At 46.1% G+C, this 56086-nt stretch overlaps 13 non-coding genes across 13 annotated transcripts; 11 read left to right on the top strand and 2 right to left on the bottom strand.

The window, feature by feature from the left end:
- Positions 1-4078: 4078 nt before the first annotated feature.
- On the bottom strand, positions 4079-4151 carry trnak-cuu (transfer RNA lysine (anticodon CUU)). Its single transcript has one exon. It is a non-coding gene; the product is annotated as a tRNA-Lys (tRNA).
- A 7388-nt stretch (positions 4152-11539) lies between these two features.
- trnas-uga (transfer RNA serine (anticodon UGA)) lies at positions 11540-11607 on the bottom strand. The gene has a single exon. It is a non-coding gene; the product is annotated as a tRNA-Ser (tRNA).
- Positions 11608-25058: 13451 nt separating this feature from the next.
- Positions 25059-25130, top strand: trnam-cau (transfer RNA methionine (anticodon CAU)). Its single transcript has one exon. It is a non-coding gene; the product is annotated as a tRNA-Met (tRNA).
- Positions 25131-30753: 5623 nt separating this feature from the next.
- Positions 30754-30825, top strand: trnam-cau (transfer RNA methionine (anticodon CAU)). The gene has a single exon. It is a non-coding gene; the product is annotated as a tRNA-Met (tRNA).
- A 9031-nt stretch (positions 30826-39856) lies between these two features.
- trnai-aau (transfer RNA isoleucine (anticodon AAU)) lies at positions 39857-39939 on the top strand. Its single transcript has one exon. It is a non-coding gene; the product is annotated as a tRNA-Ile (tRNA).
- A 676-nt stretch (positions 39940-40615) lies between these two features.
- trnag-ucc (transfer RNA glycine (anticodon UCC)) lies at positions 40616-40687 on the top strand. Its single transcript has one exon. It is a non-coding gene; the product is annotated as a tRNA-Gly (tRNA).
- Positions 40688-41847: 1160 nt separating this feature from the next.
- Positions 41848-41930, top strand: trnal-aag (transfer RNA leucine (anticodon AAG)). Its single transcript has one exon. It is a non-coding gene; the product is annotated as a tRNA-Leu (tRNA).
- Positions 41931-43788: 1858 nt separating this feature from the next.
- trnag-ucc (transfer RNA glycine (anticodon UCC)) lies at positions 43789-43860 on the top strand. Its single transcript has one exon. It is a non-coding gene; the product is annotated as a tRNA-Gly (tRNA).
- Positions 43861-45021: 1161 nt separating this feature from the next.
- trnal-aag (transfer RNA leucine (anticodon AAG)) lies at positions 45022-45104 on the top strand. Its single transcript has one exon. It is a non-coding gene; the product is annotated as a tRNA-Leu (tRNA).
- Positions 45105-47716: 2612 nt separating this feature from the next.
- trnal-aag (transfer RNA leucine (anticodon AAG)) lies at positions 47717-47799 on the top strand. The gene has a single exon. It is a non-coding gene; the product is annotated as a tRNA-Leu (tRNA).
- A 675-nt stretch (positions 47800-48474) lies between these two features.
- trnag-ucc (transfer RNA glycine (anticodon UCC)) lies at positions 48475-48546 on the top strand. Its single transcript has one exon. It is a non-coding gene; the product is annotated as a tRNA-Gly (tRNA).
- A 1158-nt stretch (positions 48547-49704) lies between these two features.
- On the top strand, positions 49705-49787 carry trnal-aag (transfer RNA leucine (anticodon AAG)). The gene has a single exon. It is a non-coding gene; the product is annotated as a tRNA-Leu (tRNA).
- A 474-nt stretch (positions 49788-50261) lies between these two features.
- trnag-ucc (transfer RNA glycine (anticodon UCC)) lies at positions 50262-50333 on the top strand. The gene has a single exon. It is a non-coding gene; the product is annotated as a tRNA-Gly (tRNA).
- The last annotated feature ends 5753 nt before the right edge of the window (positions 50334-56086 follow it).

Here is a 56086-nt window from a genome sequence, read left to right as displayed (position 1 = left end):
TTCTGTAATGAGCATGACTTGATTAAAGATCTTAAAGTAAGGGAGCACTTAGGAGGCAGTGATCATAATATGGTAGAATTCAATCTCCAATTTGAAAGAAAGAAGGTAGAATCAGATGTAAAGGTTTTACAGTTAAATAAAGGTAACTACAGGGGCATGAGGGAGGAACTGATAAAATCGACTTGGAGCAGAGCCTAGTGGGAATGACAGTAGAACAGCAATGGCAGGAGTTTCTGGGAGTAATTGAGGACGCAGTACAGAGGTTCATCCCAAAGAAAAGAAAGATTATCAGAGGGGGGATTCGGCAGCCATGACTGACAAAGGAAGTTAGGGAATGCATCAAAGCAAAAGAGAAAGCCTATAAATGTGGCAAAGAGTAGTGGGAAGTCAGAAGATTGGGAAGGCTACAAAAACAAACAGAGGATAACAAAGAGAGAAATAAGGAAAGAGAGGATCAAATATGAAGGTAGGCTAGCCAGTAACATTACGAATGATAGTAAAAGTTTCTTTAAATACATTAAAAACAAACGGGAGGCAAAAGTTGACATTGGGCCGCTCCAAAATGACACTGGTAATCTAGTGATGGGAGACAAGGAAATAGCTGAGGAATTAAATAAGTACTTTGCGTCAGTCTTCACTGTAGAAGACATGAGTAAAAGCCCAACAATTCCGGAGAGTCAGGGGGCAGAGTTGAATATGGTAGCCATCACAAAGGAGAAAGTGCTAGAGAAATTAAGAGGTCTAAAAATTGATAAATCTCCGGGCCCAGATGGGCTACATCCCAGAGTTCTAAAGGAGATAGTGAAGAAAAAGTGGAGGCGTTAGTTATGATCTTTCAAAAGTCACTGGAGTCAGGGAAAGTCCCAGAGGATTGGAAAATCGCTGTTGTAACCCCCTGTTCAAGAAGGGAACAAGGCTAAAGATGGAGAACTATAGGCTAATTAGCCTAACCTCGGTTGTTGGCAAGATTCTAGAATCCATTGATAAGGATGAGATTTCTAAATTCTTGGAAGTGCAGGGTCGGAGTAGGAGAAGTCAGCATGGATTTAGTAAGGGGACGTCGTGCCTGACAAACCTGTTAGAGCTCTTTGAAGAGATAATAAATAGGTTAGACCAAGGAGAGCCAATGGATGTTATCTATCTTGACTTCCAAAAGGCCTTTGATAAGGTGCCTCACGGGAGACTGCTTAGTAAAATAAGGGCCCCTGGTATTCGAGGCAAGGTACTAACATGGATTGACGATTGGCTGTCAGGCAGAAGGCAGAGAGTTGGGATTAAAGGTTCTTTTTCGGAATGGCAACCGGTGACGAGTGGTGTCCCGCAGGGTTCAGTGTTGGGGCCACAGCTGTTCTCTTTATATATTAACGATCTAGATGACGGGACTGGGGGCATTCTGGCTAAGCTTGCCGATGATACAAAGATAGGTGGAGGGGCAGGTAGTATGGAGGAGGTGGGGAGGCTGCAGAAAGATTTAGACAGTTTAGGAGAGTGGTCCAAGAAATGGCTGATGAAATTCAACGTGGGCAAGTGCGAGGTCTTGAACTTTTGAAAAAAGAATAGAGGCATGGACTATTTTCTAAACGGTGACAAAATTCATAATGCTGAAGTGCAAAGGGACTTGGGAGTCCTAGTCCAGGATTCGCTAAAGGTAAACTTGCAGGTTGAGTCCGTAATTAAGAAAGCAAATGCAAAGTTGTCATTCATCTCAAGAGGCTTGGAATATAAAAGCAGGGATGTACTTCCGAAGCTTTATAAAGCATTAGTTAGGCCCCATTTAGAATACTGCGAGCAATTTTGGGCACCACGCCTCAGGAAGGACATACTGGCACTGGAGCGGGTCCAGCGGAGATTCACACGGATGATCCCAGGAATGGTCGGCCTAACATACGATGAACGTCTGAGGATCCTGGGATTATATTCATTGGAGCTTAGGAGGTTGAGGGGAGATCTAATAGAAACTTAGAAGATAATGAATGGCTTAGATAGGGTGGATGTAGGGCAGTTGTTTCCATTAGCAGGGGGAGACTAGGACACGGGGGCACAGCCGTAGAATAAAAGGGAGTCACTTTAGAACAGAGATGAGGAGAAATTTCTTCAGCCAGAGAGTGGTGGGTCTGTGGAATTCATTGCCACAGAGGGCGGTGGAGGCCGGGACGTTGAGTGTCTTTAAGACAGAAGTTGATAAATTCTTGATTTCTCGAGGAATTAAGGGCTGTGGAGAGAGCGAGAGGGTAAATGGAGTTGAAATCAGCCATGATTGAATGGTGGAGTGGACTCGATGGGCCGAATGGCCTTACTTCCGCTCCTATTTCTTATGGTCTTATGGTCTAATATTTAGCGGATTCGTCCATGACGAGACTGAAGAACGATCACTCGTCTATCCAATCGGTGAGGTCTGCGTCAGCGTGAGACAATATTAACAGAGTGAGAACCAGGTTATTTAGATTCAGATCACACGGTTACAATAGAACTGAATCAGGAAAACCCCGCCTTCGCAGCCTTGCCACTCACCTGAGGTATCGCGATCCTGAGGTTAAATCACCATCAGTCAGATCTCACCGTCAACGGGGAAAGCAGCCTTTGGTTATCAGGGACTGAAGCGACTTACTTTACTTTGGAACTGGATCAATTTATGATGTTTCCAGGATGCGACTTCCCTCAGACTGATCAAATGATTGGCAGCCGGAAAATTAGCGCCCATTGAGGAGTTACTGGTACCTGAGGCTTAGTTGGAGTATTGGTTAAAAAGGTTAATCATGAAATCTAGAGATGAAAAGCCGGGAAAGTGGGCATGAGGATCATCATGAAATCATTAAAATGTAAAAGGTGGCCATTCGGCCCATCGACTCTGCACCGACCCTCTGAAAGAGTCCCTATGCCCCAACCACATCCCTGTAACGCACTACCCAACTTTATAAACACAAAGGGGCAATTTAGCATGGACAGTCCACCTAGCCCACACACATTTGGACGTGCGAGGAAATCGCAGCACCCGGAGGAAACCCATAGACACAGAAAAAAAGTGCAAACTCCATTCAGTCAGTGACCAAAGGCTGGAATTGAACCCGGATCGCGGGCGCTGTGAGGTAACCACTGTGATAACGTGCCACCGTATGAGGTCATAACACGTCATATATCAGATCAAGCATGATCTCATTGAAATACAGAGCACATTCGATAGGCTGAATGGTCTACTTCTGCTCCTCCGTCTTATACCCTGATATTGTGTAAATGTGTTCCGGTTCTTGTGTAAAACTCTTGTTAAAACAACACAGACACCGTATGTCGACTGTGTCTGATTATCTGGCGCAGAGAAGGCGATTGTGGAATACATGTCGTACCCATCAAACTCTGCTACTCACCTGACTGAGATTTGTTCTGTATCTGTAAATCACAGGTAGTGTTCGCGAGTGGAGGGAACAGTCTGCACCTCAGTCTCTGGAACAGGTTGTGAGAGCAGGATGCCTTCATTATGAGTCAATGTCTGGTACTTTTTGTGAGAGTGGAATTCAGTCTCTATCAGACATTGGTACTGAATGTGAGTGTGAAAATATTCCTGCATCTGTCAATCACAATTACTGTTTCGGAAAAGTGAGATGAATCCGTAACATCATCACGGCTGTGACAGACAGAGAAAGACACAGAGAAATGCAGGAAGAGACTATCAGGACACACACACAATGACACACAGTAAAGGTGCCGATATGAAGAAACTGTTTTTTTCGGAAAATGTGTTTTCTGCTGTGTAACTGTGCTCTCTGCTGTGTGACCGTGCTCTCTGCTGTGTAACTGTGCTCTCTCTGTCGGAACCGTCACTCTGCTGGTGACAGATCTTCGCTGTGGTTGTGTCAAATCGTTCCCTGTTGTGTAAATGTGTTCCCAGTTGTGGAAATTGATCCGCCTGAAGCAGAACCTTTCTGCGCCATTACTGAGACGAAATTTCAATTCCAGATTTGTTAAATCTTGTCACCAAGTGTTAGTTCAGACCTCTGGATTCCCAGTCCAGCGACATAACCTTGCCTTCTTGTTGTGAAGACAGTTCATTCAGCATCAATCTTTTCCGATAATAGTAAGGAAGCGCCCAACATGGGACTTGAACCCGCGACTCTGGGATTAAGAGTTCCATGCTCTACCGACTGAGCTAGCCGAGCTGGTGCTGCATTGCCCATTAAACATCTTCTTGTGGAGAGTGGCTGCGGTGCTCATTCGGAGGGTAAGTAATGACTTGTTGGGCCGAATGGCTTTCTGCGCTGGAGAATCTACGATTCTATGAAGCAAGGAGGTTGATGCGTTCAAATGCTTCTGCTATAATGTCCACTCCTGACACCATGTAGAAATGGTTGTCTTTGAATCACTGGAAACCAAGGAGTTGTAATAAAAAAATAATTGATTTAATAATTGAGCTGCTCCTCCTGGCTTGTGCTCTGACCGCGATCCGGGGAGAATTGCAGGAATCCAGACACGTGATCATTTTAGTTGCGTCATCACGTGACCATTCGGTCTCCACTGGTCTCCCTCTGTGCTCTATTTTCTCGATTCATCATTTTAATTTTCATCCAGACTGGGAAGTTTAGTGCTGCTGCATTTGAAAAGGAACATGAATTTCTGATATTTTTCCAATGTAACTGATGTTGTTACACAAACTATTTAATCAGTGGAATTGTGCGTTTAGGGAACTCAGATTTTCGAATATCTGAAGGCTTCTTTCCAAATCGAATGGTTATTTTCCACAAGATTCAACCCCTCCTCACATAAACCCCGGACGCTTTGATCGCTTGAATGCAATGACTTCCTGGAGTGATCCAAGGCCGGCTTTCGAATGTATTCTATCGACCAAATTACTGTTGAATGATGCAGCTTTGATGGCCGAGTTGTCAAGTCGTTGGACTTCAAATCCAATAGCGTTCCCCCCCCCCCCCTCCCCCCGCAGATTCGAGTGTGATTCGAAATGTTTGTTCAACTCCCCGGAAAAGCTGCCGGCTCGACAATGAATCGGAATTTCGGTTGGTTGTCTGTTAACGGTATGAACATTTATCGAATTCAGTTTTTTAGAAAAACGTTCTTTTTGGAAACTAAACGAAACATAAAGATAAATAAGGAGTTCACCCTCAAAGCAACAATCAATAAATAATAAAGTTTCCTGCAACGTTCGGAAGGAGAAGCAGCAACGGCAGCGAATGGAAACGTGGTTTGATTTCATTCAGGTGAATGTATTTCTGTGTAAAAAGATCGTGGCAGAAATGGAACATTTTTTAAAAATATTTTCTTGTTCTCTTTCTGTTGTCTCTCTATATGTTTCTTTCTCTCTCCCTCCCTCACTGTTTTTGTGCTTCTCCGGGGACTGATTGGATACACAGTGAAACTCAGCCCCATCTCATCCCAACTCTTTTGGACCAATACGTCCTGGTGATGGACGGCCGTGAATCAGTAGAAGAATCGACAAACTATTCCATTCTTGCTCTGTAAGAAGTTCCATTCCTGGTTGTGAGGCGGCTCTGGGATAAAGGGATCGAGAGCGAACGAGTCTGACTCTTACTCTGCAAATCATTTCGTGCGCACTTGTACAAAGTGGATGTGTCTGAGAACAGGAGAAAAGCAGATCATGGGGGTGTGATTGATTCTTACTGAGCCGGACCTAGAAAAGTGAAGGAAACTTCTAAACAGCCAGCTTCTATCTGAGAGCTGGTAAGGAATTACGGCTGACATTGAGGCAGTTCATAGTGAATTCTTACAGCAGATCGAATCTTGAAGCGGTGTTGGCATATTGTTTTCGTAGAGACTGACATAGTTTCTGAAAAGATCAGTTGTGCTTGTTTTTGTTTTGTCCAGTAGTTTGGGGAATCTATTTGGAGCGGGTGCAGTTGGTCAATATCTGTGCTTCTTGCTTGCCCAGCTCACCGGGCAGCAGCAGCTCCATTCCTCGCCAAATGTGTGGACACAAACGGCAAACGCACATTATTGTATCCCCGCGGAGGTTCGAACCCCGCTCGCAGCCGCTCTGCTCCGGGATATTTACTCAGCTCCATAAACAAACCACTGGCAACACAAATGACCGGGGCTCCCTTTGCATCTTATTGATGGTTTTCACCCAATTTGGCTGTTTCGGGAATGAAAGTAAAAATTTATCGCGTCTGGTAATTAGTATTTTTAAATAAACTACACTAAACATATGAAACAATACTTAATAAATGATAATTAACGAATATTAATCAATATTTAAAAAGTGTTCTGCAACGATTGGAAGGAAAAGCCCATCCCATCAGGGCAGGAAATGTTGGGAATGGACCGGAGTGAAACATTCCCAGACCATGTCCAACATGTTTCTCCTCAGTATGAAAACTCCCCGCGGAAACACTGAAACAGATACTCATTTGATCACATCATGATAAACATCACTCACACCTTAACCATGAGGCCACTGATAAAGTCATGATGACTTCGAATTTCTCCTAAAATGCCAACTGAACCCACTGACTGGCAGAAATACATTACCCACGTGATTGGCGAAGCGCATCCACAGACCGACTTGCCGAGTGGTGCAAACTGACATCACTGCTTCTGATCAGCTCCAGAACAGAGAGATAAATGTCACATTGTCCTTTCATATTTCTGATTTATAATTGTGTGGGGAAACTGATGGGCTTTGGACGCAATTAAAAGTTGCTTCAAGTGTGATCAAATCAGCGGCTGGCTCGTTGGTCTGGGGAGACCTGTGCCACACAAAGCAACAGAGTCTGCAGATAGAGAATGAATCGAATATTCACATGTCACACCAGAGAACAGGTAGGAGAACAATTCAGCAGTCAAGGGCATTGAGCCTCTGATCTCCGGGTAAGCGTTCTGCAAGGCGGCCTTCAGGACGCGCGACAAGGAAAATCGCCGAACAGAAACTTCTAGCCAAGTTCCGCATACATGAGTACGGCCTCAACCGGGACCTTGGATTCATGTCGCATTACATTTATCCCCCACCATCTGGCCTGGGCTTGCGAAATCCTACCAACTGCCCTGGTGTGAGCCAATTCACACCTCTTTAACCTGGGGTTACCCCTATCTGGTTTAGCACAGGGCTAAATCGCTGGCTTTAAAAGCCGACCGAGTCAGGTCAGAAGCGTGGTTCAATTCCCGGATCAGCATCCCCGAACAGGCGACGGAATGTGGCTTTTCACGATAGCTTAATTTGAAACCTACTTGTGACAATAAGCGATTTTCTTTTTCATTTTCATTTAATCTCTGGACCTGTAAAGACTTAATTACCTGCAAATGCTGGCATTCAAAGCATTGTCTTGCATTTTTGACATTGCCTCTATATATGTATCCGAAACATACCTCTTCATTCACCTGAGGAACGAGCAGTGCTCCGAAAGCTAGTGTTTGAAACACACCTGTTGGACTTTAACCTGGTGTTGTCAGACTTGTTACTGTGCACAGCAGGGGCTGACAGATAAAGAGTCATTCACCACCCAAATGTCGAAATGCACCTCCCCCAACACACGCGCATGCCCACTGCCACTGAAAGTTTTGTCCTGATTCTGATATGCAGACGTTTTAACGGAAACTAGCAAACAACATAATGATTTTATTCACTCAATAACAATATCAGAGATTGATCATTACAGATTTAGTTCAACCTTAACACAGATTTTCAGAGTATGAAAGATATTGAATGAATGTCAGACTCTCATACAGTCCCAGAGACTCTCGCAAAGCGATTTAACTGAATACAAAGACAGATTGTTGCAGAAGATATGTAACAATCCGAAGAATGATTGGTATATTACAAATATGGAATGAATCTGACTCTGCCATATAGTGTCAGGGACTGAAATATGCAGCAATTGTATTTCAAAATTGATCGCACTTAGCAGGGTGGTAGTGTCAAATAACCGGATGGTGCGAATCCTCAATGTGCAAATGGGACCTTGTCGCCACAAGGACTGTGTAACGGTCACTCTGAACGTCAAGACTATGGGAGACAGAGCGCCACAGACTGACTCCTACTTTCCACAGACCACCACTGACTGAATCATGGTGAATACCAAGAGCTGAATTATGTTGTCAACACTCACATAGAAATGGCACACAGAATAAAATGGCGAGATCATTGTGACGTGGCTCTTTATCTCAGAGCCACGTCACAACCAGGAATGGGACTTCTCACAGAGCCAAGAATGGAATAGGTTGTCGATTCTTCCACTGATTCAGGACCGCCCATCACCAGGACGTGTTGGTCCAAAAGAGTTGGAATGAGATGGGGCTGAGTTTCGCTGTGTATCCAATCAGTCCTCGGAGAAGCACAAAAACAATGAGCGAGGGAGAGAGAAAGAAACAAAGAAACAGATAGAGACGCAAAGGAAAGAGAACAAGAAAATATTTTAAAAATATGTTCGATTTCTGCCACGATCTTTTTACCCAGAAATACGTTCAGCTGAATGAAACCAAACCACGTTTCCATTCGCTGCCGTTGCTGCTTCTCCTTCCAAACGTTGCAGGAAATATTAAGACCATCAGACCATAAGACATAGGAGCGGAAGTAAGGCCATTCGGCCCATCGAGTCCACTCCGCCATTCAATCATGGCTGATTTCAACTCCATTTACCCACTCTCTCTCCATAGCCCTTAATTCCTCGAGAAATCAAGAATTTATCAACTTCTGTCTTAAAGACATTCAACGTCCCGGCCTCCACCGCCCTCTGTGGCAATGAATTCCACAGACCCACCACTCTCTGGCTGAAGAAATTTCTCCTCATCTCTGTTCTAAAGTGACTCCCTTTTATTCTAAGGCTGTGCCCCCGGGTCCTAGTCTCCTCTGCTAATGGAAACTACTTCCCTGCATCCACCCTATCTAAGCCATTCATTATCTAGCAAGTTTCTATTAGATCTCCCCTCAACCTCCTAAACTCCAATGAATGTAATCCCAGGGTCCTCAGACGTTCATCGTATGTTAGGCCTACCATTCCTGGGATCATCCGTTTGAATATCCGCTGGACCCGCTCCAATGCCAGTATTAGAAAATAGTCCATGCCTCTATTGTTTTTTCCAAAGTGCAAGACCTCGCACTTGCCCACGTTGAATTTCATCAGCCATTTCTTGGACCACTCTCCTAAACTGTCTAAATCTTTCTGCAGCCTCCCCACCTCCTCCATACTACCTGCCCCTCCACCTATCTTTGTATCACCGGCAAACGTAGCCAGAATGCCCCCAGTCCCGTCATCTAGATCGTTAATATATAAAGAGAACAGCTGTGGCCCCAACACTGAACCCTGTGGGACACCACTCGTCACCGGTTGCCATTCCGAAAAATAACCTTTTATCCCAACTCTCTGCCTTCTGCCTGACAGCCAATCGTCAATCCATGTTAGTACCTTGCCTCGAATACCATGGGCCCTTATTTTACTCAGCAGTCTCCCGTGAGGCACCTTATCAAAGGCCTTTTGGAAGTCAAGATAGATAACATCCATTGGCTCTCCTTGGTCTAACCTATTTATTATCTCTTCAAAGAACTCTAACAGGTTTGTCAGGCACGACCTCCCCTTACTAAATCCATGCTGACTTGTCCTAATCTGACCCTGCACTTCCAAGAATTTAGAAATCTCATCCTTAACAATGGATTCTAGAATCTTGCCAACAAGCGAGGTTAGGCTAATTGGCCTAAAGTTTCCATCTTTTTCCTTGTTCCCTTCTTGAACAGGGGGGTTACAACAGCGATTTTCCAATCCTCTGGGACTTTCCCGGACTCCAGTGACTTTTGAAAGATCATAATTAACGCCTCCACTATTTCTTCAGCTGTCTCCTTTAGAACTCTAGGATGTAGTCCATCTGGGCCCGGAGATTTATCAATTTTTAGACCTCTTAGTTTCTCTAGCACTTTCTCCTTTGTGATGGCTACCATATTCAACTCTGCCCCCTGACTCTCCGGAATTGGTGGGATATTACTCATGTCTTCTACTGTGAAGACTGACGCAAAGTACTTATTTAGTTGCTCAGCTATTTCCTTGTCTCCCATCACAAAATTACAAGCGTCATTTTGGAGCGGCCCAATGTCAACTTTTGCCTCTCGTTTGTTTTTAACGTATTTAAAGAAACTTTCACTACCATTCCTAATGTTACTGGCTAGCCTACCTTCATATTTGATCCTCTCTTTCCTTATTTCTCTCTTTGTTATCCTCTGTTTGTTTTTTTAGCCTTCCCAATCTTCTGTCTTCCCACTACTCTTTGCCACATTTATAGGCTTTCTCTTTTGCTTTGATGCATTCCCTAACTTCCTTTATCAGCCATGGCTGCCTAATCCCCTCTCTGATAACCTTTCTTTTCTTTGGAATGAACCTCTGCACTGTGTCCTCAATTGCTCCCAGAAACTCCTGCCATTGCTGTTCTACTGTCTTTCCCACTAGGCTCTGCTCCCAGTCGATTTTCGTCAGTTCCTCCCTCATGCCCCTGTAGTTACCTTTTTTTAACTGTAACACCTTTACATCTGATTCTACCTTCTTTCTTTCAAATTGGAGATTGAATTCTACCATATTATGATCACTGCCTCCTAAGTGCTCCCTTACTTTAAGATCTTTAATCAAGTCTGGCTCATTACATAACACTCAGTCCAGAATGGCCTGTTCCCTCGTGGACTCCATCACAAGCTGTTCCAAAAAGCCCTCCTGTAAACATTCAATGAATTCCCTTTCCTTGGGTCCACTGGCAGCATTATTTACCCAGTCCACCTGCATATTGAAGTCCCCCATGATCACTGTGACCTTGCCTTTCTGACATGCACTTTCTATTTCGTGGTGCATTTTGTGCACCCGGTCCTGACCACTGTTAGGAGGCCTGGACATAATCCCATTATGGTTTTTTAGCCTTTGTGGTTCCTCAACTCTACCCACACAGACTCCACATTATGTCATTTAGTGCTATTGATTTAATTTCATTCCTAATTAAGAAGGCAACCCCGCCCCCTCTGCCCACCTCTCTGTCTTTTCGATAGGTTGTGAATCCCTGGATGTTTAAATGCCAGTCCTGAACCCCCTGCAACCATGTCTCTGTGATGCCTACCACATCATACCTGCCAGTCACAATCTGGGCCACAAGCTCATCTACCTTGTTCCGTACACTGCGCGCATTTAAATATAGCACCTTTAATTCTCTATTGACCGTCCCTTTTTGTTTTCTTAGTGTGGTGGACCTTGGATTACTGAGCCTTTCCATACACTGTGTCATATTTTGTGGGATGGGGACTATCGTAACCTCTCCTGAGTTTTGTCTTTTCATGCTTTTTTGTATTCCGAAGCAGCTACGCTTCCCACTGATTACTTCACCTCTTGGTTCCCTGACTTTCCCTTCCCTTATTATTTCCTGATTGCTGTTTTGGGTGTGAGTTCCTTATTCATCTGAATATTTCGTTCAGTGTCCCCCCCCCCCCCGAAAATGTTAAATATCTGACTGAACTTGATTAACGTTGAAACCGCTTATTTACAAACAATCGGAAAACGTATTAATTTTCGAGTCAGCGGCTTGTGCGGGGAGTAGAACAAACATTTCGAATCACAGTCGCTGCGAGCAGGATTCGAACCCCATTGGATTTCAAGTCCAACGCCTTAACCACTCGGCCATCGCAGCTGCGTTCATTGTGTCATTCATTAGTTATTTGGTCGATGGAATACATTCTAAAACCAGCCTGGAATCACTCCAGGAAGTTATTCCATTCGAGCGACCAATAGTCGGCCGGTGCAGACACGGTGGGCCGAATGGCCTCCTTATGCACTGTAAATTCAATGATAATCTATGATTAATCTAGGAAAAAGGTTCGGCACAACATCGTGGGCCGAAGGGCCTGTTCTGTGCTGTATTTTTCTATGTTCTAATAGTGTTTATGTGAGGTGGGGTTGAAACTTCGTGGAAAATGGCCATTGGATTTGGAGAGAAGCCTTGAGAGACTCGAAAATCTCAACTCCCTAAACGCACAATTCCACTGATTAAATAGTTTGTGTAACAACATCAGTTACATTGGAAATATATTAGAAATTCAAATGGAACAGGACCACACTTCCCAGTCTGGGAGAAAATTAAAATGATGGAATCTAGAAATTACGGCACAGAAGGAGACCTGTGCAGGCCGAATAGTCACGTGATGACCTGATGACGCAACTAACATGATCACGTGTCTGGATTCGAGCAGTTCTCCCCGGATCGCGGCCAGAGCACAATCCAGGAGGGGCTGCTCAATTATTAATTTAATTATTTTTTATTACACGACCTTGGTCGCCAGTCATTGAGAGACCAGCATTTCTACATGGTGTCAGGAGTGGGCAGTATGGCAGAAGGACTCCACCGCATCAACCTCCTTGTATCATCCAATCGTAAAATCTCCAGCGCAGAAGGAGGCCATTCGACCCAACGAGTCAACACTGACCCTCCGAATGAGCACCGCCGCTACTCTGCAAGAAGAGGTTTAATCAATAGGGCAGCACCATCCCGGCTCGCTCAGTCGGTAGAGTATGGTACTTTTAATTTCAGGATCGTGGGTTCGAGCCCCACGTTGGGCGCTTCCATATTAGTATCTTCAAATATTCATGCTGAATTAACTGTGATCATACTATTATGTCGCTTGACTGGGAATCCAGGGGTGTGAACTAACCCTTGGTGACAAGATTGAATAAATCTGGAATTGAAATTTCGTCTCCGTAATGGCGCAGAAAGGTTCTGCTTCAGACGGATCGATTTCCACAACCGGGAACACATTTACACAACAGGGAATGATTTGACACAACCAAAGAACAAAGAAATGTACAGCACAGGAACCGGCCCTCCAAGCCTGTGCCGACCATGCTGCCCGACTAAACTACAATCTTCTACACTTCCTGGGTCCGTATCCCTCTATTCCCATCCTATTCATGTATTTGTCAAGATGCCCCTTAAATGTCACTATCGTCCCTGCTTCCACCACCTCCTCCAATAGCGAGTTCCAGGCACCCACTACTCTCTGCGTAAAAAACTTGCCTCGTGCATCTACTCTAAACGTTGCCCCTCTCACCTTAAACCTAGTAATTGACCCCTCTACCCTGGGGAAAAGCCTCTGACTATCCACTCTGTCTGTGCCCCTCATAATTTCATAGACCTCTATCAGGTCTCCCCTCAACCACCTTCGTTCCAGTGAGAACAAACCGAGTTTATTCAACCGCTCCTCATAGCTAATGCCCTCCATACCAGGCAACATTCTGGTAAATCTCTTCTGCACCCTCTCTAAAGCCTCCACATCCTTCTGGTAGTGTGGCGACCAGAATTGAACACTATACTCCAAGTGTGGCCTAACTAAGGTTCTATACAGCTGCAACATGACTTGCCAATTCTTATACTCAATGCCCCGGCCAATGAAGGCAAGCATGCCGTATGCCTTCTTGACTACCTTCTCCACCTGTGTTGCCCCTTTCAATGACCTGTAGACCTGTACTCCTAGATCTCTTTGACTTTCAATACTCTTGAGGGTTCTACCATTCACTGTATATTCCCTACCTGCATTAGACCTTCCAAAATGCATTACCTCACATTTGTCCGGATTAAACTCCATCTGCAATCTCTCCGCCCAAGTCTCCAAACAATCTAAATCCTGCTGTATCCTCTGACAGTCCTCATCGCTATCCGCAATTCCACCAACCTTTGTGTCGTCTGCAAACTTACTCAACAGACCAGTTACATTTTCCTCCAAATCATTTATATATACTACAAAGAGCAAAGGTCCCAGCACTGATCCCTGTGGAACACCACTGGTCACAGCCCTCCAATTAGTGCAGTGCAGTGCAGTTCTGTCACCGGCAGAGTCATTGTTCCACGACAGAGAGAACAGTCACACAGCAGAGAGCTCAGTTACACGGCTGAGAGCTCAGTTACACATCAGAGAGCACGGTTACACAGCAGGATATACATTTACAAACAGGGCCTCTCTGTGTGCAGCAGAAAACACATTTTCCTAAATACCCAATTTCTCCATCTCAGTATCTTGCTGGTTTGCACTGAACCTTTTCTGTGTGTCACTGTGTGTATCCTGATAGTCTCTTTCTGTGTGACTTTCTCTATCTCTTACAGCCATGCGGATGTTACGTATTCATCTCACGTTTCCCAAACAAGAATTGTGATTGATAAATACAGAAAGATTTCCACACTGACATTCAGTACCAATGTCTGATAGAGACTGAATCCCACCCTCACATACAGTACCAGACTTTGACTGAGAGGGAAACCGAGAATGGGAGGCAGTGTCATACTGGACTCGGAACTGTAACTTTCTCTCTCCACAGATGTTGCCAGACCAGCCGAGTTATCCAACATGTTATATTTCTCTTTCAGGATTTTATGAAGAATCTCCATAGCGGCATTGCCCTTGTGCTCGACGCTTCTATTTATAAAGATTGGTCCCGGATGTCTATTGTTCTGTTCGCAGCGGAGGCCAACAAACCAGAAAGAACCAAATTGACCCAATGACCCCGATAAGAAAAGCAAGGGACAAAAAAGAGTTTCTTTCGATTTTACTTTAACAGCCAAACCAAATTCAACAGGAATTAAGAAGCCCATTGAGTTAATAAAATAAGCTTCGGTTGGGAAGTAATGGTAAGATTGTTTCAGCGGGACGTTGATCAGAAGGTGGCTCGTTTGTCTAAGGGTATGATTCTCGCTTTGGCGATTCTCACGTAGGAAATTCTGCTGCGATAAAATACCAGAGGTCCCGGGTTCCAATCCCGGACGAACTCTGCAAAGCACTTTTTAACATCTGTGCGATCGATATGGTGCCATTGACTGAACGCGGGAGCAGTTCTGAGGAAAAGTAGGGAGGGACGTGTTTGGCGCTTAACCGCTCCTTGACACCTGTTCTTCGGTTGCCCACAGTACAGTCGAGGTGACTCAGTTGACCTCTTCCAGAATCCTCCTCTGCTGCCTCCACTGAATGAAGTTCCTCCTGTTTGTCCACTGGAGGCGTTCTTCACTGAGTTCTGAATTTGGTGCATTTGCGTGCTATAGTGAGAGTTTCGTGACTGAGGGTGTATAAGGGTTAATTTTGATCTAAAGTCTAGTCTTTCTTTTATTTAGTTAATTAACTTAAAAGTTCCTGTTTGGTTGAGAAGGTGAATTTTCATCAAGCTTTAAACAAAGGTTCTATTTGTAGGTACTTGCAGCTGGAGCTTATTAATTAGCTAATTGGATTAGGCCAGTCTCCAGAGGCTAGATTCACAGTATAAAAGTGATCCAGCTACAGTGCACACTTTGTTTGCTCTGAATGATGAATTTGGTGCATTTGACTGCTACAGTGAGTGTTTGGTGACTGAGGGAGTTAGACGAGGAGTTAGTAAGGTGCTCCTTTAATTTCATTTCAGCAAAGAGCGAGAACGGAACCAGGAGTTTATAGAGTGTGCAGCTGACTGGGAGCAGAGTCAGAGGCCGGAAGTCCAGTTGATCCACAGGGCAGCTATATTCTGTAAGATAAGAAGGCTTGGAGGCTAGGGCAGTTACATGCTCATCCTGTAGGATGTGGGTGGTGAGGGATACGGTGTCCACGCTGACTGTACCTGAGGGAAGTGCACCCAACTTCAGCTCCTCAGAGACCGTGTTAGGGAACTGGAGCTGGAGCTGGATGAACTTCGGATCATCCGCGAGGCAGAGCGGGTTATAGAGAATAGTTACAGGGAGGTAAGCACACCCAAGGTACAGGACAAGAGTAGCTGGATTACAGTCAGGGGAAAGAAAACAAACAGGCAGACAGTGCAGGGATCCCTCGTGGACGTTCCTCTTCAAAACAAGTATACCGTTTTGGATGCTGTTGGGGGGGGGGGGGTGACCTACCGGGGGAAGGCCTTAGCGGCCAGCTCTCTGGCACTGAGTCTGGGTCTGGGGCTCAGAAGGGAAGGGGGAGAAGAGAAAAGTAATCGTAATAGGAAATTCAATGGTTAAGGGAATAGATAGGAGATTCTGTGGTCGCGAGCGAGACTCCCAGAAGGTATGTTGCTTTCCGGGTGCCTGTGCCAGGGATGTCTCGTATCGTGTCTTCAGGATCCTTAAGGGGGAGCGTGAGCAGCCAGAAGTCGTGGTGCACATTGCTATCAACGAGGTAGGTAGGAAAAAGGGTGTGGAGGTAATAAACGGAGTTAGGCTGGAAGTTAAAAGCCAGAACAGACAGAGTTGTCATCTCTGGTTTGTTGCCGGTGCCACGTGATAGCGAGTCTCGGAAAAGGGAGAGAGTGCAGTTGAACACGTGGCTGCAGGAATGGTGTAGGAGGGAGGGCTTCAGGTATTTGGATAATTGGAGTGCATTCTGGGGGAGGTGGGACCTGTACAAGCAGGATGGGTTGCATCTGAACCAGAGGGGCACCAATATCCTGGGAGGGAGGTTTTCTAGTAATCTTCGGGAGGGTATAAACTAATTTGGCAGGGGAATGGGAACCGGATTTGTAGTCCAGCAACTAAGGTAGCCGATATTCAGAACGCCAAAGCGTGTAATGATGCAGTGGGGGAGGTAACACTGACAAAGGAGAGTACTTGCAGGCACGGAGATGGGTTGAAGTGTGTATACCTCAACGCAAGAAGCATCAGGAATAAGGTGGGTGAACTTAAGGCATGGATCGGTACGTGGGACTACGATGTGGTGGCCATCACAGAAACTTGGATAGAAGAGGGGCAGAAATGGTTGTTGGAGGTCCCTGGTTATAGATGTTTCAATACGATTAGGGAGGGTGGTAAAAGAGGTGGTGGGGGGGGGGGGGATGGCATTGCTAATTAGAGAGAGTATAACAGCTGCAGACAGACAATTCGAGGAGGATCTGCCTACTGAGGTAGTATGGGTTGAAGTCAGAAATACGAAAGGAGCGGTCACCTTGTTGGGAGTTTTCTGTGGGCCCAAATATTAGCAGAGATGTGGAGGAACAGATTGGGAAACAGATTTTGGAAAGGTGCAGAAATCACAGGGTAGTAGTCATGGGTGACTTCAACTTCCCAAACATTGAGTGGAAACTCTTTACAAAGAACAAAGAGCAAAGAAAATTACAGCACAGGAACAGGCCGTTCGGCCCTCCCAGCCTGCGCCGATCCAGATCCTTCACCAAAACCTGTCGCCTATTTTCCAAGGATCTACTTCCCTCTGTTCCCCGCCCATTAATATATCTGTCTAGATGCATCTTAAATGACACTATCGTGCCCGCCTCTACCAGCTCCGCTGGCAAAGCGTTCCAGGCACCCACCACCCTCTGCGTAAAATACTTTCCACGCACACCTCCCTTAAACTTTCCACCTCTCACCTTGAAATCGTGACCCCTTGTAATTGACACCCCCACTCTTGGAAAAAGCTTGTTGCTATCCACCCTGTATATACCTCTCATAATTTTGTAGACCTCAATCAGGTCCCCCTTCAACCTCCATCTTTCCAATGAAAACAATCCTAATCTACTCAACCTTCCTTCATAGCTAGCACCCTCCATACCAGGCAACATCCTGGTGAACCTCCTCTGCACCATCTCTAAATCATCCACATCCTTCTGGTAATGTGGCGACCAGAACTGCACGCAGTATTCCAACTGTGGCCTGACCAAAGTTCTAGACAACTGTAACATGACCTGCCGACTCTTGTACTCAATACCCCGTCCGATGAAGGCAAGCATGCTGTATGCTTTTTTGACCACTCTATCGACCTGCGTTGCCACCTTCAGGGTACAATGGACCTGAACGCCCAGATCTCTCTGTACATCAATTTTCCCCAGGACTCTTCCATTGACCGTAAAGTCCGCTCTTGAATTAGATCTTCCAAAATGCATCACCTCGCATTTGCCTGGATTGAACTCCACCTGCCATTTCTCTGCCCAACTCTCCAATCTATTTATGTTTCCCGGTATTCTCTGACAGTCCTCCACGGTATCTGCAACTCCACCAATCTTACTATCATTTGCAAACTTGCTAATCAAACCACCTATTCCTTCGTCCAGATCATTTCTGTATATCACAAACAACAGTGCTCCGAGCACGGATCCCTGTGGAACACCACTAGACACCTTTCTCCGTTTTGAGACACTCCCTTCCACCACTACTCTCTGTCTCCTGTTGCCCAGCCAGTTCTTTATCCATCTAGCTAGTACAGCCTGAACCCCATACGACTTCACTTTTTCCAGCAACCTGCCATGGGAAACTTTATCAAACGCCTTACTGAAGTCCATGTATATGACATCTACAGCCCTTCCCTCATTAATTAACGTTGTCACTTCCTCAAAGAATTCTATTAGGTTTCTAAGTTATGACCTTCCCTGCACAAAACCATGCTGCCTATCACTAATAAGTCTATTTTCTTCCAAATGTGAATAGATCCTATCACGCAGTATCTTCTCCACAGTTTGCCTACCACTGAAGTCAAGCTCACAAGTCTATAATTCCCACGATTATCTCTGCTACCCTGCTTAAACAAAAGGACAACATTAGCAAACCTCCAGTCCTCCGGGACCTCAACAGTGCTCAAGGATGCTGCAACGATATCTGTTAAGGCCCCAGCTATTCCTTCCCTTGCTTCCCTCAGTAGCCTGGGATAGATCCCATCCGGACCTGGGGACTTGTCCACCTTAATGCCTTTTAGAATACCCAAACTTCCCCCTTCCTTATGCCGACTTGACCTAGAATATTTAAACATCCATCCTTAGCCTCAACATCCGTCATGTCTCTCTCTTTGGTGAATACCGATGCAAAGTACTCATTAAGAATCTCACCCATTTCCTCTGACTCCACGCATAAATTCCTTCTTTTGTCTTTGAGTGGGCCAATCCATTCTCTAGTTACCCTCTTGCTCCTTTCTACGAATAAAAGGCTTTGGGATTTTCCTTAACCCTGTTAGCCAAAGATATGTCATGACCCCTTTTAGAACTCTTTATTGCGCGTTTGAGATGTGTCCTACTTTCCCGATATTCCTCCAAAGCTTCATCAGATTTAAGTCGCCTAGATCTTATGTATGCTTCCTTTTTCATCTTCGCAAGACTCACAATTCCACCCGTCATCCATGGTTCCCTAATCTTGCCATTTCGATCCCTCAATTTCACAGGGACATGTCTGTCCTGCACTCGAATCAACCTTTCCTTAAAATACTCCCCCATTTCAAATGTGGATTTACCCTGAAAGAGCTGCTCCCAATCCACATTCCCTAGTTCCTTCCGAATTTTGTTATACAAAGAACAAAGAACAAAGAAATGTACAGCACAGGAACAGGCCCTTCGGCCCTCCAAGCCCGTGCCGACCATCCTGCCCGACTAAACTACAATCTTCTACACTTCCTGGGTCCGTATCCTTCTATTCCCATCCTATTCATATATTTGTCAAGATGCCCCTTAAATGTCCCTATCGTCCCTGCTTCCACTACCTCCTCCGGTAGTGAGTTCCAGGCACCCACTACCCTCTGCGTAAAAAACTTGCCTCGTACATCTACTCTAAACCTTGCCCCTCTCACCTTAAACCTATGCCCCCTAGTAATTGACCCCTCTACCCTGGGGAAAAGCCTCTGACTATCCACTCTGTCTATGCCCCTCATAATTTTGTATACCTCTATCAGGTCGCCCCTGAACCTCCTTCGTTCCAGTGAGAACAAACCGAGTTTATTCAATCACTCCTCATAGCTTATGCCCTCAATACCAGGCAACATTCTGGTAAATCTCTTCTGCACCCTCTCTAAAGCCTCCACATCCTTCTGGTAGTGTGGCGACCAGAATTGAACACTATACTCCAAGTGTGGCCTAACTAAGGTTCTATACAGCTGCAACATGACTTGCCAATTCTTATACTCAATGCCCCGGCCAATGAAGGCAAGCATGCCGTATGCCTTCTTGACTACCTTCTCCACCTGTGTTGCCCCTTTCAATGACCTGTGGACCTGTACTACTAGATCTCTTTGACTTTCAATACTCTTGAGGGTTCTACCATTCACTGTATATTCCCTACCTGCATTAGCCCTTCCAAAATGCATTACCTCACATTTGTCCGGATTAAACTCCATCTACCATCTCTCCGCCCAAGTCTCCAGACAATCTAAATCCTGCTGTATCCTCAGACAGTCCTCATCGCTATCCGCAATTCCACCAACCTTTGTGTCGTCTGCAAACTTACTAATCAGACCAGTTACATTTTCCTCCAAATCATTTATATATACTACAAAGAGCAAAGGTCCCAGAACTGATCCCTGTGGAACACCACTGGTCACAGCCCTCCAATTAGAAAAGCATCCCTCAATTGCTACCCTCTGCCTTCTCTGGCCTAGCCAGTTCTGTATCCACATTGCCAGTTCACCCCTGATCCCGTGTGACTTCACCTTTTGTACTAGTCTACCATGAGGGACCTTGTCAAAGGCCTTACTGAAGTCCATATAGACAACATCTACTGCCCTACCTGCATCAATCATCTTAGTGACCTCCTCGAAAAACTCTATCAAGTTAGTGAGACACGACCTCCCCTTCACAAAACCGTGCTGCCTCTCACTAATACGTCCATTTGCTTCCAAATGGGAGTAGATCCTGTCTCGAAGAATTCTCTCCAGTAATTTCCCTACCACTGAAGTAAGGCTCACCGGTCTGTAGTTCCCGAGATTATCCTTGCTACCCTTCTTAAACAGAGGAACAACATTGGCTATTCTCCAGTCCTCCGGGACATCCCCTGAAGACAGCGAGGATCCAAAGATTTCTGTCAAGGCCTCAGCAATTTCCTCTCCAGCCTCCTTCAGTATTCTGGGGTAGATCCCATCAGGCCCTGGGGACTTATCTACCTTAATATTTTTTAAGACACCCAACACCTCGTCTTTTTGGATGACAATGTGACCCAGGCTATCTACACCCCCTTCTCCAGACTCAACATCTACCAATTCCTTCTCTTTGGTGAATACTGTGGCAAAGTATTCATTTAGTACCTCGCCCATTTCCTCTGGCTCCACACATAGATTCCCTTGCCTATCCTTCAGTGGGCCAACCCTTTCCCTGGCTACCCTCTTGCTGTTTATGTACGTGTAAAAAGCCTTGGGATTTTCCTTAACCCTATTTGCCAATGACTTTTCATGACCCCTTCTAGCCCTCCTGACTCCTTGCTTAAGTTCCTTCCTACTTTCCTTATATGCCACACAGGCTTCGTCTGTTCCCAGCCTTTTAGCCCTGACAAATGCCTCCTTTTTCTTTTTGACGAGGCCTACAATATCACTCGTCATCCAAGGTTCCCGAAAATTGCCGTATTTATCTTTCTTCCTCACAGGAACATGCCTGTCCTGTATTCCTTTCAACTGACACTTGAAAGCCTCCCACATGTCAGATGTTGATTTGCCCTCAAACATCCGCCCCCAATCTATGTTCTTCAGTTCCCGCCTAATATTGTCATAATTAGCCTTCCCCCAATTTACCACATTCATCCTCGGACCACTCTTATCCTTGTCCACCAGTACTTTAAAACGGACTGAATTGTGGTCACTGTTACCGAAATGCTCCCCTACTGAAACATCTACCACCTGGCCGGGCTCATTCCCCAATACCAGGTTCAGTACTGCCCCTTCCCTAGTTGGACTGTTTACATATTGTTTTAAGAAGCCCTCCTGGATGCTCCTTACAAACTCCGCCCCGTCTAAGCCCCTGGCGCTAAGTGAGTCCCAGTCAATATTGGGGAAGTTGAAGTCTCCCATCACCACAACCCTGTTGTTTTTACTCTTTTCCAAAATCTGTCTACCTATCTGCTCCTCTATCTCCCGCTGGCTGTTGGGAGGCCTGTAGTATACCCCCAACATTGTGACTGCACCCTTCTTATTCCTGATCTCTACCCATATAGCCTCACTGCCCTCTGAGGTGTCCTCTCGCAGTATACGTGGCCTTTCCCCAATTTAGCACTCTTTCTTTAGGACCACTCTCGTCTTTGTCCAGGAGTAATCAAATAGTTTAGATGGGGTGGTGTTTGTGCAGTGTGTCCAGGAAGCTTTTCCAACACAGTATGTAGATTGTCCGACCAGTGGGGAGGCCATATTGGATTTGGTACTTGGTAATGAACCAAGGCAAGCGATAGATTTGTTAGTGGGGGAGCATTTTGGAGATAGTGACCACAATTCTGTGACTTTCACTTTAGTAATGGAGAGGGATAGGTGCGTGCAACAGGGCAAGGTTTACAATTGGGGGAAGGGTAAATACGATGTTGTCAGGCAAGCATTGAAGTGCATAAGTTGGGAACATAGGCTGGCAGGGAAGGACACAAGTGAAATGTGAAACTTGTTCAAGGAATAGGTACTACGTGTCCTTGATATGTATGTCCCTGTCAGGCAGGGAAGAGATGGTCGAGTGAGGGAACCATGGTTGACAAGAGAGGTTGAATGTCTTGTTAAGAGGAAGAAGGAGACATCTGTAAGGATGAGGAAACAAGTTTCAGTCAGGGCGCTGGAGGGATACAAGATAACCAGGAGGGAACTGAAGAAAGGGATTCGGAGAGCTAAGAGAGGGCAAGGAAAATCTTTGGCGGGTAGGATCCAGGTAAATCCCAAGGCCTTTTACACATATGTGAGAAATATGAGAATGACTAGAGCGAGGGTAGGTCCGATCAAAGACAGTAGCGGGAGATTGTGTATTGAGTCTGAAGAGATAGGAGAGGTCTTGAACGAGTTCTTTTCTTCAGTATTTACAAATGAGAGGGGCGATATTGTTGGAGAGGACAGTGTGAAACAGATTGGTAAGCTCGAGGAAATACTTGTTAGGAAGGAAGATGTGTTGGGCATTTTGAAAAACTTGAGGATAGACAAGTCCCCCGGGCCTGACGGGATATATCCAAGGATTCTATGGGAAGCAAGAGATGAAATTGCAGAGCCGTCGGCAATGATCTTTTCGTCCTTACTGTCAGCAGGGGTGGTACCAGGGGATTGGGGAGTGGCGAATGTCGTTCTCCTGTTCAAAAAAGGGAATAGGGATAACCCTGGAAATTACAGTCCAGTTAGTCTTACTTCGGTGGTAGGCAAAGTAATGGAAAGGGCACTGAGCGATAGGATTTCTGAGTATCTAGAAAGACATTGCTTGATTAGGGATAATCAGCATGGATTTGTGAGAGGTAGGTCTTGCCTAACAAGTCTTATTGAATTCTTTGAGGAGGTGATGAAGCATGTGGATGAAGGTAAAGAAGTGGATGTAGTGTACATGGATTTTACTAAGGCATTTGATAATGATCCCCATGGTAGGCTTATGCAGAAAGTAAGGAGGCATGGGATAGTGGGACATTTGGCCTGTTAGATAACGAACTGGCTAACCGATAGAAGTCAGAGAGTGGTGAAGGATAGCAAATATTCAGCCTGGATCCCAGTTACCAGTGGCGTACCGCAGGGATCAGTTCTGGGTCCTCTGCTGTTTGTGATTTTCAATAATGACTTGGATGAGGGAATTGAAGGGTGGGTCAGTAAATTTGCAGACGATACGAAGATTGGTGGAGCTGTGGATAGTGAGGAGGGCTATTGTCGGTTGCAAATAGACATAGATAGGATGCAGAGCTGGGCTGAGAAGTGGCAGATGGAGTTTAATCCTGAAAAGTGTGAGGTTGTCCATTTTGGAAGGACAAATATGAATGCGGAATAATGGATTAACGGTAGTGTTCTTGGCAATGTGGAGGAGCAGAGAGATCTTGGGGGCTATGTTCATAGATGTTTGAAAGTTGCCACTCAAGTGGATAGAGCTGTGGAGAAGGCCAATGGTGTGCTAGCGTTCATTAACAGAGGGGTTGCATTTAAGAGCCGTGTGGTGATGATGCAGCTGTACAAAACTTTGGTAAGGCCATATTTGGAGCACTCGGATACAGGACTCTGGCTGGGGTTCAAAAGGAGGAAACGCATGTCTTGTTTGAAATGAAACGACGATGGAGATTGAATTTAAGTCGATTTGTGCACGGAGCTTAGTTTTGACGACGACGCATCAGGATGGCCAGGCGGTCTAAGATGCTGCGTTCAGCTCGCTGTCTCTTTTGGAGACGTGGGTTAGAATCTCTCTCCTGATATTCACTTTTCCTCCACGAGATTTAATTTCTCCAGACAGATTTTCAACCTCAGGAAGATCATTGGACAAGCGTTGGCCTGAGGTCATGGGATTGCTGCTTAAATACGCACAGCAAGGCCCCACAGGCAAAAGCCCAGTTAATGACTCGATAATCTGCTTCAGTGACTCTGGTTTAGGAATTCATATTGATCCCAGGACCCCGTGTAAAATTCGTCTTCTCAACTTATAAATAGTGTGGCTGGTTGGATTGTTCACATGCGTCCGAGAGGGGAAGTTGGGAACTCGGTTTCTATTGTGATTTATTGCTCGATAAACCTTATTTCCTTATTGCCTCACTGTGAGGTATTACTGGATATCGTTATATATCAATATTGCCCCTCTGTGGAGTACTACTGGATAACGTTTCCCGTGCAGCTTTGACAAATTGTCACGTGGACTAGAAACGTCAGCTCATTTCTCTCCCTCCAGATGCTGCCAGGCCTGCTGAGACTTTAAAGCATTTTCTCTGTGGTTCCCTATGTGTGAGCTTTACAATGTTGTAATGTGTCATGCTGTCTCCTTCATTCTTGGGACTAATGTCGGGATGAGACTGCAAGAAATTTCTGATAGGTATTTGCTGCAAAGCAAACAGGAACGTGTGTTATGTTTACTTTTGGTGCGAGGGAGAATGTGAATAGAAGAGAACAGCCTCGATTCCTCGTCCTCAGGGTAATGGCCCAGCACGTTTTCCCTACCGCACTCTGCTCCTTAAACCAGGAGGTACGTCATTACTGCCCTGCGGCAGCCACACAACTATTCACTTCCTCATTTTTTCTTTAAACAAGAATACACGTTTGAGCACACTGATTCTGGTCAGCATGGTTCAGATAATTTAGTTTCGTGCTGAATGGTTGTTCTGTGAAGGTGACGTGATTTCTTCTGTGACGTTGTTCTGATGGGAAAGTGGGGAATGACTGCAATCACCTTCATAGAATGACGTTCGGCGCGACAGATTCACCGCTCTGGGAACATTGATCACGTTGTTACTGATTTCTTCAAACTTTACCTCAAGTCCGACCCCGCAGAGAATCAACCACGAGCAGAGTGGCGCAGCGGCAGCGTGCTGGGCCCATAACCCAGAGGTCAATGGATCGAAACCATTCTCTGCTATTTATTTTCTAATTCACACCAAAAGCAAACAAGTCGCGATTTGTCAGCAACACATCTGCCTTTTTGTTTATTCGTATCAAAGTTTTGCTTTCAGTCTGATCCGCTCCTTGATTCCTGTTCTTCAGCGACCCACAGTGCAGCGAGGTGACTAAGTTGACTTCTCCCAGAACACTCTTCTCCCTCTACTGGATGAACGTTCACCTGTTTGGACACTGGAGGATTTCTCTCGGCGACTTGTCTGTGCAAGCAGCACCGGAAGCAGCTGTGGAGAGAAATTCCAGTCGTCAGGATGCAACTCTCCAGTTGGATACTTCACGTCGCTCCGATCATAGACTCTCAGTGCCTTCGTTTGAGGAACGGATAGAGCCGGAATTCGGTCCTTGTTGATCGGAGCAACTGATCAATGCAGCAATGAGAAGCTGCTTAACCCCCAGCGGCTTGGGGAAGGATGGCACTCAGATACAGTACTCTGGCTGGGGTTCAAAAGGAGGAAACGTATGTCTTGTTTGAAATGAAACGACGATGAAGATTGAATTTAAGTCGATTTGTGCACGGTTTTGGCGGTTTAGTTTTGACGACGACGCATCAGGATGACCAGGCGGTCTAGAATGCTGCGTTGAGCTCGCAGTCTCTTTTGGAGACGTGGGTTAGAATCCCACTCCTGATATTCACTTGTCCTCCACGAGATTTAATTTCTCCAGCAAGATTTTCAACCTCAGGAATTTCATTGGAAAAGCGTTGGCCTGAGGTCATGAGATTCCTGCTTAAATATGCACAGCAAGACCCCACAGGCAAAAGCCCAGTTAATGACTCGATAACCTGCTTCAGTGACTCTGGTTGAGGAATTCATATTGATCTCAGGACCCCGGGTAAAATTCGTCTTCTCAACTTATAAATAGTGTGGCTGGTTGGATTGTTCACATGCGTCCGAGAGGGGAAGCTGGGAACTCGGTTTCTATTGTGATTTATTGCTCGATAAGCTTTATTTTCTTATTGCCCCACTGTGAGGTATTACTGGATATCGTTATATACCGATATTGCCCCTCTATGGGGTACTACTGGATAACGTTTCCCGTGCAGCTTTGACAAATTGTCACGTAGACTCGAAACGTTAGCTCTTTTCTCTCCCTGCAGATGCTTTCAGACCTGCTGAGACTTCAAAACATTTTCTCCGTGGTTCCCTCTGTGTGAGCTTTACAATGTTGCAATGTTTCATGCTGGACGCTTTGTTTCAGGAGGCAGTCACACCCGGTAGAATAAGTACTGTTAATTCGGACAGTGGACAGGGACAGAGTGGTGTGACTGCAAGGGAGTCATGTAGGAGGATCCTGAGTTTAGGAGTTGAGGAGCCTCTGCCCTTGACCTTGTCCAACAGGCAGGAGGTACTTACTCCCTGTGTGGATGAGGAAGAGGGCTGTAGGGAGGATGCGTTGACTGACCACTACACCGTGGTACAGGAAGCCATTCAAGAGTGGCGAGCAAAAAGACAAGTGGTAGTTGCAGGGGATTCTATAATTAGGGGGATTGATGTCATCCTTTGTAAGCCAGATCGAGAGTCCCATATGGTATGTTGCCTGCCCGATGCCAGGGTGAGGGACATCTCTGATCGGCTTGAAATGATTTTGGAGAGGGGGAGGATCCAGTTGTTGTGGTCCACGTGGGGACTAACAACGTAGGTAAGACTAGGAAAGAGCACCTGTTTGGGGATTATCAAACACGAGGGACTAAATTAAAGAACAGGTCTTCCAGGGTTATAATCTCTGGATTACTACCCGAGCCACGTGCCAATTGGCATAGGGTTGAGAAAATTAGAGAAGTTTCCCGCACTGAAGGAGTGGTGCGGTAAAGAGGGATTCCATTTCATGGGGCATTGGCATCAGTAATAGGGCAGGAGGGACCTGTAAAGTTGGGACGGACTTCACCTGAACCATTCTGGGACCAGTGTTCTAGCGAATAGGATAAATAGGTTGGTCACAAGGACTTTCAACTAGCAAGTTGGGGGGAAGGGAAATGTAAAGCTCTGGACAGTATGATGGTTAATGGAGATTAAGGCAGCAGGTTACGTGACAGGTTATTATGTAGAGATATGGGTTCAAAGACAAGGAAACATGGGAGAAATGGTAAGAGGAAAAATAAATTGCGAAAAGTTACTGATCAAGGTGTTAGGATTCAGAACAAAGACGTAAGAAACAGCATAAGTGTACTTTACCTGAATGCTCGGAGTATACGAAATAAGGTAAATGAGTTGATGGCGCCAATCATCGTGAATGACTATGATTTAGTGGCCTTTCCTGAAACATGGTTAAAAGATGGTGACGACTGGGAGTTAAATATTCAAGGGATTCAGACTATACGAAAGGATAGAATGGACGGTAAGGGCGGTGGTGTAGCGTTGTTGTTTAAGGATGGCGTCCGGGCAATAGTAAGAGATGATATTGGTGCTATGGAGGACAAGGTTGAATCAATTTGGGTGGAAATCAGGAATAGTAAGGCGAAAAGGGCACTGATAGGAGTAGTCTATAGGCCACCAAATAGTAACAGGATGGTAGGGAAGGCAATAAGCAAAGAAATAACAGATGCATGTAGAAATGGTACAGCGGTTATCATGGGAGATTTAATCTGCATATCGATTGGTTTAACCAGGTTGGTAAAGGCAGCCTTGAGGAGGAGTTTATAGAATGTGCCCGGGATAATTTCCTGGAACAGTATGTAATAGAACCTACAAGGGAACAAGCGGTCCTAGATCTGGTCCTGTGTAATGAGGCAGGATTGATTAATGATCTCATAGTTCGGGATCCTCTTGGAAGGAGCGACCAGAATATGGTGGAAATTAAAATACAGTTGGAGGATGACAAGGTAAAATCAAACACTAGTGTTTTGTGCTTAAACAAAGGCGATTACAATGGGATGAGAGAAGAACTAGCTAAGGTAGACTGGGAGCAAAGACTTCATGGTGAAGCAGTTGAGGAACAGTGGAGAACCTTCCGAGCGATCTTTCACAGTGTTTCGAAAAGGTTCATACCGACAAAAAAGAAAGACGGTAGAAAGGGGAAAAATCGACCGTGGATATCTAAGGAGGTGAGGGAGAGTATCAAATTGAAGGAAAAACATACAAAGTGTCAAAAATTAGTGGGAGACTAGAGGACTGGGAAGTCTTTAGGGGACAACAGAAAACTACTAAAAAAAGGCATAAAGAAGAGTAAGGTAGACTATGAAAGTAAACTGGCTGAGAACATAAAAGCAGATAGTAACAGCTTCTACAAATATATAAGACAAAAAAGAGTGGCTAAGGTAAATATTGGTCCTTTGGAAGACGAGAAGGGAGATTTACTAATAGGAGACGGGGAAATGGCTGAGGAGCTGAACAGGTTTTTTGGGTCAATCCTCACAGTGGAGGACACAAATAACATGCCAGTGACTGATGGAAATAAAGATATGATTGGTGAGGACCTTTGAGATGATTGTAATCACTAAGGAGGCAGTATTGGGCAAGCAAATGGGGCTAAAGGTGGACAAGTCTCCTGGCCCTGATGGGCTGCATCCCAGAGTGTTAAAAGCGATGGCTAGGGAAATTGTAAACGCACTAGTGCTAATTTACCAAAATTCACTAGACTCTGGGGTGGTCCCAGAGGATTGGAAAGTAGCAAACGTGACACCACTGGTTAAAAAAGGAGGTCGGCAGGAAGCGGGCAATTATAGGCCGGTAAGCTTAACTTCGGTTGTAGGGAAAATGGTGGAATCTATCATTAAGGATGAAATAGCGGGGCACCTGGAGGGAAATTGTCCCATTGGGCAGACGCAGCATGGGTTCGCAAAGGATAGTTCGTGTCTGACTAATTTGGTAGAATTTTTTGAGGACGTTACCAGTGCAGTAGATAACGGGGAGCCAATGGATGTGGTATATCTGGATTTCCAGAAAGCTTTTGACAAGGTGCCGCACAAAAGGTTGCTGCATAAACTAAAGATGCATGGCATTGAGGGTAAAGTGGTAGCATGGGTAGAGGATTGGTATACTAACAGAAAGCAGAGAGTGGGGATCAAAGGGGTGCTTCTCTGGTTGGCAACCTGTAACTAGTGGGGCCCCTCAAGGATCAGCGTTGGGCCCGCAGTTATTCACAATTTACATAGACTATTTGGAGTTGGGGACCAAGTGCAATGTGTCAAAATCTGCAGACGACACTAAGATGAGTGGTAAAGCAAAAAGTGCAGAGGATACCGGAAGTCTGTAGAAGGATTTGGATACGTTAGGTGAATGGGATAGGGTCTGGCAGATGGAGTTCAATGTTGCCAAGTCTGAGGCTATCCATTTTGGGAGGAATAACAGCAGAATGGATTATTATTTAAACGGTAAGATGTTAAAACATGCTGCTGTGCAGAGGGACCTGGGTGTGCTGGTGCACGAGTCGCAAAAAGTTGGTGTGCAGGTGCAACAGGTGATTAAGAAGGCTAATCGAGTTTTGTCTTTCATTGCTAGAGGGATGGAGTTCAAGACTAGTGAGTTTATGCTGCAATTGTATAGGGTGTTGGTGAGGCCGCATCTGGAGTATTGTGTTCAGTTTTGGTCTCCTTACCTGAGAAAGGACATATTGGCACTGGAGGGACTGCAGAGGAGATTCACTAGGTTGATCCCAGAGTTGAGGCGATTAGATTATGACGCGAGGTTGAGCAGACTGGGACTGTACTCATTGGAGTTTAGAAGGATGCGGGGGGGATCTTATTGAGACATATAAAATTATGAAGGGAATAGATAGGATAGATGCGGGCAGGTTGTTTCCACTGGTCGGGGAAAGCAGAATCAGGGGGCATAGCCTCAAAATAAGGGGAGGTAGATTTAGGACGGAGTGTAGGAGGAACTTCTTCACCCAAAGGGTTGTGAATCTCTGGAATTCCTTGCCCAGTGAAGCAGTTGAGGCTCCTTCTTTAAACGTTTTTAAGAAAAAGATTAATGCCTTTCTAAAGAATAAAGGGATTCGGGGATATGGTGAACGGGCCGGAGAGTGGAGCTGAGTCCACAAAGATCAGCCATGATCTCATGAAATGGCGGAGCCGGCTCGAGGGGCCAGATGGCCTACTCCTGTTCCTAGTTCTTATGTTCTTATGTCTTCTTCATTCATGGGACTAATGTCGGGATGAGACTGCAAGAAACATTCTGATAGGTATTTGCTTCAAAGCAAACAGGAACGTGTGTTACGTTTACTTTTGGTGTGAGGGAGAATGTAAATAGCAGAGAACAGCCTCGAATCCTCGACCTCAGGCTAATAACCCAGCACGCTTCCGCTGCGGCACTCTGCTCCTTAAACCAGGAGACACAACATTACTGCCCTGCGGTAGCCACACAACTATTCACTTCCTCATTTATTCTTTCAACAAGAACACACTTTTTAGCACACTGATTCTGGTCAGCATATTTCAGTTAATTTACCTTCGTGCTCAGTGGTTGTTCTGTGTAGGTGATGTGATTTCTTCTGTGACGTTGTTCTGATGGGAAAGTGGGAGTGACTGGAATCACCTTCAAAGAATGAAGTTCGGGAAGAAAGTTTCACCTCTTTGGGAACGTTGTTCACGTTGTTACTGATTTCTTCAAACTTTGCCTCAAGACCGACGCCGAAGAGCGTCAACCACGAGCAGAGTGGCGCAGCGGAAGCGTGCTGGGCCCATAATCCAGAGGTCGATGGATCGAAACCATCCTCTGCTATTTATATTCTCACTCACACCAAACGGAAACAAGTTGCTATTTGTCAGCAGCACATCTGCGATTTTCTTTATTGGTATCAAAGTTTTGCTTTCAGTCTGTTCCGGTCTTGGACACCTGTTCTTCAGCTACCCACACTGCAGTCGATGTGACTAAGTTGACTTCTCCCAGAACACTCTTCTGGCGCCTCTCCTGGGTGACCGTTCACCTGTTTGGACACTGGAGGGGTTGTTCGGCTCCATGTCTCTGAAACCAGCACAGGGAGCAGCTGTGGAGAGATATTGCAGTCGCCAGAATGCACCTCTCCAATTGGATACTTCACGTCTCTCAGATCTTAGACATTCAATACCGTCGTGCGAGGAACAGGTTGAGCGGGAATTTGGTCCTTGTTGATTGGAGCAAACTGATGAATGCAGCAATGAGAAGCTCCTTAACCCCCAGCAGTTTGGACAACGATGGCACTCAGATACAGGACTGCCTGGGGTTCAAAATTAGGAAAAGCATATCTTGTTTGAAAGGAAATGACGATGAAGATAGAATTTAAGTCGATTTGTGCACGGATCTTAAATTTGACGCGAGCGCATCAGGATGGCCGAGCGGCTAAGGAGCTACGTTCAGGTCGCAGTCTCTTCTGGAGGCGTGGGTTCCACTCACACCCCTGATTTTGACTTTTCCTCCACGAGGTTAAATTTTTCCAGGAAGATCCAATAGCTCCCTTTCAGTGGAAAAACATTGGTCTCAGGGCATCAGATTCCGCTTAAATACGCACAGCAAGACTCCACAGGCAAAAGCGCAGTTAATGACTCTATAACCTGCTTTAGTAAACTGGTTGAGGAATGAATATTGATCCCAGGACTCCGGGACAAATTCGTCTTCATTTCTTGTAAGTAGTCTGGCTGGTTGGATTGTTCACATCCGTCCGAGAGGGAAAATGGGAAATCTGTTTCTATTGTGATTCATTGCTCGATAAAGCTTTATTTCCTTGTTGGCCCCCTGTGAGTTATTACTGGATATCGTTCTATATCTATATTGCCCCTCTGTGGGGTACTGCTCGATAACGTTTCCGTCCAGCTTTGACAAAGGGTCACCTGGACTCGAAACGTTAGCTCTTTTCTCTCCCTTCAGATGCTGTCAGACCGTCTGAGACTTTAAATAATTTTCTCTGTGGTTCCCTATGTGTGAGCTTTACAATGTTGTAATGTGCCATGCTGCCTCCTTCATTCCTGGGACTAATGTCAGGATGAGACTGCAAAAAGTTTCTGATAGGTATTTGCTGCAAAGCAAACATGAATCTGCGTTATGTTAACTTTTGGTGTGAGGGAGAATGTAAATAGCAGAGAATAGCCTCGATTCCTCTACCTCGGGCTAATGGCCCAGCACGCTTCCACTGCGCACTCTGCTCCTTAAACCAGGAGCTACAACATTACTGCCTTGCGGTAGCCACACAACTATTCACTTCCTTATTTTTTCTTTCAACAGGAACACACTTTTGAACACACTAATACTGGTCAGCATAGTTCAGATAATTTATTTTCGTGCTGAATGGTTGTTCTGTGAAGGTGATGTGATTGATTCTGTGACGTTATTCTGATGGGAAAGTGGGGAGTGACTGGAATCACCTTCATAGAATGAAGTTCGTGACGGAAGTTTCACTCTCTGGGAACATTAATCACGCTGTTACTGATTTCTCCTCTGGAGACGTGTGTTCGAATCTCACTTCAGACATTCAACTTTCATCCGCGAGGATCCATTTCTCCAGCGAAGTGTTGAACCCGAGGATAATCCAATACCTCCGATTCAATGGGGAAGCGGTGGCCTCAGGACGTGAGATTCTTGCTTAAATACGCACAGCAAGACCGCGCAGGCAGAAGCCAAGTTCATGACGGGATGATCTGCTCAGTGACTCTGGTTGAGGAATTAATAATGATCACAGGACTCCTGGTAAATTTTCACTTCCCTTGTTGGAAATAGTCTGGCTGCTTGGATTGGCGCAGGTGTAAATCTCCAAATTTCTTTCTCTGTCAGTCTGGCCTCAATAAAAGTTGAGACGGATTCGCACGTAAACAGAAGTTATTTATTTAGCTTGCAAGCTTGAATCATCTTACAGAAATGTAAGAGACATCCAGCTTCTTACATCCCAGAAAACGACTGAACTAAAAGACAAAGGGATCTCTGCAAAATCAATTCAAATGGTATCAAGTTTCACATACTCGACGGACATAGGTCAGCCTATGTCCCTCCTGACCTGTTCGATCTATTCTGATTGGCTCACTTCCAATCCCTTTCTCTGGCCCCTATCAATGCAGCATCACTCTCATAGACACACCTCTTCCTGCTTTTTCCATGCGGTCTCAAATTCCTTTGTCCCTAACTGCAAGAATCAAAGTGGCTTATTTCTACATTACATTAACTAGTAACTCTAAAGTAACTATTTTATATCACATTCGTCATTCCCTCCTTTTATCATTCCATGATAACCGAACTATCCAATCTATAGCTACGGTCCCTCATCTAAAAAGATCCGTCGCTGCATTTCCAATTCCTGTCTTAGCCCCCCTTCATCTGCCTCACCCTCATGGATTTTAACAGTTAAATTTTTTTTTGGTGATTGGGGCGGTGATCTGATCTCGTGCACCCCGCATTCTACCCATCACACATTTAAGGATGGCCAGGCCCACAAAGATGCAGCCGATAGCTACCACTAGATACATGGCCAGATTTATCAACCAGTCCTTCCATCCTCCAGATCCCCAGTTACCCCAAGAGTCAGGATCCTGCATCCCGTCCAAGTGATCCCGTATGCGATCCATAAATGTAGTAATGTTAGCGGTCAAGTCCTGAACACCCATGATACACTTGCCCTGTACTATGGCGCATACCCCACCCTCACGGGCCAGAAGATAGTCAAGAGCATACCGGTTCTGCATTGCAAACAACCGTAGCTTTGACAACTCCTTAGTTATTGCCCCGAGGGCTCCCAAGGTTTCATTTCCCAAGATGGTAAGGCCGCAAATAAAATAATTCCGATCACTAACAGCCAAGGAACCCCCCACACCTCCCAGTGTCAATACGCTCAGAATGCCCCACCCGGCTGAGTGGCCCCGGTTGGGTGCAAGAACCTGAGGTTTTTTCCAGTTCTCGCAAAATTCAGCAGAGACTGCCCGGCGTGCTAACTGATTATGCAGGTTCCACGCCGAAGGGCAGGGGACTGTGGTAGGGACTCGAGTCCCTATAGCAATTCGGCGGGGAAATGGGGTGACAAAACGTTGGTCGCCGTACCATTAAATAAAAAGTATTATCCTTGTTCCGTGTGGAGACTAGCATCACAATCAGCATATCGGTTGCGTAAGGACCTCCCAGTAGCCCAGTTTATCCAATTTTGAAATGCCCATTCGGGCCGTCCAGCAATGCAGAAAGCCCTATTCCCAACAGTGATATGAGAGACATTCGCCCAGCCACAAAGGAGCTGGAGGCCAGCGTTCAATGGAACGCAAGTGGTGTTATAACAAACGCATTGGCCAGACGCCTGGGTGATATGGCACCTCCTGTCCGTACAGGTGGGAAACAGACATGTTATATTTGTGTCCACCTCTACCATCAAACAGCCATATCCTTCACTGCTGAAGCAATTCTCGTACGACCGGGAATCCCTATTGGGAGTGAAGTGGCTAGGTATGTACGCCCTCCACCGTCGCAGCCTATCGTACTGTGAATGGGAATTATCCCGAGGGAGGGGAAGGCAAATAGCTGGTGGTGCTGAATCCGGATCGTAAGGAAGAGTGACGTGCTCGGGCAATGGCTCGGAACGCTGACAATAAACCACCGTTTGGGGAGTGGCCCAAAGCGGTGAAACAGAAAATAACCTAGACACCGCTGCGGGGTTTGGGTAGCAGACAACCCGTCCCTGGCCATACAGACGGTGGTAAATCTGGTAGAAGAGATTCATACTACCCGGGTTTTCCTCAGTTTGGCCTTTAATTAACTTAAGTGCATCTCCCGGTAACCTACGTTCTAGCTGTACTTCCCTTCTCACACGCCCCGTCCTCTCTCTAGTCCCTTTCTCTTTCTCATGGTCTCTTCCTACACTCTTCTGACAGCCTGATGTTACCTTTATTGTACCACTTTTAACGCATGAAAAATCAAATTTACATGTATTCCAAAAACAAGGCAATGTCCATATAATGTTCCCTTCCCATCGCCGGGACCGGTGCAGCTGCTTCATGACTCCCGCATTCTCCTTAACTTTGATGACCTTCCATGAGTCGATACCTTGTCCTCGTATATGGGGGCAGTGAAGAACATCACCTTTGCATAGGTGATGTATCCTTGTAGATTGGTTGGGGCTACACAGATACATAATATTCCCCTTTTCCATGTCCATCGCCAATAACACGCCAAGCGAAGTGAGGCCAAATATCAGACAGACGATGCGTAGCCACTCCATCATGCTCCACACCTGTAAAATAGCACTGGAGAAGGGAGGCAGGTTAGTATCCGACCTTTTACAGTAGTGGAGATGGACTCAATTTACAGTGATGTAGGTGGACCCAAGCACTTCGCCCCTCCACTTTAACTGCTGTGGGGGTGGTAAGGAGAACTTGGAAGGGCTCGTCCCATCGCGGCTCCGACCCCTTCCTAGTCCAATTTTTGACCATGACATAACTACCGGGCTGGACTGAAAGTGAGCTAGGTACTGGGGCAATGGCTGGTGAGCCGCACGGACTGGGCCATGGAGTTCCTTGAGCACTTGCGTAAGGGCTAGAACATAGGTGGTCATTTCTTCAGTCATCTGATGAAACTGAACCCGTCTGGGAACCTGCAGGCTCCAAGGAGTTCTAAGAGGCCTGCCATAAAGAATCTCGGCGGGAGAGAGCCGGGCTGGTCCTGCAGGTGTAACCCGCAGCTGGAAGAGGGCAACGGGGAGCAACTTAAGCCATGTCAGTCCCGTGTCTGCTCTTAATTTAGCCAATTTAGTTTTGAGGGTCTGATTGTGTCTCTCAACCACCCCGGCTGCCTGCGGTCTGTAAGCACAGTGTAACTGCTGGCGTATGCCCAACTGGGAGCAAAACTCCTTGTTAATTTGTCCAATAAAATGAGGCCCATTATCAGAACTTAACTGAGCTGGTATACCGTACCGGGGAATGATTTCCCTCATCAAGACTTTAACCACAGTAGCAGCTTTACTATAGATAGTCGGATACGCCTCGACCCATCTGCTGAACACATCCACAATGACCAAAACATATTTGTAACATTGACACCTTTCCAACTCAATGTAATCCATTTGGAGCGTCTCAAAGGGACCACTGGGCAACGGGGTTTGCCCCTTCCCACAAGGGATACCTTTTCCGGTGTTATATTGCTGACAAATCAAACACCGATTATTATAGAATTATAGAATTTACAGTGCAGAAGGAGGCCATTCGGCCCATCGAGTCTGCACCGGCTCTTGGAAAGAGCACCCTACCCAAGGTCAACACCTCCACCCTAACCCCATAACCCAGTAACCCAGTAACCCCACCCAACACTAAGGGCAATTTTTGGACACTATGGGCAATTTAGCATGGCCAATCCACCTAACCTGCACATCTTTGGACTGTGGGAGGAAACCGGAGCACCCGGAGGAAACCCACGCACACACGGGGAGGATGTGCAGACTCCGCACAGACAGTGACCCAAGCCGGAATCGAACCTGGGACCCTGGAGCTGTGAAGCATTTGTGCTATCCACAATGCTACCGTGCTGCCCAGTATCGATTACTGATACTTTGGGCCAACCCCTGCATTTTAGGGTGCCACCAAGTGTCCAGCAACAAATCACTAGTCCCTCGAGCCCCACAATGAGTTGCAAAGTGTACACATTCGATGACCCATAAAGCCAGTACATCAGACATACAAGTCTGATGTGCAGGCGTGGTCCATAAAGAGGAAACAGAATCATATGTACAACCTAACCGTTTCCACATTTGTTTATCACTCTCAGGAGCGTCCTCCTGTAACCTTATGACGTCTGGCATTGGCTTGTCAGAAGCAGACACATTCATAGTAGATCGTTTAGTCTGACTTAACATTTTAGGCACCATCACTTGCTGAATTTGTGCGGCTGTGCGCGCTGCACAATCTGCTCGTTCATTACCAACGTCAACTGGGGTTGTACCATTCGTGTGGGCAGCGCATTTAATAACGGAAATCTGCGCTGGCAGAAGGAGGGCCTGCAGTAGGTCATTAACTAAACCCCGGTGGGATATTTGACCACACATAATCATGTCAGGTTGTTCTGACGAAATGTCACTCAAATCGCCCCTTATTGTGGTAGTTTCCTGAATCAAGGCTAAACAGTCGTGGCCAGGTGCGTCTTCATGGACAGGGGGACCACTAAGAAAACAGGCTGGATTGATAGTGGTACAGTATTTAAATGTCAGACGTGGATTGTTCAAAAGGTATATCTCATACCTATTCTGACGAGCTGCGGTAAGATGCTGACCATTCGCCCCATATCCCTGGCATGGTACTGGTCATGGACCTGACGTGTAATATGAGGGCTTACCGAAGCTGACTGTGGCCATAAATGTGGTGATATTGTAACAAAATCGGCTGTACCTTCTTTTCCCGTGACTGTGGCTGTAACCTTGACTGGCCATTCGGTCTCAAGTAATGGCCGGTATTTGTCCTCCAACTCCCTGTTTCGTCCAGTTCTGTCATAGGCCAGGGTAACGTGATGCAGTGACTGTTCAATGTCTAACGTCCACCACTGGGGGGTGATAGAAATATAGCACTGTTGTCTCATCCTCCTCTTCGCTGATCCACCCACCCAAAGTCACTATATTGGAGCTCCTGCTGGTAAACTACCATTTCTGCCGCTTGTTGGGATCGCAGATCATCCTTTTTCATTACATACTCAGTCTTAACCTTTGTAACTGAGCCTCCTTCTTGGCTCAGAACTTAAAAATGTTTGAAAATTCAAATTGAATTACTGCAACTTGCAAGCTTAGCTCTGATCTCAACTCAGAACTAAATTTACAATTTGCTTAACACAAACTTGTATAACATTTACAACTTAATTATTTCTTTATCTTAACAATTTTTCTTTTAACAAGTTTTTTTTCTGTTACATACACATAAGTATTAGCAAAATCAACTATCATCTCCAGATTGACACTTTTTAAAATGGTGTCCATGATCTTCTTTAAGTTTCTATTAATCTCCAGATAAAATGAGATAAACCTTATTTCAAGTAAGTAAAATTTAAGATTCTGGCAATTTCAATCAATTGCTTTCGAAAATAATAACTTTTATCAAAGAGGTGGAGAAACCCACTGGTTTCCTTTAATTAATTCAAAACGTAAATTTGCTGGTGTTCACTGACTCAAAGGAAAGGTATCCGATTACACTACGGCTGCTGCTGTTATCTCAAAGCCTGAGTGAGAAGCACTGTCTGTTTTCAACTCCGCCTGCTGCTGTTAACCCTTTGAGAGACTTCTGCTTCAACCAATATGCAGCATTCCTCACAATCTCAACTAGCCCTCGGAACTTTACAGTCCAAGGAGACAATTTTAGCTTAATCAACTATATATTTAAAACACTCACACATAGAGTTGAACCATCTTCAGATTACCAAACAGTTATACTGGACTGAACCTTCATTAATTAAGTCCCATCAGCCTCTGAACCCTGATAATAGACTGAACCTTCATTATTTAAGTCCCATCAGCCTCTGAACCCTGATAATAGACTGAACCTTCATTATTTAAGTCCCATCAGCCTCTGAACCCTGATAATAGACTGAACCTTCATTATTAAAGTCCCATCAGCCTCTGAACCCTGATAATAGACTGAACCTTCATTATTAAAGTCCCATCAGCCCAAAACCCTAACCCAAGCAGAAACAACAATATGAAATCCCATCAATTAAAGTGCTAATCCCCAGACTGACCTGTGATTTCGTCGAGGCGGTCTTTCTGTGCCAACCGCGAGTGACCAGACTAATCAGACGATAAGAAGAGGGGAACAATCAATGCGTGGTCGTTTTCCAGTTCTACATTGAGGGCCCTTTGTTCCCCATCTTCCTGTTCATAATCAGTCTAATTCTGATTTCGCAGTTGGATCAGGATCGCCCAGAGAAATCCCGGTTTTCGCCACCAAATGTAAATCTCCAAATTTCTTTCTCTGTCAGTCTGGCCTCAATAAAAGTTGAGACGGATTCGCACGTAAACAGAAGTTATTTATTTAGCTTGCAAGCTTGAATCATCTTACAGAAATGTAAGAGACATCCAGCTTCTTACATCCCAGAAAACGACTGAACTAAAAGACAAAGGGATCTCTGCAAAATCAATTCAAATGGTATCAAGTTTCACATACTCGACGGACATAGGTCAGCCTATGTCCCTCCTGACCTGTTCGATCTATTCTGATTGGCTCACTTCCAATCCCTTTCTCTGGCCCCTATCAATGCAGCATCACTCTCATAGACACACCTCTTCCTGCTTTTTCCATGCGGTCTCAAATTCCTTTGTCCCTAACTGCAAGAATCAAAGTGGCTTATTTCTACATTACATTAACTAGTAACTCTAAAGTAACTATTTTATATCACATTCGTCACAGGTGAATCCGTTGGCTTCTCCCAGAAAGTTCTTCTGCCGCCTTGACAGCATGAACTTCCTCGTGTTTGGACACTGGAGGCGTTATTCGGCTACTTGTCTGTGAAAGCAGCACCAGATGCAGCTGTGGAGAGAGATTACAGTCGCCAGAATGCAACTGTCTAATTGGATCCTTTCCGCCGCTCAGATCTTAGACTCTTAATACCTTCGTGTGAGGAACAGGTAGGCGGCAGTACGGACTTTGTTGATTGGAGCAAACTGATCAATGCAGAAATGAGAGCTCCTTAACACACAGCGTGTTGGAGAACGATCGCACTCAGATGCAAGAGTCTGGCTGGCGTTCAAAAATAGTAAAACCACATCTAGTTTGAAATGAAATGAAGATGAAAATTAAATTTAAATCGATTTGCGCATGGAGCATATCTTTGGCCACAGTGCGTCAGGATGGCCGAGCGGTCGAAGTCGCTGCGTTAATATCGCAGTCTCCTTTGGAGGTGTGGGTTCGAATCCCACTTCTGACATTAACCTTTCCTCCACGTGGTTACATTTCTCCAGCAAAATTTGCAACGCCAGGAAGATCCAATACCTCCCATTCAATGGGGAAGCGTTGTCCTCCGGGAATGAGATTACTGCGTATAATCGCACAGCGAGACCCCACAGGCAGATGCCCAGTTCATGACTGGATAATCTGCTCAGTGACTCTGTTTGAGCTATTAATAATGATCCCAGGATTCCGGGTAAATTTCTCTTCTCTTGTTGTAAATAGTCTGGCTGGTTGGATTATTGAGGTGTCTCAGTCGACCTCTCGCAGAATACTTTTCTGCTGCCTTTACTGGATGAACGTCCTCCTGTTTGGACACTGAAGGGTTTTCTGGCTACTTGTTTGTGAAAGCAGCACCAGAAGCAGCTGTGGAGAGAGATTCCAGTCGCAAGGATGCAACTGTATAATTGGATCCTTCACGCCGCTCAGATCTTAGACTCTCAATATCTTCGTGTGAGGAACAGGTCGGCGGGAGTTCGGTCTTTGTTGATTGCAGCAAACTGATCAATGCAACGACGCGAAGCTCCTTAACCCCTAGCGGCTTGGAGAAGGACGGCACTCAGATACAGGACTCTGGCTGGTGTTCAAAAATAGGAAAAGCACAACTGATTAGAAATGAAATGACAATGAAGATAGAATTTAAAGTTCTTCAGTGAGCGATGGTGGTATAATGGTGAGCATAGCTGCTTTCCAAGCAGTTGACCTGGGTTCGATTCCCAGCCATCGCAGGAAAAAATTATTTCGAAATTTTGGGCAGCAAGGTAGCACAGTTGTTTCACAGCTCCAGCGTTCCAGGTTCGATTCCCGGCTTGGGTCACTGTCTGTAGGGAGTCTGCACGTTCTCCCCATGTCTGCGTGAATTTCACCCCGGGTGCTCCGGTTTCCTCCCACGGCATAAAGACGAGCTGGCTCGGAGAATTGGTCATGCGTAATTGCCCTTCGTGTCCAAAAAGGTCGGAAGGATCATTGGGTTGCGGGGTGAGGGTGATAGGATGGAATTGAGGTCTTAAGTGGATCGGTGCAGACTCGATGGGCCGAATGGACTCCTTCTGCACTGTATGTTCTATGTCTATTTGTGCACCGAGCATAACAGTTTCTGCAGCTCGTCAGGGTGTCCGAGCGGTCGAAGGCGCGGCGTTAAGGACGCAGTCTCCTGTGGAGGCGTGGGTTAGAATCCTACTTCTGACATTCCCTTTTTTTCAACGAGGTTACATTACTTAAAAATTGTTCAACACCAGGAAGATCTCATACCTCCCATTCAATGGGGAAGCGGTGGCCTCGGGACGCGAGATTCGTACGTAAATTCGCACAGCAAGACCCCACAGTCAGAAGCCCAGTTCATGACTGGATGATCTGCTCAGTGACTCTGGTTGAGGAATTAATACTGATGCCAGGACTCCGGGTAAATTTCCACTTCCATTGTTGTAAATAGTCTGGCTGGTTGGATTGTCGGACGTGAATCAGCTGGCTTCTTCCAGAAAGTTCTTCTGCCGCCTTTACAGCATGAATATCCTCGTGTTTGGCACTGGAGGCGTTATTCGGCTACTTGTCTGTGAAAGCAGCACCAGATGCAGCTGTGCAGAGAGATTCCAGTCGCCAGGATGCAACTGTCTCATTGGATCCTTCCCGCCACCCAGATCTTAGACTCTTAATACCTTCGTGTAAGGAACAGTTAGACGGCAGTACGGACTTTGTTGATTGGAGCAAACTGATCAATGCAGAAATGAGAGCTCCTTAACACACAGCGCGTTGGAGAACGATCGCACTCAGATGCAAGAGTCTGGCTGGCGTTCAAAAATAGTAAAACCACATCTAGTTTGAAATGAAATGTAGATGAAAATTAAATTTAAATCGATTTGCGCATGGAGCATATCTTTGGCTACAGTGCGTCTAGATGGCCGAGCGGTCGAAGGCGCTGCGTTAAGGTCGCAGTCTCCTCTGGAGGCATGGGTTCGAATCCCACTTCTGACATTCCCTTTTCCTCCACGTGGTTACCTTTCTCCAGCAAAATTTGCAACACCAGGACGATCCAATACCTCCCATTCAATGGGTAAGCGGTGGCCTCCTGGAATGAGATTCCTGCGTATATTCGCACAGCGAGACCCCACAGGCAGATGCCCAGTTCATGACTGGATTATCTGCTCAGTGACTCTGTTTGAGCTATTAATAATGATCCCAGGATTCCGGGTAAATTTCTCTTCTCTTGTTGTAAATAGTCTGGCTGGTTGGATTATTGAGGTGTCTCAGTTGACCTCTCGCAGAATACTTTTCTGCCGCCTTTACTGGATGAACGTCCTCCTGTTTGGACACTGAAGGGTTTTCTGGCTACTTGTTTGTGAAAGCAACACCAGAAGCAGCTGTGGAGAGAGATTCCAGTCGCAAGGATGCAACTGTATAATTGGATCCTTCACGCCGCTCAGATCTTAGACTCTCAATACCTTCGTGTGAGGAACAGGTCGGCGGGAGTTCGGTCTTTGTTAATTGCAGCAAACTGATCAATGCAGCAATGCGAAGCTCCTTAACCCCCAGCGGCTTGGAGAAGGACGGCACTCAGATACAGGACTCTGGCTGGTGTTCAAAAATAGGAAAAGCACAACTGATTAAAAGTGAAATGACAATGAAGATCGAATTTAACGTCCTTAGGTGAGCGATGGTGGTCTAGTGGTGAGCATAGCTGCCTTCCAATCAGTTGATCTAGGTTCGATTCCCGGCCGTCGCAGAAAAACCATATTTCGAAAATTTGGGCAGCAAGGTAGCACAGTTGTTTCACAGCTCCAGGGTTCCAGGTTCGATTACCGGCTTGGGTCACTGTCTGTGCGGAGTCTGCACGTTCTCCCCATGTCTGCGTGAATTTCACCCCGGGTGCTCCGGTTTCCTCCCACAGCATAAAGACGAGCTGGCTAGGGTAATTGGTCATGCGTAATTGCCCTTAGTGTCCAAAAAGGTAGGAAGGATTATTGGGTTGCGGGGTCAGGGTGATAGGATGGAATTGAGGTCTTAAGTGGATCGGTGCAGACTCGATGGGCTGAATATGTCTATTTGTGCACCGAGCATAACAGTTTCTGCAGCTCGTCAGGGTGGCCGAGCGGTCGAAGGCACGGCGTTCAGGACGCAGTCTCCTCTGGAGGCGTGAGTTAGAATCCTACTTCTGACATTCCCTTTTCCTCCACGTGGTTACGTTTCTCCAGCAAAATTTGCAACACCAGGACGGTCCAATACCTCCCATTCAATGGGTAAGCGGTGGCCTCCTGGAATGAGATTCCTGCTGATATTCGCACAGCAAGACCCCACAGGCAGAAGACCAGTTCATCACTGGATAATTTGCTCATGACTCTATTTGAGGAATTAATAATGATCCCAGGATTCCGGGTAAATGTCTCGTCTCTTGTTGAAATTTGTCTGGCTGGTTGGATTGTCGAGGTGTCTCAGTCGACATCTCCCAGAAAACTCATCTGCCGCCTTTACTGGATGAATGTCCTCCTGCTTGGACCCTGAAGGGTTTTCTGGCTACTTGTTTCTGAAAGCAGCACCAGAAGCAGCTGTGGAGAGAGATTCCAGTCGCAAGGATGCAACTGTATAATTGGATCCTTCACGCCGCTCAGATCTTAGACTCTCAATATCTTCATGTGAGGAACAGGTCGGCGGGAGTTCGGTCTTTGTTGATTGCAGCAAACTGATCAATGCAACGACGCGAAGTTCCTTAACTCCCAGCGGCTTGGAGAAGGACGGCACTCAGATACAGGACTCTGGCTGGTGTTCAAAAATAGGAAAAGCACAACTGATTAGAAATGAAATGACAATGAAGATATAATTTAAAGTTCTTCAGTGAGCGATGGTGGTATAATGGTGAGCATAGCTGCCTTCCAAGCAGTTGACCTGGGTTCAATTCCCAGCCATCGCAGAAAAAGCTTATTTCGAAATTTTGGGCAGCAAGGTAGCACAGTAGTTTCACAGCTCCAGGGTTCCAGGTTCGATTCCCGGCTTGGGTCACTGTCTGTGCGGAGTCTGCACGTTCTCCCCATGTCTGCGTGAATTTCACCCCGTTTGCTCCGGTTTCCTCCCACGGCATAAAGACGAGCTGGCTCGGGGAATTGGTCATGCGTAATTGCCCTTAGTGTCCAAAAAGGTAGGAAGGATTATTGGGTTGCGGGGTGAGGGTGATAGGATGGAATTGAGGTCTTAAGTGGATCGGTGCAGACTCGATGGGCCGAATGGACTCCTTCTGCACTGTATGTTCTATGTCTATTTGTGCACCGAGCATAACAGTTTCTGCAGCTCGTCAGGGTGACCGAGCGGTCGAAGGCGCGGCGTTAAGGACGCAGTCTCCTCTGGAGGCGTGGGTTAGAATCCTACTTCTGATATTGCCTTTTTTTCCACGAGGTTACATTTCTCCAAAAATTGTTCAACCCCAGGAAGATCTCATACCTCCCATTCAACGGGGAAGCGGTGGCCTCGGGACGCGAGATTCGTACTTAAATTCGCACAGCAAGACCCCACAGTCAGAAGCCCAGTTCATGACTGGATGATCTGCTCAGTGACTCTGGTTGAGGAATAAATACTGATGCCAGGACTCCGGGTAAATTTCCACTTCCATTGTTGTAAATAGTCTGGCTGGTTGGATTGCCGGACGTGAATCAGCTGGCTTCTTCCAGAAAGTTCTTCTGCCGCCTTTACAGCATGAACATCCTCGTGTTTGGCACTGGAGGCGTTATTCGGCTCCTTGTCTGTGAAAGCAGCACCAGATGCAGCTGTGCAGAGAGATTCCAGTCGCCAGGATGCAACTGTCTCATTGGATCCTTCCCGCCACCCAGATCTTAGACTCGTAATACCTTCGTGTAAGGAACAGTTAGACGACAGTACGGACTTTGTTGATGGGAGCAAACTGATCAATGCAGAAATGAGAGCTCCTTAACACACAGCGCGTAGGAGAACGATCGCACTCAGATGCAAGAGTCTGGCTGGCGTTCAAAAATAGTAACACCACATCTAGTTTGAAATGAAATGAAGATGAAAATTAAATTTAAATCGATTTGCGCATGGAGCATGTCTTTGGCCACAGTGCGTCAGGATGGCCGAGCGGTCGAAGGCGCTGCGTTAAGGTCGCAGTCTTCTCTGGAGGCCTGGGTTCGAATCCCACTTCTGACATTCATTTATCCTCCACGTGGTTACGTTTCTCCAGCAAAATTTGCAACACCAGGACGATCCAATACCTCTCATTCAATGGGTAAGCGGTGGCCTCCTGGAATGAGATTCCTGCTGATATTCGCACAGCAAGACCCCAGAGGCAGAAGTCCAGTTCATCACTGGATAATCTGCTCATGACTCTATTTGAGGAATTAATAATGATCCCAGGATTCCGGGTAAATGTCTCGTCTCTTGTTGTAAATAGTCTGGCTGGTTGGATTGTCGAGGTGTCTCAGTCGACATCTCCCAGAAAACTCTTCTGCCGCCTTTACTGGATGAACGTCCTCCTGTTTGGACACTGAAGGGTTTTCTGGCTACTTGTTTGTGAAAGCAGCACCAGAAGCAGCTGTGGAGAGAGATTCCAGTCGCAAGGATGCAACTGTATAATTGGATCCTTCACGCCGCTCAGATCTTAGACTCTCAATACCTTCGTGTGAGGAACAGGTCGGCGGGAGTTCGGTCTTTGTTGATTGCAGCAAACTGATCAATGAAACAATGCGAAGCTCCTTAACGCCCAGCGGCTTGGAGAAGGACGGCACTCAGATACAGGACTCTGGCTGGTGTTCAAAAATAGGAAAAGCACAACTGATTAGAAATGAAATGACAATGAAGATAGAATTTAAAGTTCTTCAGTGAGCGATGGCGGTATAATGGTGAGCATAGCTGCCTTCCAAGCAGTTGACCTGGGTTCTATTCCCCGGCATCGCAGAAAATACATATTTCGAAATTTTGGACAGCAAGGTAGTACCGTGGTTAGCACAGTTGTTTCACAGCTCCAGCGTTCCAGGTTCGATTCCCGGCTTGGGTCACTGTCTGTACGGAGTCTGCACTTTCTCCCCATGTCTGCGTGAATTTCAGCCCGGGTGCTCCGGTTTCCTCCCACAGCATAAAGACGAGCTGGCTCGGGGAATTGGTCATGCGTAATTGCCCTTAGTGTCCAAAAAGGTAGGAAGGATCATTGGGTTGCAGGGTGAGGGTGACAGGATGGAATTGAGGTCTTAAGTGGATCGGTGCAGACACGATGGGCCGAATAGACTCCTTCAGCACTGTATGTTCTATGTCTATTTGTGCACGGAGCATAACATTTTCTGCAGCTCGTCAGGAGGGCCGAGCGATTGAAAGACGCTCTCTCCTCTGGAGGCGTGGGTTAGAATCCTACTTCTGACATTGCCTTTTTTTCCACGAGGATACATTTCTCCAAAAATTGTTCAACCCCAGGAAGATCCAATACTTCCCATTCAATGCGGAAGCGGTGGACTCCGGGAATGAGATTCCTGCTGATATTCCCACAGCAAGACCCCACAGGCAGAAGCCCAGTTCGCAACTGGATAATCTGCTCAGTGACTCTATTTGAGGAATTAATAATGATCCCAGGATTCCGGGTAAATGTCTCGTCTCTTGTTGTAAATAGTCTGGCTGGTTGGATTATTGAGGTGTCTCAGTCGACATCTCCCAGAAAACTCTACTGCCGCCTTTACTGGATGAACGTCCTCCTGTTTGGACACTGAAGGGTTCTCTGGCTACTTGTTTGTGAAAGCAGCAGCAGAACCAGCTGTGGAGAGAGATTCCAGTCGCAAGGATGCAACTGTATAATTGGATCCTTCACGCCGCTCAGATCTTAGACTCTCAATACCTTCGTGTGAGGAACAGGTCGGCGGGAGTTCGGTCTTTGTTGATTGTAGCAAACTGATCAATGCAACAATGCGAAGCTCCTTAACGCCCAGCGGCTTGGAGAAGGACGGCACTTAGATACAGGACTCTGGCTGGTGTTCAAAAATAGGAAAAGCACGTCAGGCTGGCCGAGCGGTCGAAGGCGCTGCGTTAAGGTCGCAGTCTTCTCTGGAGTCGTGGGTTCGAATCCTACTTCGGACATTGCCTTTTTTTCCACGAGGTTACATTTCTCCAACAAATGTTCAACCCCAGGAAGATCTAATACCTCCCATTCAAGGGTGAAGCGGTGCCCTCGGGACGTGAGATTGGCACTTAAATTCGCACAGCAAGACCCCACAGTCAGAAGCCCAGTTCATGACGGGATGATCTGCTCAGTGACTCTGGTTGAGGAATCAATACTGATCCCAGGACTCCGGTTAAATTTCCACTTCCCTTGTTGTAAATAGTCTGGCTGGTTGGATTGTCGGACGTGAATCAGCTGGCTTCTTCCAGAAAGTTCTCCTGCCGCCTTTACAGCATGAACATCCTCGTGTTTGGCACTGGAGGCGTTATTCGGCTACTTGTCTGTGAAAGCAGCACCAGATGCAGCTGTGCAGAGAGATTCCAGTCGCCAGGATGCAACTGTCTCATTGGATCCTTCCCGCCACCCAGATCTTAGACTCTTAATACCTTCGTGTAAGGAACAGTTAGACGGCAGTACGGACTTTGTTGATTGGAGCAAACTGATCAATGCAGAAATGAGAGCTCCTTAACACACAGCGCGTTGGAGAACGATCGCACTCAGATGCAAGAGTCTGGCTGGCGTTCAAAAATAGTAAAACCACATCTAGTTTGAAATGAAATGAAGATGAAAATTAAATTTAAATTGATTTGCACATGGAGCATATATTTGGCCACAGTGCGTCAGGATGGCCGAGCGGTCGAAGGCGCTGCGTTAAGGTCGCAGTCTCCTCTGGAGGCGTGGGTTCGAATCCCACTTCTGACATTCCCTTTTCCTCCACGTGGTTACGTTTCTCCAGCAAAATTTGCAACACCAGGACGATCCAATACCTCCCATTCAATGGGTAAGCGGTGGCCTCCTGGAATGAGATTCCTGCTGATATTCGCACAGCAAGACCCCACAGGCAGAAGCCCAGTTCATCACTGGATAATCTGCTCATGACTCTATTTGAGGAATTAATAATGATCCCAGGATTCCGGGTAAATGTCTCGTCCCTTGTTGTAAATAGTCTGGCTGGTTGGATTGTCGAGGTGTCTCAGTCGACATCTCCCAGAAAACTCTTCTGCCGCCTTTACTGGATGAATGTCCTCCTGTTTGGACACTGAAAGGTTTTCTGGCTACTTGTTTGTGAAAGCAGCACCAGAAGCAGCTGTGGAGAGAGATTCCAGTCGCAAGGATGCAACTGTATAATTGGATCCTTCACGCCGCTCAGATCTTAGACTCTCAATCTCTTCATGTGAGGAACAGGTCGGCGGGAGTTCGGTCTTTGTTGATTGCAGCAAACTGATCATTGCAACGACGCGAAGCTCCTTAACCCCCAGCGGCTTGGAGAAGGACGGCACTCAGATACAGGACTCTGGCTGGTGTTCAAAAATAGGAAAAGCACAACTGATTAGAAATGAAATGACAATGAAGATATAATTTAAAGTTGTTCAGTGAGCGATGGTGGTATAATGGTGAGCATAGCTGCCTTCCAAGCAGCTGACCTGGGTTCGATTCCCAGCCATCGCATAAAAACCATATTTCGAAATTTTGGGCAGCAAGGTAGCACAGTTGTTTCACAGCTCCAGGGTTCCGGGTTCGATTCCCGGCTTGGGTCACTGTCTGTGCGGAGTCTGCACGTTCTCCCCATGTCTGCGTGAATTTCACCCCGGGAGCTCCGGTTTCCTCCCACGGCACAAAGACGAGCTGGCTAGGGGAATGGGTCATGCGTAATTGCCCTTAGTGTCCAAAAAGGTAGGAAGGATTATTGGGTTGCGGGGTGAGGGTGATAGGATGGAATTGAGGTCTTAAGTGGATCGGTGCAGACTCGATGGGCCGATTGGACTCCTTCTGCACTGTATGTTCTATGTCTATTTGTGCACCGAGCATAACAGTTTCTGCAGCTCGTCAGGGTGGCCGAGCGGTCGAAGGCGCGGCGTTAAGGACGCAGTCTCCTGTGGAGGCGTGGGTTAGAATCCGACTTCTGACATTGCTTTTTTCCACGAGGTTACATTACTCAAAAATTGTTCAACCCCAGGAAGATCTCATACCTCCCATTCAATGGGGAAGCGGTGGCCTCGGGACGCGAGATTCGTACTGAAATTCGCACAGCAAGACCCCACAGTCAGAAGCCCAGTTCATGACTGGATGATCTGCTCAGTGACTCTGGTTGAGGAATTAATACTGATCCCAGGACTCCGGTTAAATTTCCACTTCCCTTGTTGTAAATAGTCTGGCTGGTTGGATTGTCGGACGTGAATCAGCTGGCTTCTTCCAGAAAGTTCTTCTGCCGCCTTTACAGCATGAACATCCTCGTGTTTGGCACTGGAGGCGTTATTCGGCTACTTGTCTGTGAAAGCAGCACCAGATGCAGCTGTGCAGAGAGATTCCAGTCGCCAGGATGCAACTGTCTCATTGGATCCTTCCCGCCACCCAGATCTTAGACTCTTAATACCTTCGTGTAAGGAAAAGTTAGACGGCAGTACGGACTTTGTTGATTGGAGCAAACTGATCAATGCAGAAATGAGAGCTCCTTAACACACAGCGCGTTGGAGAACGATCGCACTCAGATGCAAGAGTCTGGCTGGCGTTCAAAAATAGTAAAACCACATCTCGTTTGAAATGAAATGTAGATGAAAATTAAATTTAAATCGATTTGCGCATGGAGCATATCTTTGGCCACAGTGCGTCAGGATGGACGAGCGGTCGAAGGCGCTGCGTTAAGGTCGCAGTCTCCTCTGGAGGCGTGGGTTCGAATCCCACTTCTGACATTCCCTTTTCCTCCACGTGGTTACGTTTCTCCAGCAAAATTTGCAACACCAGGACGATCCAATACCTCCCATTCAATGGGTAAGCGGTGGCCTCCGGGAATGAGATTCCTGCGTATATTCGCACAGCGAGATGGCACTGAAGGGTTCTCTGGCTACTTGTTTGTGAAAGCAGCACCAGAATCAGCTGTGGAGAGAGTTTCCAGTCGCAAGGATGCAACTGTATAATTGGATCCTTCACGCCGCTCAGATATTAGACTCTCAATACCTTCGTGTGAGGAACAGGTCGGCGGGAGTTCGGTCCTTGTTGATTGCAGCAAACTGATCAATGCATCAATGCGAAGCTCCTTAACGCCCAGCGGCTTGGAGAAGGACGGTACTCAGATTCAGGATTATGGCTGGTGTTCAAAAATAGGAAAAGCACAACTGATTAGAAATAAAATGCGAATGAAGATATAATTTAAAGCGGGTCTGTGAGCGATGGTGGTACAGTGGTGAGCATAGTTGCCTTCCAAGCAGTTGACCCGTGTTCGATTCTCGGCCATCGCAGAAGAAATTTATTTCGAAATTTTGGGTAAGCGGTGGCCTCCGGGAATGAGATTCCTGCTTACATTCGCACAGCAAGACCTCACAGGGAGAAGCCCAGTTCATAACTGGATAATATAAGAACTAGGAGCAGGAGTAGGCCATCTGGCCCCTCGAGCCTGCTCCACCATTCAAGGAGGTCATGGCTGATCTTTTGTGGATTCAGCTCCACTTTCCGGCCCGAACACCATAACCCTTAATCCCTTTATTCTTCAAAATACTACCTATCCTTATCTTAAAAACATTTAATGAAGAAGCCTCTACTGCTTCACTGGGCAAGGAATTCCATAGATTCACAACGCTTTGGGTGAAGAAGTTCCTTCTAAACTCAGTCCTAAATCTACTTCCCCTTATTTTGAGGCTATGCCCCCAGGTTCTGTTTTCACCCGCCAGTGGAAACAACCTGCCCGCATCTATCCTTTCTATTCCCTTCATAATCTCATATGTTTCTATAAGATCCCCCCCTCATCCTTCTAAATTCCAATGAGTACAGTCCCAGTCTACTCAACCTCTCCTCGTAATCCAACCCCTTCAGCTCTGGGATTAACCGAGTGAATCTCCTCTGCACACCCTCCAGTGCCAGTACGTCCTTTCTCAAGTAAGGAGACCAAAACTGAACACAATACTCTAGGTGTGGCCTCACTAACACTTTATACAATTGCAGCAGCACCTCCCCAGTCTTAAACTCCATCCCTCTAGCAATGAAGGACAAAATTCCATTTGCCTTCTTAATCACCTGTTGCACCTGAAAACCAACCTTTTGAGACTCATGCACTAGAACACCCAGGTCTCTCTGCACAGCAGCATGTTTTAATATTTTATCATTTAAATAATAACCTCTTTTGCTGTTATTCCTGCCAAAATGGATAACCTCACATTTGTCAACATTGTATTCCATCTGCCAGACCCTAGCCCATTCACTTAGCCTATCCAAATCCCTCTGCAGACTTCCAATATCCTCTGCACTTTTTGCTTTACCACTTATCTTAGTGTCGTATGCAAACTTGGACACATTGCCCTTGGTCCCCAACTCCAAATCATCGATGTAAATTGTGAACAGTTGTGGGCCCAACACTGATCACTAAGGGACACCACTAGCTACTGATTGCCAACCAGAGAAACACCCATTAATCCCCACTCTGTGCTTTCTATTAATTAACCAATCCTCTATCCATGCTACTACTTTCCCCTTAATGCCATGCATCTTTATCTGATGCAACAACCTTTTGTGTGGCACCTTGTCAAAGGCTTTCTGGAAATCCAGATATACCAGATATACCACATCCATTGGCTCCCCGTTATCTACCGCACTGTTAATGTCCTCAAAATATTCCACTAAATTAGTTAGGCACGACCTGCCCTTTATGAACCCATGCTGCGTCTGTCCAGTGGGACAATTTCCATCCAGATGCCTCGCTATTTCTTCCTTGATGATAGATACCAGCATCTTCCCTACTACCGAAGTTAAGCTCACTGGCCTATAATTACCCGCTTTCTGTCTCCCTCCTTTTTTAAACAGTGGTGTCACGTTTGCTAATTTCCAATCCGCCGGGACGGCCCCAGATAATTTTGGTAAATTATCACTAGTGCATTTGCAATTTCCCTAGCCATCCCTTTTCGCACTCTGGGATGCATTCCATCAGGTCCAGGAGACTTGTCTACCTTTAGCCCCGTGAGCTTGTCCATCACTACCTCCTTGGTGATAACAATCCTCTCAAGGTCCTCACCTGTCATAGCCTCATTTCCATCAGTCACTGGCATGTTATTTGTGTCTTCCACTGTGAAGACCGACCCAAAAAACCTGTTCAGTTCCTCAGCCATTTCCTCATCTCCCATTACTAAATCTCCCTTCTCATCCTCTAAAGGACAAATATTTACCTTAGCCACTCTTTTTTGTTTTATGTATTTGTAGAAACCTTTACTATCTGTTTTTATATGCTGAGCAAGTTTACTCTCATAATCTATCTTACTCTTCTGTATAGCTTTTTAAGTAGCTTTCAGTTGCCCCCTAAAGATTTCCCAGTCCTCTAGTCTCCCACTGATCTTTGCTACTTTGTATGTTTTATCCTTCAATTTGATACTCTCCCTTATTTCCTTTGATATCGACGGTCGATTTTCCCTCTTTTTACCGCCCTTCCTTTTTGTTGGTATCTACCTTTGCTGAGCACTGTGAAAAATCACTTGGAAGGTTCTCCACTGTTTCTCAACTGTTTCACAATAAAATATTTGCTCCCAGTCTACCTTAGCTAGTTCTTCTCTCATCCCATTGTAATCTCCTTTGTTTAAGCGCAAAACACTAGTGCTTGATTTTACCTTCTCACCCTCCATCTGTATTTTAAATTCCATCATATTGTGATCGCTCCTTCCGAGAGGTTCCCTAACTATGAGATCCTGAATCAATCCTGTCTCATTACACAGGACAAGATCTAGGACCGCTTGTTCCCTCGTAGGTTCCACCTAGGAAACTATCGCGGATACATTCTATAAACTCCTCCTCAAGGCTGCCTTGACTGACCTGGTTAAACCAATCAACATGTAGATTAAAATCCCCCATGATAACTGCTGTACCATTTCTACATGCATCTGTTATTTCATTGTTTATTGCCTGCCCCACCATAATGTTACTATTTGGTGGCCTATAGATTACTCCTATCAGTGACTTTTTCGCCTTACTATTCCTGATTTCCACCCAAATGTATTCAACCTTATCCTCCATAGCACAGGTGTCACCCCTTACTGTTGCCCGGATGTCATCCTTAAATAACAGAGCTACACCACCTCCCTTACCATCCACTCTGTCCTTCCGAAAGGTTTGATACCCTCGGATATTTAACTCCCAGTCGTGACCATCCTTTAACCATGTTTCAGTAATGGCCACTAAATCATAGTCATTCACGACGATTTGCGCCATCAACTCATTTACCTTATTCTGAATAATACGAGCATTCAGGTAAAGTACACTTATGTTGGCTTTTTTACCTCTGTTCTGAATCTTAACACCTCGATCAGTAACCTCTCCTAAGTTATATTTCCTCTTAACCTTTCTCCTAATTTTCCTTGTCATCGAACCCATATCTTCCTGTAACAACCTGCCGCGTCGCTTAACATTAATGTTTTCACTTCCCGTTTTATTTCTTTTAGTATTCGTGGTCCTATTCACTGAGCTCCCCTCAGTCACTGTACCTTGTACTGTCGCCCTTTTTGATTTTTGACTATGGATTCTCTGCCTTACACTTTCCCCATTACTGCCTTTTATTTCTGTCCCTGTTTTACAACCTTCCAACTTCCTGCATCGGTTCCCACCCCCCTGCCACATTCGTTTAAACTCTCCCCAACAGCTCTAGCAAACACCCCCCCCCTCCCCCCTCGGGCATCAGTTCCAGTCCTGCCCAGGTGCAGACCGTCCGGTTTGTACTGGTCCCACCTCCCCCAGAACCGGTTCCAATGTCCCAGGAATTTGAATCCCTCCCTCTTGCACCATCTCTCGAGCCACGTATTCATCCTCTCTATCCTGACACTCCTACTCTGACTAGCTCGTGGCACTGGTAGCAATCCTGAGATTACTACCTTTGAGGTCCTACTTTTTAGTTTTCCTCCTAGCTCCCTAAATTCAGCTTGTAGGACCTTGTCCCGTTTTTTACCTATATCGTTGGTGCATATGTGCACCACGACAGCTGGCTGTTCACCCTCCCCCCCCCCCCTCCCCCCCAGAATGTCCTGCAGCCGCTCCGAGACATCCTTGACCCTTGCACCAGGGAGGCAACATACCATCCTGGAGTCTCGATTGCGTCCGCAGAGCCGCCTGTCTATTCCCCTTACAATTGAGTCCCCTATCACTATAGCCCTGCCATTCTTCTTCCTGCCCAGCTGCGCAGCAGAGCCAGCCACGGTGCCATGAACCTGGCTGCTGCTGCCTTCCCCTGGTGAGCCATCTCCCTCAACAGTATCCAATGCAGTATATCTGTTGTGCAGGGAGATGACCGCAGAGGACACCTGCACTGCCTTCCTACTCTTGCTCTGTTTTTTGGTCACCCATTTACTATCTCCCTCAGTACCTTCCACCTGCTACTTGTTTCTAGCTTGAAATTAAATGACGACGAAGATAGAATTTTAATCCATTTGTGCACGCAGCATATCTTTTGCGACAGCGCGTCAGGATGGTCGAGCGTTCGAAGTCACTGCGTTCAGGTCACAGTCTCCTCTGGAGGCATGGGTCCGAATCCCACTGCTGATATTAACTTTTCCTCCACGAGGTTACATTTCTCCAGCAAAATGTTCACCCCAGGAAGATCCAATGCCTCCCATTCACCGGGGAAGAGGCGGTCTCAGGACGTGAGAATCCTGCTTAAATTGGCACAGCAAAACCCAACAGGAAAAGATCAGTTACTGACTGGATAATCAGATCTGTGACTCTGGCACTCAGATACAGGGTTCAAAAATAGTAAAAGCACATCAAGTTTGAAATGAAATGACGATGAATATAGAATTTAAATCGCTTTGTGCATTCCACTGAAACAATTTACCATTTCCTCCGAAGCAAAGCTTATTTTATCAAGTCAATGTGCTTCTTAATTCCTGTTAAATTTTGTTTCCTTGCTGATGTAAAATCAAAAGAAAGACTTTTTGTCCCTTGGTTTTATATCGGGATCACTGGGTCAATTTGGTTCTTTCTGGTTTGGTGGCGTCCACTGCGAACAGAACAATAGACATAAGTGAGCAGTCTTTACAAATAGAAGAGTCGAGCACAAGAGCAATGCCGCTATGCAGATTCTTCATAAAATCCTGAAAGAGAAATAGAAAATGTTGGATAACTCGACTGGTATGGCAACATCTGTGGAGAGAGAAAGACAGTTACAGTTCCGAATCCAGTATGAAACTCCCTCCCATTCTCTGTTTCCATCTCCATAGCTGCTGCCAGGCCTGTTAAGGATTTCCAGCATTTTCTGTTTTTATCACGGGATTACACGCCAGCTCTAGGCGGCTGTCATGGGCACGGTGGGCGGAATGGACTCATCCTGATCTGTAACCATTTTATGATTCTCTAAACAAGAGTTAGCAACGGGAAGTATCCAATTGGAGAGTTGCACCCTGGCGTATGTAATCTCCCTCCACAGATGCTACCGGTGCTACTTTCACAGACATGTAGCCGAAGAACACCTCCAGTGGACAAAACAGAAGGAAATTCATCCAGTGGAGGCGACAGAGAAGGATTGTGGAAGAGGTCAACTGAGTCACCTCGACTGTACTGTGGACAGCCGAAGAACTGATGTCAAGGAGCGGTTAAGCTCCAAACATGACCTTCGCCCCTCCCTCCTTTTCCTCCAAACTGCTCCTGAGTTCAGTCAATGGGACCATATCGATCGCACAGATGTTATAAAGTCTTTGCAGGGCTCGGCGGGGGTTTGAACCCGGGACCAATCGCATTTTGCCGATCAGAAGACCTTAAGCGAGAATCATACCCCTAGATCAACGAACAAGCCGGAGATCAGTATTCCGCTGAAACCATCTTACCATTACCTCCCAAGCAAAGCTTATTTTATCAAATCAACTGACTTCTTAATTCCTGTTGAATTTGGTTTGGTTGTTAAAGTAAAATCAAAAGGAACTCCCTTTTGCCCCTTGCTTTCCTTATCGGGATTATTGGGTAAATTTGTTTTTTTCTGGTTTGTTGGCCTCCACAGTGAACAGAACAATAGACAGAAGGGACAAGTCTTTGT

The sequence above is a fragment of the Scyliorhinus torazame genome, chromosome 24 (assembly GCF_047496885.1).
Source record: "Scyliorhinus torazame isolate Kashiwa2021f chromosome 24, sScyTor2.1, whole genome shotgun sequence".
Taxonomy (NCBI): domain Eukaryota; kingdom Metazoa; phylum Chordata; class Chondrichthyes; order Carcharhiniformes; family Scyliorhinidae; genus Scyliorhinus; species Scyliorhinus torazame.
The sequence above is the reverse complement of the archived record's forward strand: the minus strand, read 5'-3'. Positions and strand labels throughout refer to the sequence as shown.